This window comes from Papaver somniferum, chromosome 3 (assembly GCF_003573695.1).
Source record: "Papaver somniferum cultivar HN1 chromosome 3, ASM357369v1, whole genome shotgun sequence".
NCBI lineage: Eukaryota > Viridiplantae > Streptophyta > Magnoliopsida > Ranunculales > Papaveraceae > Papaver > Papaver somniferum.
In genome coordinates this window covers 162,098,971-162,171,059 of record NC_039360.1, presented here as the reverse complement: position 1 = coordinate 162,171,059, position 72,089 = coordinate 162,098,971, and the positions used below count along the sequence as shown (strand labels likewise).

Here is a 72,089-nt window from a genome sequence, read left to right as displayed (position 1 = left end):
CCAACAATGGGGCTACTCGATATGTCAACATAAACAGATTGTCTATATTCCATAAAGGAATCGGTTTACATGTGGTGTAAGTATAATCTAAATCTTCATGTCTTAGAAATGTTGTTTTTCCTGTATGTTTTTCAACCTACAATCGGAACATATATACATTTATATAAACCGATTAGTGTCGGTGAAAATTCAAATTTTTGCATGTCTTTAATTGGTTTATATTGGTCACAAGAAAGACCGATTCCTGATGGCATAAAAGCATAATCGGATTTTGCAGACCTTCGAGAAGACCAATTATTTCAAATTATTTCACTTTTTTCAAAAAAAAAAAAAGTCGTTAGGGACTTTCTCTATATAGAAACCTCATCCTTGGACCATATTTTCCCCAAAATTGCTCATTTTATTCCCTCTCACTCCATATACTCCACAATGGCTTTATTTGATTCAAATGAAGATCTATCCATCACCAAAGCATGGTACGCGGAAACTCGAGTTAGAAATCAGTCCTCTGTAAGGGTGGATGACGTAAACTTTTGGGAAAGGGTATACAAAAAATATATGCAAGAGTTTGGGAATCCTAATGGAAGAAGTGTTCAACAAGTCCATGATAGGCACCTAGTCATCGAAAATGCGATACTTGCTTTTTTAGTTTTACAAAAACGGATTTTGAAGGCTAGCCACTTCAGCTACTCCTTTGAAAAATTTGTAAATATTTTTGTGGTTTATTTTACGTGATCCAAGTTGCTTGATAATCCTACTAAACACCACTAACAAAGTAAATTTGTGTTTTGTTTTTGTAGTATGAAGTCGTCAAAGCGCGCTACTTGGAGGAAAATGGGGAAGCATTCGCATTCGATGCAAGGTATCAATTCATGGTATCCAAAATCCCGGAGTATGTCCCGGACTTCATGGAGGGTGGATCAGGCTGAGATTCGTCCGAGGAAGATTGATGGTTTTAGAAGTTTTTGTGTCGGTTTTGTGGGTAGATCTCTATATAAACCCTCACGAGACTATAACTCGTCCACTGGGGTCGCATGGGGGTTTAATGGCTTGATGCATGTGCTAAATGCATCCTACAATAATGAAATGAATGAAAAACAAATTCTTATGAAAGACAACAATCGGTTTATATATGTCACATAAAACCCCGATTTAGTAAATCGGATTATACATATGCCAACGTCAGCCGATTATTGAAGTCCTCTGTTAATTTCGTAAACAGTCCCAGAATCGGTTTACAAGTGCATGAATGTAAACCGATGTTGGGTACTGTTTACGAAAAAAATCAAAAAATTTAAATTGTTGGATGTTTTGAAAAACTCTTTGACATTAGTTGATATCACATCTAAAACATAATTAATATCCAATATGATTAATTAATGCTAATTAATCAGGGTAAAATAGGTACTTAGGTAATTGTTGGATAAGGGATGGTGCGAAAGTTATTTCTAATAACCTTTTCTGTCATCTGGTAGCAGGTCCCAATTAAGTGGCATAGGCTCCAATTTAGCTAGGATTTCTTATCATTTTTGTTTTTGGTAAGCAAATGTGTGTTGTGGGGTGATATTTTTGATGTTGCACCCTTGGTTTGCATGATCTTGGTGCATATAAATTGTGGTGCATTATTAATTTACATATAAAATGCAATTAGAAGTATGGAATATATGCATGAATAGGTAACTAACAAAAGAAGAAAAAAAAAAGAGTTCCCCTTGTTCCTGAGCTCATGTCATATAATGGTATTAGAGGTGTAAATTGGAACGGGCCAGCACGTTTATGGCACATCACATCACGTTAAAGTTCGAGCACAACACGTGACCTCCCCAGCACGGACACAACACGGTTGTTTAACGTGTTGTGTTGTGCCATACAAATAGGAACATCAGCACGGCACATCACGCGGCACAACACATCACGACACGCGAAGAAAGCACGCCACATCGTGCGTAAAATACTACACAATACATCACATTTGATGCATATTCCACAAAAGAGTCACTGTTTTAGCCAATTTCTAAACATTTTATTTTCGTTATGCTAATTTATCTATGTAATAATGCATGTACTAACTACAATATCTCAAACATATTTATTTTGGAAAACATAAAATAAGTGTGCTAGCACAGCACATCACGGCACAACACGTATATTTTTCTGGCACAACACAAAACGACACACTATTTAGCACATCCCAGCACATCATGTCTGAATTTCTGGCCCAGCACAGCCCGGCACAACATACAACACGCTAAGTACATGAGTTCGTGGGCTTATATATGTCGGGCCGGCACGTTTTACACCTGGTCTAGCACGCTGGAAATAATCAAATCAATTGTCCCTTGATTTATTTCATCTTTAGAATTTAGAGCTGTTTTTAGGGAACCCCACACCACCACAAGGCCACTACTTCCCCAACTTTCTATTTTCTCCTGGAAATGATATCTTGACCGACAATTTCTCCCGAATTTTATCTGATGCCTTTAGCATCGCCCTTTTCTCCCACCCTTTTTAATTTCAGAAAATGGGTTATTTGGAAAGGGTACTTTTCATGATTCTGTTGGACGGGTAAATTTTTCCTCTGGATCAAATGGACATGACATATTATTAATGGGAACTGACTGAATTACCCTTATACTATCTTCTCAAAAGGAAACTACTTATACAACATCGATCTCCCTCTCTCCACAGCGTTCTTCAACTGCTCTCCACCATCCCCACCATCTCAACAACGTTCGTCATCTACTCTCCACCATCTCCAAAAGAAATGGGTTTCTCCACCGTCTCTTCACCATCAAACACTATCAAACTACAATCACCAATACCCACATCATCTATTATAATCATAGACACCACCCCCATCAACAATAACTACAATCATCGCCACCATCACCGACAGCACCACCACCACCACCATAAAAAAAACATCATCTTTCTCCAGCATCATCAACAGAACCACCACCACCACCATCTACAATGAACTTTTTAATGCCCTAATTTAATTGAATTTCTCAAATTCATATGTTAAAAATTAGGGTTTTGTACTAAATCAATTTCACAGTATGAGAAATGAACATCATCTTTCTCCAGCATCATCAACAAAACCATCACTACCACCATCTACAATGAACTTTTTAATGCCCTAATTTAATTGAATTTCTCAAATTCATATGTTAAAAATTAGGGTTTTGTACTAAATCAATTTCACAGTATGAGAAATGAAGGACGTGGTCAAGTTGGTTAGTTTGGAAACCCTAATTGCACTTTTGATTATCTTGAGTTCAAATTGGTTGTATTTTAATTAAAAATTAATTAATCCACTTATGTACATATTTTTTAGATTAGATTATGAAGGTGAAATTGCAATTGTTTTAGAAAAGTTTTTTATGTTTATTTTGATCGGTAGGTTGAACATGATTTCATTAAGTTTTATATCATAATGAAATTGGTTTCATCTTGTTTTAAATGTGTATAATTATTCTTATCATTGAATTGCTGAATTTTTTTTATAATTAATGAGGATGAAACTGGTTTCGTCCTTTGTTTCAGTACAAATTGTCCTGAATAATGTATTTATAGTTGCTGGTGATTTTAATTTGACATAATTAGTTGATAATTTTATTATTGAACCTGGGTTAAAATTAGTTAGTTGATGTTGTTGGTTATATAAGGTATCATATGTTGGTGTTTGTGTTGTTAAATGATATTGCTAATGCATTTGATCATAGTTTAGAAAATAAGTGAATGTTTAGGACTGCTGAAACTGGGATGAAACCAGTTTCATCCTGTTTTAGATTAGTTGAAAATTTTCTCGCCCATGTATAACATGGATGCAACTTGTATCATCATGTTATAAATTTGGTTGGAATTGTTTTTATACAAGTTTAAGCATAAATGAAACTGGATTCATCCTATATTAGATTTTGTGGAAATTCTTTTAGATTCATCCTGTTTTAGATTAGTTGAAAATTTTCTCTCCCATGTATAACATGGATGCAACATGTATCATCATGTTGTAAATTTGGTTGGAATTGTTTTTATACAAGTTTAAGCATAGATGAAATTGGATTCATCTTGTATTAGATTTTGTGGAAATTCTTTAAGATTCATCCTATTTTAGATTAGTTGAAAATTTTCTCGCTCATGTATAACATGGATGCAACTTGTATCATCCTGTCATAAATTGTGTTGAAATTGTTTTTATACAATTTTAAGCATAGATGAAATTGGATTTATCCTGTATTAGATTTGGTGGAAATTCTTTTAGATTCATCCTGTTTTAGATTAGCTGAAATTTTTCTCTCCCATGTATAACATGGATGCAACTTGTATCATCTTGTTATAAATTGTGTTGAAATTGTTTTTATACAAGTTTAAGCATAAATGAAACTAGATTCCTCCTGTTTTATGTTTTGTTGGGTTTCCTTATTCTCTAAAGGTGGATAAATCTGAATGGATCTGAATTGTTGTAGGAAGCAAAAGCAGTAAGAGCGCGGAAGCAAGAACGATGAGTTTTGGATGTTGCTGGCAGTGAAGCAAGAACCAAAAATGGTCATGTTGTGAATGTGGTTGGCTAAAGGAATGAAAAATGAGACAAGTGGTTGAGTTAACGGGTTCATTGAAAATCACAAGAAAACAAGAGGATGAAATAAGGAAGATTTAATTTTGGAAATTATTAATGCGATAAAGAAGAAAATATGGGCAAGATCGAATGCACCAAAGCTCCTAGGCATGACAATACACCATAAAAATGTCAATCATGTAGTTTAAATTTAAGGTTTTTGTTTGTAAAATTCTAACTTTCCAAGAATTTATGAATCAGTGTTAGCCCGTGAATATATACGTTGATTGCAGGTCAGTTATATATAAATTTTTTCTTAAATTTCATATACTTCAATCTGCTAAATAAATTTATAGAATGTTGTCATAGAAGATGAAACCAGTTTCTTCCTAATCAAAATCTGTTTTTTTCTTCAGAATATGGAGGATGAAACTGGTTTTATTCTAGCCAAAAAATGATTTTATGAGAATATACAAGATGGATCTATTTTTTGTCGAATATATAAGATGAATCCAGTTTCATCCTAGCCAAAAATATGTTGTATTCAGAATATGCAGGATGAAACTGGCTTCATCCAGGTTTAATCCATTGAAAACCCAACTAGTTTCATCTAGATTTCAAGTTTTATCATAAAAATTGAAGAAAATATCCAATTGAAAAACCAATCGTCAAAATGAACCAAACATCAAATATACTGGTGTTTGTAATCCAGGGACCACAATACCATACTTTTCACTCCAAACAATAGATTAAAGCTCCTTTATGTGGAATTTTATCGAATAGGTGAGAGATACATGCTATGGTCCTTATGTTCTTCTTATTTTGTAGTTATTTCTTTTGCTCTAATTCCCTGCAAGTCAAATCCACAACAAACTCATAACTCCTAATTTTATACAAACGTAAAAGCAGTTCTCCATCTATGTCATTCAATCATACTTACGACAACAAATATACACCGTTTATCGTTTCAACATTAGATATCTTTCCAAACTCATCTGTGTTGCTGTCATCTTCAAAATCAAGCTCAACCCAAAGTTCCTTATTGTAATTGAACTAGAAAACCTTACTGAATCTCTTCTGTTCGTCTCCAATTTCAATGGCAACAATATTAGATTTCAAATGATCTTAGCTCATATTCTCTTGCTATCATTTCAGTTCGAACAAAACCCAACTCCTGATTCTTCTCAAACTCTCAAATACACCACTTTAATCTCAAGTATTTAGTTTAAATATTGCTAGAATCAAACTGTGTATCGAAATTTGTTCAAATTACTAAAAATCAAACTTACCGATTTGCACAGAGGTTGGAGAAAAGTATAATACTAAATCGAACGACGATTGAAACAAGAAATTGAAGATCGAATTCTTCAGATCTGCATCTCGAAACTGAGTTTACAGACGAACATCAACACCACACCACTACCCATTCTCTGAATAAAAAAGCATGTTCGTATTTGGATCGATAGTTTCCGCAAATTTAAAGAAGACAAGGACATAATGGACTGTTCCAGTTAATGAATAAACAAAATCTTGGGTAGAATATTAATATCCAAAATGATTTGATTCATGTCCATATAAAATTATCAAAATGTACAAATTTGTTTCACCCAAAAATTGTTGATTTTGTTCTTTTTAACCAATTTTGTGCTTTAATTTTCTGCATTACTCTAAAAGAACATCCCAAAAAACGGGAACAGGAGAAAAATGATACAATGCTGAATGCTCGCAATTGGCAGGTCATTTTAAAAGCAAACGATGTGCAGTGACACTAGCACGCGACGAAGTAGTTGTAGGATAAATTTAGACCGGCTATTCCTCGATCAGGTAAAAAAATACCAATAATTTGGTTCATTTCCTTAACTACTACGAATCCAAAATAATCTTCTAAAGAAGAAAAAAGAAGAAAAAGAAGCCGATCAAAGAAAAAAGAAAAAAATAAACTTATATCCCTTGAATTTGCATGTGGCTTTATAATTAAAGGTGTTCTAGTCCTTGAGAATTGAGATGATGATTATTGATTAACTAATAAGATTAGGTAAACGGTAAATCCCAAATGTAACATAACTTTTTGATTTGTTGAATATGTTTTTCCAAAATACTAAATTAGTATTAGTACTACTATTTTAACAAAATATTATAACAACTATGTGTACTTTACACTCCAAATCAGAAGATCATAGCAACTTGTAGTGAATTTCACTCAAAGTCAAAATCATGATCCCCTCCCTCCCTATATTCCTGCTTCTTTTGTTCCTTAGAATCCCTTTTGTTTTCGTTGTCGTTGAAAATTCACTTCCCCATAGACTGACAAGTACCAAATTCAGAAAATGCAATCGGACAATGACACAACCTAGCTAGATCAAAACGGATAAAATACGCGGTACATGCACGCCAATGATTTGATTTTGACGATGCCAAGTTCAATTTTGTCGTTCGTGACAATCAACCTATGCACGCGAAGTCATTGATGCGAGTAAGGTCTATTCTTATGCATATGTCAAACACCAAAATTTGTCACTTTTACATCCGCTATGGATACGTTAAAATGGCAAATGCATGTGCCAATGTGTCGAATATAACACATAGACATACACGATCGAGTTTTCAGCGAGCGATTGACAGTCCATCATTATATGGTCTTAACATCGCTCGCTGGTCATTATAATGCAATGCTAGTAATGTGGTCGCCTGCTGATTAGATCATCATTCAGCAGTTCCCCATCCAACGGCTAGAAATTCCACACTCTATAAATACATAAGTTCAAATTCGTTTGAACACGCGTAACGCTTGCATAAACGACGTGGTTCACCCGAGAAGAAGATGCTTCTTTAATTCGATGTTGGGTTTCTGTTACAAGCGATGGAGATTTCAATCTAACGACTTTTAATTTGTGGGACACTGTGTTTTAAAGGTTTATGATGTTAATTCATGTAAATTCAATAAGAACAAAAGAGTGTCTTGAAACACGTTATTATTTCATCAATAATGAAGTGAGTATGCGCAAATTATGTGGATGATAAAGGGGGTCATCCTGAGTTATCAATCGAAGAACCATAAATTAGATCTCATACCAAATTTTATGAAGACAACATAAGATTATTTAATCATGATCAATGCTATGAACTCTACAAGATTCACGTACTGAGATTTAATTTTTATTAAGTATTATGTAAAGCAATTATGGTCAATTTTTAATTGAATGTTGTAATTTAATTAAATGTAAAACTAGTTTCCATTTGAACATGAGTCTAAAGATAGTTTTCATTAACTAAAAAAAATACATTAGAAATATTTAAATTAAATTACATCTATAAACTATGCATTCCCTGGCCAATTTCTCCTTGACAAAAGATCTAATTGCACGTGTTTCTTGGATCAAGAGTGTTGTTCAACATATCAGTGATTGTAGCGGTTTGAGATTGACTTCGTGGTTGAGTCTCTTCAGAATCGTCAAAACCTTGAAAAGCAATGAGTCCACGTAGGGGGACATGATAAAAATCTTGAAATGGGTGAGGATGAGCTTGAAATGGTTGATATGCCGATGTGGTTGAGGCAATTGGGGTAAACAGAGTCGTTTGGCTAACTGCTTCAATGTTCACACCATCACCAGGAGTCATAGTGTCAGTTAGAAATGGGTTAAAAAAACGTCCAAAAGTTGTGTCCATGTTAATATCTTCACCACCTTCACGTACTACTTGAGTATCTAACACTTCATTTGGAGTAAAACTTTCTGGTACACTCTACATAGAACAAATTCTCAAACTACTTCACTTCGACGACTTCCAGAACTTCGTTTAATTGGTACGGTATGACTCAAACCTCTACCACCATGACTCGTACCGCTACCACCATGACTTGCGCGTACACTAGGACTCGAACCTTTACCACTATGACTTGGAAATGTACCACCATGATTCGTACCTCCTGTACCAGCATGACTGGAATATCCTGGACTCATCATATCAAACATCATGCTTTCCCACATTCTTTTCATATGAGTCAAGTGGATGTTCTGAAATCCTTATAGTAGATCATGATAATCGTTTAACTAGTTTAGATACTGCTCCAGTGTAGCATCTACCCCCAGTACGGATAATTCTGTTCAAGTGCACTAGGAAAAATCGCATGAGTAACAATATCTCCAGATATAGTTACAGTTTGTACATCCCAAGAAAATGGCGAAATAATAGACGATGAACCCGTGTTGAGTAATATATGCAAATGCGTCGCCCGTCTCTGGCGGAGGTTGGGAAGAGATAAATTCATCACCAAGTGGTATCCTACCTAAAGCTGGGAAATCCATCTGACCCTAATTTTGCGGTTGCATAACATTATTGTGCTTGAAAATAGTGTTAAACCAATAAAGGAACTCAGTTTTAGAGTTTGGCTCCTGGATCAAATTATTAGATACTTCTCACTCATGATCATCCCTTATCAATTTCTCCCAATCAGCTCGATAAATCTCTTTGGGTTTATGACAATCACTGTCCTTCTCTGCAGCTGAAGAAGTAGTCCTTAATTGTAACACCAAACACCCTTTTCATAAATTGGACTGTATAACGTAATCCTCTTTAGGCTTAACTATAGCATTCTCTGGGATTTTCCTTCTTCGAACTCAGGGATTGTTTGATACGATATGGAAACATGGTTAAGGATTGTTCTACACAACTGTTGAATCCTCTGAACAATGACAGTTTTTTGACCATCTTCAATCTGTATTTTTCACAATTTTTGGCATCGTACTTCCGTATGACCGGAAAAACAATGGTGGAATTGAGAAAAGAAGGTTCACAAATTAAGGTGGACATATGTATACCATCAATAATGAAAATAATAACATTGTTGGTTAGTACATTTTCCATGTCAAAAATAATAAATAAATAAATAGTGTGAAAAATATTGATTCTTACCTCCAACACTCCCTAAAAAGCATTAAAGTTATGTTTGGCACAATTCGAGAAATTACTGACGGATGTGTAAACTTCTGATAAAATTAGAGACCCCTAATCATTTCTTGGTGCTTGCTCTAAATCTTCTAATGCTTCGAGAAAAACAATTAACACCATTGAGTTAGCATTTGGAAAAAGACATTGGCCTATTGTCCACAACACAAACAACCATTCAAGCTCTTCATAATGGTCAGGGAAAAAATATGGTTTCTTATCTAACCTCAAATCATTCATTTTCCTAACATAACGCTGTAAAAAACTATTCAACCCAGCCACTTTTAATCCATATGCTTTTATTTGTCCATATGCATGATTTTCTTATATACCATTTGAGTATAAAGGAAGTCTTTCTTTTCATCTATCTTTTGATAACCAAATTAGTCTGTTAAATGGAAGTAAGTTTCTTTCACATGGAATTACCTTTAACATGTACAAATCTAATGGTGTAACTCCTATTTAAAAAAAAATCATAATTAAAGTTTGTTGAATTTTTTAAACCAAAAAACGTAATCTAAAAATTTAATTATAAGAAAAAACTAACTCACTTCGTTCAAAATATTTGAAAAAGAAGGTATTTGTAATCTTCTACCATCGTTCGAATATAACTTGAATTATTTGAGTCTTGTGGTTTCTAGGTTATATATGATATAAATGCCACCAAGGATATATTCAGACTCTCTCTTGAACAACATGGGTAAATAACATGAACACCATATGGAACTCAGACCACCCACCTCTTAGATTGACAGAATTACCTCGCTCTAGATGTCCAGTTATGTGCAAAGAGAGTGCACCATCATCGTCTAGTTGTCTAACATTTTAAAACATATATTTATTATCCACAACATACCTTAATCCATTGGTTGGGGTGCTAGTAGATCCTTTGAATTTTCTTTTTCTTTTTCCTTTCTCACTCGTATTTTTTTCAGAAGTAGTTAAAGAGAATTTTGTTTAAGAAAAAGAATAGTAGGGAAGAGAAGGTGTGAAGGTGAATGAGTGGGGTGGTGTAGTATTTATAGGCGCAACAAAGTTGACCATTGGCAATATCGAGCATTGGCGATAAAATTAATATCGAGCGATATAATGAATATAACCAGTGCTAGAGTCTTTATCACTGACGTTATTGTTAAATATCGCTCACTAGGGTAACTATCGTTTTTTTCTTCTATAATTGCACAACTGATTTTCCATGTCATCTGGTATGTTAAATATGGTTATATAACCTTATGCATAGGAATAGGGCTAAGTAGACACTTAAACTTGTAATTCAATTTTAGGAAGATGTATCTCATTTTTGTACCCTTATGTTTTTGTTGGTGGCATGACGCTTTATTTTATTTTAATTTTTTACAAACTCTCTCATGCATGAAGAATGTATGCATAAAAGAAAAAACGAAAACAAAAAATAGAGGGGGACATAAACGTGAACCTCCATCGAACAAGGGAAAGAAGCAGAAAAGAAAGTCAAAAATAAAAAGAGCCAGAAAAAAGAAAAATTATGTCAACAAGCTCATGTTAAGCATTTCATCATAAAATTATTTTCAGGAGCCTTTATATAAATTCTTTGTTTTGGTTTCTTCTTGTGCGATACAGGTTGAAAACTAGACGACGGATGAGAAACAATATCTTCAATCACCACGTTTTCTAGCACCGACAATAATAAAAATAATGAGCAGTCATCATATTTCTTCCCATATGTGTAAATGGATAGCATATTAAATCTCTTCATTGGGAGCCATGTTCAACTTTGTTTCTTGCTCATTGAGAATACATCTCACTAGGGGCGGAACTACCTATAGATTTGGACTGGTTTAAGCAAGCCCAAAATCCAGAAAAACTCAATTTTTTTTTACCATGGTTGAAAGTTTAGCTAAAAAAAATTCATGCCTAAAAAATAGGCTTAAGCCACCCCACCGATCTAATTAGTTTTCAAGTCTCCCCACCTTTATTTTCCAGCTCCGCCTCTACATCTCACCCTGTTTCTTGGAAAAGTCGACCCAGCAGTTCCTTTCAAGGATGTAGGAACATTACTACGTACCAAGACTAGTAGTAAGAGGAGAACTTTCGTTAGCAACCTATGTTGTTAATTCTTCAATGGCTTGATTAGCTTCTTATCCTTACAACTAGTCTTGTAGATAGTTTTAATCTGTAACTAAGAGTTGGCTTTGGATGGGATTAGGTCATTTGGGCTTATCTTTGTAATTCTATTTTAATTTTCCATTAATAAACTCGTACGTACCATGTTTATTTGGTAGTCTGAATCCGACTCGGTATTTGTCTCGGGGCAAGTCATATGTCTGATTCGAGGTCTGATTCAGCTGCTTGAAGCTATTTTTAGTCGAGTAATATTTTTCTGGTTTGTTGGGCATTTATCAAATTCGAAGCAAAAAAGTATTATATAACTCTACTGTTTGATAATTTTTGAATCAAATAAGTCATAATAACTCAGATTTAGACGAGTCAGATCCAGAAGAATCATTCAAGTCAGAAAAAAACTGACAACCCGTGTAACCTGTGAGCCATGTCGTTTGCGTGTCGGTTACCCTTTGTGCCGAAAAATTAACAATGACTCCGGTCGACGACGTCGGCTCGGCGCGGGTTACTCTTTTCGTAATATTTTGCAACTCAAAGGTGAAAACTTAAACGGAAGTCTATTCTTACAGCCGAACGTTAAAGCCACATCACATCACCACGTCACGCCCTACATACCCCACCGGTACATCCACGTCAGATTCTATTTGACCAAAACATAAGTAGACACGTGGAATAAGCCATAAAGTCATTTTCTCTCTAGCTACACCTGATTTTCGCTGTTAATAAAAATACCATTTTTATTCTCATTTTCCCATTTGCTTTACAGTAGAAAGAGAGAGACGAGACCAGAGAGATTCAGACAGTAGAGAGAGAGTAGTGGGGGAGGAGTGAAATTCAAAGCTCACACTTTGATGGTGTTCAACCCCTCATTCAATTTTCACCTCAAGTTCTTCATTTCAACAACTAATCTTCCATATTCAGTCTTCTTCCGGTGACATTCCGGCCAAAAAAGCTTCAAAACCAGTCAAATCTGCTTCATATCAGTCTACTAATGAAACCCTAAGCTCAGTTTCAAAAATGAGAAACTGGGTCAGTTCATTTAACCCTGTTCTTGTTCTTCTTCTTCTATTTGTCTCATCAGTTAGATCATATGTTCCGCCATTAAATGATGATGTGTTGGGATTAATAGTATTTAAAGCTGATCTTATTGATCCAACAGGCAAGTTATCATCATGGAATGAAGATGATGATACTCCATGTAACAACTGGGTTGGTATAACATGTAACCCTAGAAACAATCGTGTCTCAGATGTCATTCTCGACGGATTCTCACTTTCCGGCAAGATTGGTCGTGGGCTTCTCAGATTACAGTTCTTAAGAAGACTATCTTTATCTAAAAACAACTTCACTGGTAGTATTAATCCGGGTTTAGCTGGTTTGGAGAATTTGAGAGTGATTGATTTCAGTGAGAATGGACTCACTGGATCCATCCCAGATGAGTTCTTCAAGAAATGTGAGTACTTGAGAGCTGTTTCATTTGCTAAGAACAAGCTTACAGGTGAGATTCCTAAGAGTTTGAGTACTTGTTCTACACTTGCTGCTGTTAATTTCAGTTCTAATCAGTTGTCTGGGGTGTTGCCGAAAGAGATCTGGGGATTGAATGGGGTTAGGTCTGTTGATTTCTCTGATAATTTACTTGTTGGTGAGATACCGGATGGGATTGAGAAGGCTTTTAATTTGAGAGCTGTTAGTTTAGGGAGGAATAAGTTGAATGGGGTGGTTCCGGTGGGGATTGGTGGGTGTGCTTTGTTGAAGGTGATTGATTTCAGTGAGAATTTGTTGACCGGTGGAATGCCTGGTTCGATGAGGAAGTTGTCTTTGTGTAATTATGTTGATTTACATGGGAATAAGTTGGATGGTGAAGTTCCTGATTGGATTGGTGAAATGAGTAGCTTGCAGACTTTGGATCTCTCTGGGAATGCATTTACCGGAGGGATACCGGAGTCGATGGGGAAGCTTCAGGCTCTGAAGGTGCTGCATTTGTCGCAGAATGGTTTTAATGGCGGGTTTCCGGAGTCATTGAGTAAGCTGACGAGTCTGTTGGAGTTGGATTTGAGCCGGAATTCGTTGACGGATATACTTCCAGTGTGGATATTTGGGTTAGGTTTGCAGAAAGTTTTGTTGTCTGAGAACAAATTAAGTGGAGAGTTGGAATCTCCGGGGGTGTCGCTGGAGGGCTCGTATCAGAAGCTTCAAGTATTGGACTTGTCGGATAATGGGTTTACTGGGGGCATTCCATCTAACATTGGGGTTTTTAGTGGTTTGGAGATGTTGAACTTGTCGAAGAACTCTCTGGATGGAGTTATTCCAGTGAGTGTTGGTGGGCTGAAGAAGGCTGGTGTTCTTGATTTCAGTGATAATCAACTTAATGCTAGCATTCCTTCTGAAATCGGAGGTGCGGTTGCTTTGAGGGAGTTGAGGCTGGAGAAAAATTCCTTGTCCGGGAAAATCCCTTCCCATATGGAAAAGTGTTCATCTCTAACCACCCTGTAAGTACTCTCCTTTACTGTCATTATGCTTATTAGTTAGTGCTATTTTCCTGCAAGTTTACGAAATGAGAATTTTAACGCCACTGCCCATGAAACAAACTGAGTTGCTTAGTTATATTGCTGCCTGCATCACTCTTTTCAATTTTGGAACATTGATCTGCATCCTTATGTAGGAAATTGATCTTCATAACATGATAAGTTTATGGATATGTCCTAACTGGTATTTCGTTTGTTTGCCTCGTTAGAATGTTGTCACAGAACAAACTTGAAGGTCCAATTCCTGCAACCTTGGGTAACCTCACCAACCTCCAGACAGTAGACTTATCTTTAAACAGCCTAACAGGAACCTTGCCTAAGCAGCTTGCCAATCTTCCTCACCTCCTGTCCTTTAATATCTCCCACAATCAACTCCAAGGTGATCTACCTGCTGGTGGATTCTTCAATACCATTTCCCTTTCCTCTGTTTCGGGTAACCCGGCCCTTTGTGGTTCTATTGTTGACCGCCCTTGCCCTGCTGTCCTTCCAAAACCCATTGTTCTCAATCCTAACTCTTCTTCTGATGCGGCTGAACCCGGTTCTTTGTCCCCAAACATGCGTCACAAAAAGATCATTCTGAGCATTTCTGCGTTAATTGCAATTGGTGCAGCTGTTGTCATTGCCCTTGGTGTAGTCGCTGTTACACTTCTAAATATCCATGCTCGATCCACATCATCCCGTTCTGCTGCAGCCCTTGCATTATCAGCGGGTGATGACTACAGCCGTTCTCCCACTACTGATGCCAACTCTGGCAAGCTTGTCATGTTCTCAGGTGACCCAGACTTCAGTGCTGGGGCCCATGCGCTGCTGAATAAGGATTGTGAGCTTGGTCGTGGAGGGTTCGGAGCTGTTTACAGGACGGTCCTCCGGGATGGACGGCCAGTTGCCATCAAGAAGCTAACTGTCTCAAGCCTTGTGAAGTCCCAAGATGATTTTGAGAGGGAAGTCAAGAAGCTGGGAAAAATCCGTCATGAAAATCTTGTGGCACTTGAAGGGTATTATTGGACTCCCTCATTGCAACTCCTCATTTCTGAATTTGTATCCGGAGGAAGTCTGTATAAGCAGCTTCATGAAGGACCAGGAGGGAATGTCCTGTCATGGCACGATAGGTTCAACATAATTCTTGGCACTGCAAAGAGTTTAGCACATTTGCACCAGCTAGACATAATCCATTACAATCTGAAATCAAGTAATGTTCTAATTGACAGCAATGGTGAGCCAAAAGTTGGAGATTTCGGGTTGGCGAGATTACTGCCAATGCTAGATCGTTATGTTCTCAGTAGCAAGATTCAGAGCGCACTTGGATACATGGCACCTGAATTCGCATGCCGCACAGTAAAAATAACCGAAAAGTGTGACGTCTATGGGTTTGGAGTTTTGGTACTAGAGGTGGTGACAGGAAAGCGGCCAGTGGAGTATATGGAGGATGATGTGGTGGTTCTCTGCGATATGGTCAGGGGAGCATTAGAAGAAGGGAAAGTAGAGGAATGTGTTGACACAAGGTTATTAGGGGACTTCCCTGCAGAGGAGGCCATCCCTGTGATGAAATTAGGTCTCATATGTACATCTCAGGTACCTTCAAATAGGCCTGACATGGGAGAGGTTGTTAACATATTGGAGCTGATCAGATGCCCTTCAGAAGGTCAAGAGGAGTTGGAATGAAACGAAACGAAGCTATTATATTTTTAACAGGAAAGTATGGAAGGAGGAAGAAGAATCAAGGTAAATAACAAGATATGATATGAAGAAGCACAAATATTTTACTGAAGTTTTTCCGGCGAAGAGGAATCCGGTTTGTTTGTCCAATTTACAAAAAAAAAAAAAAGTAGAGAACAGAAGAAGCAGAGCAGTAATATCTCTAGTGTTGTGTAAGTTTTAATCTTTAGGTTTTTAGTCTTTTTTTATGGTTTTGGTTTTTGGTAGTTTTTGTGTATCTTGCTTTGTTATTTCTTCTTTCACTCTTATTCCACTGTGTCTGTCTGTTGTAACGACGACGACCGATACATTTGCCGGATTCCTATTCACCGGGTTCCAATTTGGGATCATAATATTATTGCAGGATAACTTCCTCATTATCTGTTTTCCATTACTTGTGTTTTAAGCTTTCCTTCTTTGTTACACCAGACAATGCACATTTTGGATTTCAGAATGTCTTGATTCTTTTAGATTGGATTCAGGAAGCAAAAGCAAAAGTCACAATGCACTCAAAGTAAAAGGCAATGAATAGATTCTCAAACAACACCTAAAATTTCAAAATTTTGCAAGGATAACAACCAGAAGAGAAAAGTGTGTAAAAAGAGAAAAGAAAAGGAAAATGCAATTGGAAGAAGAAAAGGGAGTGATGTTTGGATTAAATGATTCTGTCTGAGAAAAGAAGCATAGAAACTCTCACATTACAAGCTCTTCTTCCTCTCCCATGTTTTAAGCTTTGGGGAGTCACATTTTTGCACTTCATTCTAAACTTTCATTTAACATTCATGTCAGGACAGTCACTCAGCTGGGAAGAATGGAACCTTTCATGGTACACTTTACCACTATTTAAAAACACACAAAACACCATTTTCGATATTGACTCAAATACAGAACTCCAACATTCAATACTTTGTTTAAGTTTTTGATGGGAGTTGAAAGTTGGATGTTTTAAGATCCCATTCTTGGTGAAAATCTTACATTTCACCCACCCATCCATGTTGTTTTCTTTTACTTGGGTGAAAACTGGTGTTAAAGTGTCAGATTTCGAATTCAGATCGTAAATATCTAAGATTCAATTTTTGGGGAAAATCTTACATTATACCCACTCATATTGCTTTTTTTCACTTCGGCTAGAACTGGACACAAATTTCGAATTTAAATCGTAGATATGTATGTCAGATTTCGAATTCAGACCGTTGATATCTGAATTGTATTTGTACACATACATTATTGTACCCAAGGATTCTAATTATGAATATATGTATTTGACAAGGAGGACATAGTGTGGTGTGGTGCATGAATAGAGGAGGAATGGATGATGGTGTTGGAGTGATGGACTCAAAAAGAAAAAGAAAACTCAATAAGCACATGCAATCCTCAAGAACAGCTTTGGTTTTATGTTTTTTTTTTTTTTTAATAAAAGAAGGAAAAACAAGAATATAAAATTACTTAGCTTAGTAGAATACTATCATGGGAAGTGACAAAAGTGAAGCTTTGTTCTGTCATTTTAATGGAGAAATGTGTAGAGCTCTATGCCTATGCCTCAAGTGGTGTCTTCATCAAGCCCTATAATCACTATGGTTAGTGGAACAAAAGGGGGATTCTTCAAATGTTGTACACTGCACAAGAAAAGAAGAAAAAGTGGGAGGAACCCATTAAAGAAAGGCAAACAAGCATTCTTGGAAGGTGGAAATGAACATGTTGTTGTAGCTGGCCATCATTGAGAGAATTTTTTCAACTTTTTATTGATTGACAGACAAAATGATAGAGAAGGGACACAATTACTAGGGTTTAGTCACGTTAGTTATTAAGTGAAATGGTGAACGGTGGATGCATATGATTTTGGGAGAGAAAAAATGGATCTGCCTGCCATCATTTAGATTTGCAAGGTGGGGCACATAAAAAGGTTATGAATTGAGAGATGTTTGCAGAAGGTGCATGCTTGCTTGGATATTGCAGCAACTTTTGTAAGGTTTCTGGAAAAAGAATTAAGTCATGTCACTGTTATGGCCTAGGTTAGTGGGGGATTTTGATTTGAACATCCGTGAACCATAGAAACAAGAGATCATATACAACAAGAGGAGCTGAATGTGAAAACCCCCACCTTGGTGGTAGTTGACCTGGCAATGGCACTGGCCCTTGCTGGTGGTTGTCAGTGGAATGGTTGCTGCTGGAACAATGAATTTGTCACATGTCTCTGGGAGTAAGCCCAAACAAGAATGTTGGCTCATAAACTGAAATTCCATCCTTTTGGGCCAGCAGAACTTATTACAAGTCTTTCTGCTATCGAGAAGGAATCAGGAAATAGAGATTTTGGTAAAATTTTCCCATTCACCATATTTTACAGTATCACATTTAATTTACCAGAGCATTGCCTGGATTTCCCTGTAAAAAAGAACAAAAGAATAATATCTAACCTCCCACACTTATTGTCTGATGATCTATGTATTCTCTATGATCTAATATGGATTTCAACTACTGGTTTGAAAGAAAATTGCAAAAAGACGATGAAAACAAAATTACCTCCGTATAATTCCAACATCAGAAAAAAGGAGGCGCAATTTACACACTATCGTATACACCAAACTGTGTTTTCATCTTTCATTGATCACATCAGTCACGCAGCAAAGTTTCTTCTGTTTCTATGTAATAGTAGTTTTCTCTGGGAGGATGGTCTTGCCTGTTTTTTTCCCAATACGTTAATCATCCCAATCGTTGCCCCACTCATCCTTACTAGGTGGTCTTGATGTTAGTCCATTTGCAGATAAATTTCCTGTTTGCTGTCTCCCTGGTGACCTCATTGCCTCACCCTCATCCCAGTCGTCATCCCAACTGTTATCCCAACCGTCCGCAGATTCCACATTAACAACTGAAGAAGATGCCATCTCAAGCTCCTGATATGGGACTCCTGTACCATGCTGTTGATTCCGCTTACCGAACTTGCAGCAGGCCCATGACCCTCCAATAACCAGAGCTACCACAAAAAGAAAATAAGCACCGTAGATTGGGCTTTGGGTAAGAGTGGTGTAAAAGGGCATTTGAGAGATTGTACGGAAATAGTTGGCTTTGGGTGGGCGAAATACAGGACGTCCTGTGTGCAGAACACATTCTCCACTTCCAGCATGTAAACTTATTGTTGAGATTCCTTCAGCAGTTACTGATACACTTATCTGGAAACAAAACCAAACAAGTCATACCATATTACTATCAGTAAGATACCAACTGATGTCATCAATGCAACCATTCAGAAGTGAGGTACAAGTCAGCTGGAACTTATGGAACAGTATAAGAAGATGTTGTAGGTAATCGAATGATAGAAGGAAGACTGAGAACCAAAAGGGGTGCACACTATGAAAACTAATACTAAACAATCATTAAGCCATCTCTGGACTAAGAAATTATTTGGCAGTGCGAATATTGATTTCTTCCTCTTTATCCTAATGTTCACTAGTCTTTTGAGTGTAAACAAGCGTTCACTAGTGTTGAGTGTAAACAACCAGTTAGAAGGGTACCAGCGTGTTGAATTGCTGCAACCATCACAACATAGCCAATAATAAAATATAATTTTTTTTCCTGTGTTACAAGGACACGCCTAAAGAAAAATTCAAGCCGTGTCAATATGTATTTACACGGACATGCGTATTAATACTCCCAACACTTCAAGATACAACTCAGTTAGAAAACTTTGACTAAATTATTCTTATCCCGACTTCTTCTCTCTAGTGAAGTGCAGATTTAAAACAGTGTATAACTAAACCCATCCCGACAAGACACCGACACAGGGAAAAAAAACCTTTCCAACAAAATTTTACATGGCTATGTTCTCTTTTAACTGCAGATTTTTAAAACAGTGTATAACTAAACCCATGCAATACTGACTTGACATCATTCAGATGAGATGATAATGGATGTCGGTGAGTTTCAGAAAGTCCAAGTGGTAGTTCATAGGTCCCGCTGAAATCGAACAAACGAAAAGTTCAAGAAGTCTAAGAACTGACAGAACCATACCTTTTTCGCTCGGTGTTTTGGTATCTGCAGCTTCTTCAGGTCTGCCTTCACAGAAGCTGAGACACTAATATTTACTTCCAGATTGCTCTCTCCATCATTTTGCACCAGAAGAAAAAACTCTTGCAAACCTGCAAAAAGAAAAGACGACGAAAAAGAAATGAGGATGGTGAACGTTTGTTTTTGTGGAGTCTTAATAAAATCAAGTTGCTTAACCCCACAAAGATCGAAACCATTATTCCTTCTTTGCAACTACCTAAACTAAAATAGAGGTGAAAGATCTAAAACTCCATATTGGAATACAAAAAGGACGCAATCAAAGTGAATAATTTAAAACTATACATTGTTAATTGATGCTCATTGCAACTAGTCCAGAACCCTCAAATACTTCTTAATACTAACTTATATGGTCATCGAGTTGTTTCAACAAATCAAAATCATACAATAGCGTCGCAGGAATGAGGAACGTTCGTGATAGGCTTGGTGAGCCAACGGTAAAACCCCAGCCATTCCCCTTTGAAAACAGGGTTGTGATAGGCTTGGCGAGCCACGGAGCCAGTGATAGACCAATAGAGGGCGAGTGCAGTACCAAGATGGGTGACCGCTTGGAAAGTCCTCGTGTACCTTTGTTTGGTTGAAAACCAGCCATTCCCTTAGGAAAGGGCGGAAGCAGTACCAAGATGGGTCCGCTTGAGAAGCCCTCGTATTCCCTTTCTAGCCTACCCCAACTTGTTTGGGACTAAAGGCTTAGACGAAGAAGAAGCGTCGCTGGAGTGACTTATCGTGGATTATTACATAAACACAATCTGGTATGCAAATATCTTATGTCTGGAGGCAGTACCTATGGCAAAGTACATCTCAACTTAACATATCAAACCAATGACTAAACTAAACCAAATTGTTTAACCCCACAAAGATCGAATCCTTTTTTCCCTGTTCTCTACTACCTAGATTAAATTAGAGGCAAAAGATCCAAAGCTCCATACTGGAAGAAAGCAAGTACACAAAAGACACAATCAAATCGAAACACTGATTTAAAGCTCCACACTGTTAATTAATGCTCATTGCACCATGTTCTGATCCCTCAACCACTTCTTAATACTGACTTAACGATATGGCCATCATCTTGCACCATAAAAATCAAACTCGTACAATAGCTTAGCTGAATGACTTATCATGGTCAATGGATAGCTACATAGACCAAAATCTTGTTTGCAAAACACCAATTACGGCAGTTTACATCTCAACCGAACATATAAAACCTAGTTGTGTAGCGCCTTAAAAAGTGTCAGTCTCTACATCTAAGTTGTTTGTTCTGCAACATCTATCTACCAAACTAGTTATTAACATTGATAAGAAAATTACCAATTGGAAGAAGACAAGCAATCATATCTTTCTGATCCGTAGTGCACTTGTTTGACGTTGCACCACATTTTTCATCAATTCCATCTTGATTCACACCACCGGCCGCAGCCGCCGCACCGGTATCATTCTGATCCACTTTCGTTATATTCTCAACTGGAATTTGTGGGCTCTTTGGTACAGTTACATTAGAGTTCACATCAGTCTGATTAGATCCTACTGTAGAAGGAATTGGTCCTGGTGATGGAGAAATCTACACAAACAACAATTTTACTCCCTCAGTAACCCAGATTCAGCTCAAATTAACAGAATTATGTAAATCAAAGATGAAATTTCTGATTATTCATCATCATACCTGTGTTATTGTTGTATTTTTTCTGTCTGGTTTTAATCCAACCAATTTCCTCAACTTCAATTGAACAACATCATCAGATCCATCCGCTACTACTAATACAAGAAGAACCAACAGAATCACTGAAAAGGAAGAAGAAGAACCTCTTTTAACCATCTTAGGTTAGAGATCCAGAGGGTTCACAAATTTTGTTCTATGTTCTGGATTCAGAAACCAGTCTAAATCTGCAATTCAATGATAACAGCAGTTTTGACAAATTCATTTGGGGTAGTGAATGGAAGAGTTACAAATTGAAGTAATGATGGATGGGGGAAACTGGGTTCAGTTAAGTTGAACTTTGGGGATTGCAGAGAAGATGATGAGATGAGGTTCAGTAAAATTAGGGTATTGTTTGATTGATTGATTTTGGTGTCTGGAGTTGAAAGAAGAAGAAGTAAAGTTCTAGGCAGTTTCGTTGTGTGATAGGTCAAGATGAACAGGTCATTGCTTCAAAGAGACAGAAAGAGATTCATTTCGGGCCCTAAGAATCTATTTTTGCGCCAGTCGGTGCGAGTCTTGCCACGTCTGCCACAAGGCTGTTAATGGGGTGCCAGTTTGCTTGAGGGTGTACCAATTCAAAGTTAAATGATTGTTTTGTCTTATATGTAAAGTGATACACTCCTAACTAATTTGATACCCCCTATTAGCAATCTTGCGTCTACCAACCGGCCAAGGACGGAGCCACGAAACTCTATTACAAGGTTGCTATTAGCGGTCCCAACAGTGAAGCGCAAAGATTACGTAGAACTGAAGTTATGGCCTGGCCGATGAAGCTGCATTGCCCGACGATGTAACGTCAAGATGGTTGAGACAAGAAAGGCCACTTAGCACATGCAATACTAAATGCAAGTCATGGGATGACTTTGGCGTTGGCCCAAGCATTAGCCAAGGCCTGGACTATGCATATGCAACAATGGCGGGACCAATCGCGCCATTGACATCAATTGCTCGGGCCAGAGGAATGCAAGTGATGCATGTGAAGTATGAAGTTGAACTATGCAAGTCGAGACTCAATTGGTATGGTATTCGGATATTGGCATCAAAATAAGCTAAGTCTGTGGTTGGAGTGAGTGTTGCACAATCATTGCCGAATACTTGGCAGAAATGCAAGTTGAGTGTTCCACAACCATTGGCGAATATTTGGAAGAGGCCAAGACGGAGTGAAGCGCAACCATTGCCGAACACTTGGCAGAATCCAAGCTGAGTGTTGCACAATTGGGAGGGCCAAGTTGCACAGTGCAATGATTGTCGGATTTGTGAGTTCAACTTATCATTTTCGAGTGTGTGCGTATTACACGCATGCCAGAGCAAGCGAACAAGTTAGAGACGGTATAAATTGGCTTTATAACCAATTTTGCAAAGCCTTACCACCAAGAACATATGTGGTATAATTCTGCAAGAAAACACAAAAGCTGGCAGTTAAAAAGCAAGATGGCGGTTAGGAAAACTATCTTATGGGACACATGGTTGTTCCATGCATTTGCAAGTGTGTGCACGGTTTGGCTAGTAAATATGATGTATAAATAGTCTTAAGTATTGGAAAAATCAGTAGGCTTACATAGAGAGAGTTTCATAGACATGTAGTCTCATACTTGAGAGAATAAGGCATCACCAAGAGGTTGATGGCCTATTTGGTCCATGTGATGGACTGTTTTGTATAATCTTCCTTAATGCAATGAAATTGGTTTATTGTTTTGGTTCTTTGTGTTCATTATGTTGTTTATCTTGTGTGAGAATTGTTTAAGTGCATGGCAAACCTATTATGTTTATGGGGGCATGAAGAGTTAATGAGAAAGAATACGAAGACTTCCGTTGCATATTGCCTTAAGAATGAAGGCAGATGCATATTTTGATGCAAGGATAAGTACTTGCGGGTGAAATTGATTCACTGAACTGCAAGTATTACTAGTCATGTCCCATGAAAATTTTAGACGGTTAAATGTGCATGTGACAGTTGCCAAAGTGAAAGTAAGTGTCATGAATGGGTGGCCAAGTTAATTTGAGCAAAAAATTTAGTTACAATTTCAGCCTGGGAGAGCTCTTGGGATTGGGAAAATTTCATTTTGATTAAGTATTTGCTCAAATTACATATATAAGATGTTGGCATAAGAGGCAACATTGGCAAAAGAAAAATGAAAGTATCATTTTTCCTAGGACGGAGCGAGTATTAGGACGTTTTTTATTGGGGCATGGTAAAAAAAAATCTTGCCAGTTGGCATGGAAAATTTAGGTCGCCGTTATGGGAAAATGATAGGACGGCTGAGTTCTACTGAGTAATAGAGCCTATGTCGCTAGTGTAAGACACTCAGTCGCTCGGTAGAGTCTCTCTCGCTAAAGCCTATGTTCTTAATGAATATTTCTCCCATTTTTCCACTTTATAGATACACTCCACTAATTCAAGTTTACTCACATCTATTTTTACATCAAGTTAACAACAATTTTATACTATCCACCTAATTTTATCATTTTTTCCCTCGGTGTACTTATTTATAGTTTCATAATCAATGGATTCTTCTCATGAAGAGATACATGGTCAAATGAATCGGTTTAAATCACATTAATTAATGTTTACTCAGATGTTGCGATAACTGGATGATGGGTTATATAAAGATAAAAAAACTAATGAACATTATGATACAATTACCTAGATCTGCAGAGCCAAAGGAAGTATTCGCAAGAAGGTATACATATCGAGGGAATGATGACTTCCACCAGAAGTTGATGCACGATTATTTTCTTCCCGACTTTGTGTTCTGTTATGAAGATTTTTAACGTCGAATATGCATGTCTGGGTACTTGGTGATAAAGATTATTGATGAGCTTTGTCAGGTAAAACCTTAAATATCTATTTTATACCCTGAATATTAGAGTTCATAGTCATGAACAAAAGGTTACTTCGACCCTAATAATTCTAGGTTACACGAAAACGGCGGGTTCGAACGATGAGTACCTTCATATGGAGAAAAAAAAACTTCGTACAAGTATATTTTATTGTTTCACGAAACAATGATTAATCATATTGGTGCGACATATTTCCAAGAATAAACCGGGACAAATTTTATAGAAATACTAAACAAAAATGAGGATAGGGGATTTGATGCTAGGTAGTCTTGATTACATCCATTCGGCACGGACGATATGCCTTTTCTATGTAGACATTTTGTGAACTTTATATTCTAACCAAAGTATATCAGGATATCTACAAAAACCCTAAGATTTTGGACATATCGAAAATTCAATTTTTGTTAGATAAAGGATTGGTCCTAGTAGAGATCCTTTAATAGAAACTGGTCCAAGTGGAGATCCTTTGAGTCACCTATTCAATTATGAAACAAGTTTCAAGAGTTTACTCCCTTAAACCATGTAATTAAACACAATTCTAAAGTACGGATTCAACTGTAAGTTCAATAAAATAAATAATAAATAATTATTTTCTGTTACGAAGCAAGTTCGTATATGTACATCCTTTAAACATACGTAATGAAACATAGTTTCCTAGATAAACGTTAACTCTATTCTACGAAGTCCATAGATAAACTATACTTCTTGTACATATACTCAAGATGTATAAAACAACTAGTATATATTTCCTTGTACTTTAAACATAATATAATGACCAAGTCACTGATACTATAGACAAGTAAACAATCTTTTACTTTGTATGTTAAATTTTGAAGAACAAATATAGAAATGGAACGAGTCAAGTTTCTTGTTACTAACCTCGGCCGGAAGAATGATGTGTTTGCTTATGCCTATACGTTTTTAGGTTTTTCATGAGTAACAAGAGCGAATTTCAACATTTTATGTTGGTACTCTAACCTAAGGAAGTTGGATCTAGTAATCAAATCAAGCAGCTTCGAGTATTAGAACTAAAATATGACCACCGAACTTAACATACCAACTCATCAACCGAGCAGTGCTCTAAAAGTGTGATCTCGAGAAGAATGAAAAATATGAAAAAGAAGAAATTTTATATAAGAAGCTCATTTCCACATCCTTATAACCTTATGGGATGTATATAAAGTTGTTATGTGGTTTTGCTTCCAGTTGAAAACTCGATTTGCATGCCTGGTACCTTGATGATAGTACAATCATTGGTGATACACTTGAGGTTTCCATGGCATTACGTTGTATAGAAACTGAAGGTCTAGGAAGAAGTTTACATCTCAATATAAAGAAAACAGAAGTCTTTTGGCCTTCGATTGATCCCAGAAGCACTGTTGATGGTATTTCACCTTCTGATATTGGTAGACCATCAAATGGTGTGAAACTTTTGGGTGGTATTATGAGTCTGGATTTGAAATTTATTAGTGATATGATGTTGAGTAGGGTGAACAAGACTGTTCAATTAATGTGTGTCATTAAAAAACTCAAGGATCCTCAAAGTGAGACGATATAACTTTGCAATTGCACCGGTGTGTCTATGTTATAATTTTCAATGCGCACTAGCAATCCTGCATCCCTTCAAAAATATACTGAGCTTTTCGATGATCATATGCTCAAGTACTTGAGACTCCTTGTTATTAGGGACAATGCAGGTTTTGGTCCTTTACAACAGAGATTAGCTACCTTTCCTATCAAGGACGGTGGATTGGGCATTTATACCAAGGCAGACACCCGCACTTATTGTTATCTAGCTTCCCAGATCTAGACTACTTCGATGCAAAAGATAATCCTTGGTAACTTATTCTCAACAAACAAATGTTTTTCTTATCAGTTGGCTCTTCAGAACTTCATCCAGGTATATGGACTACCTTATTCTTATTGCGTCAATGATACTTTTCCCCTTCCATGCATTCCCTGGCAGTTACTTATTTCGATTCAGTTAAGAAGCAAATCATGGACCAATCTTCTATGTCTGTAGGAGATTCCATTTTGTGGAAGTGTAATAGAGTTAAGCATGCACAAGATTATTTATTAGTTGTACCAATTAGTGGGCTTAAGTTAACCAATGCCTCGGGCCTAGACATTTCAGAGCTGTTCTTTGTTATCTCCTTGGTATCCGTTGTTTGTTGAGAATGGTTAATGCTCAAGCTGTAACAAATCTATGGATATCTTCTGGGACCACGCGCTTCATTGTGCTAAGGATGTTGGAAGTAAGTTTCGACATGACTTTGTACGTGACATTATCGCTGACATTTGTTACAAAGCCGGTATGCCTGCGCGTAAGGAAGTTTCTCTTGGGTTTATGTCAGATGATGACAAAGCCTTACGGCCTGCTAATATTCTCGTTCTTAACTGGGAAAATGGTCTATATGTTTGCATGGATGTTACAGTTGTCTCTCCCTTCACGGATGAAGGTACTCGCTCTTTCGTTCCGTGCAAAGCTATTTCTAGTGATGTTTCACCAAAATACACTAAATACTTGGAAAAGTATGTCTAACATGGATATGGTATGGGTGTTATATCTTTCTATACCTTAATTAGGGGAACTCGACGAAGATACTTTATTTTTTTCAAGCGTCTGAAGAATTGTTTAGTTAGCAATGATGCCAATAGTGGTTTTGGTAGTTTCGTTTTTCATAGACTAGGTATTGCTATATAAAAAGGAGTTGGATCCCAGCTTGTTACTAGGTTTCCAACCAAAGATTTTTAATAGACTTCTTATATTTTCTTTAAAAAAGTATATTTAAAAAAAATGATTTTTTTTCCAAGTAATTAAAAATTCGTCTCTTCATCCTAAACAAATAATTACTTGTAAGTTAAAATAACTGCCATTAGATTAAAATTAAGTAAATACTAATTTAAAGTTAAAAAAAACTAAAAGTTAATTAATAAAGTAGTTCTACATTATGTTTGTTATCGTTGTCGTCATCATCACCAATTAAAACTTGGTTTATCGTACTACAGTATTGATATTAATTGAGCATGCTTATTTGTTGTGTACTTAAGTACAGTCTTCAACATTTATAGATGTTTTTCTCATCTTTGTGAGAAGTGTTTTTTAACATAAAAACTAATTGGGATCGACTTGAACGACATTGACCCTTAATTATAATTGTCAACCTTCTGTCATTTTTATATTTAATGTAAAGAAGAATACAAGCAAATTATTCTTAGGTAGATGTGGGTTTGTGTAGAAAGTTTGAATTCACACTAGAAAAATTAGAAGCATTTAGAAAATATTTTGAAAAACATGGATCGAAGTGGAACACAATTCTCCACAATCCTATATTTCATAGTCTGGCTTCCTTCACGAACATCCAGTTGAAGAAAAAATGGAGAAAAATGATGACGATGACTGATAGAAAGAAACAACAAGTGAACGGTTTTCTTTTTTCTTTTAAGTTTAAAAGGTTCCAGGGGAGTTGTGTAAGTCATTTAAATTTTGGTATGCCTCAAGTTGCATGTAGATTTCACCCCTTCTATGAGCTTAAATCTGTTAGACCACTGTACTCGATTGCAACAATACAACAATAATATTAGCACTAAAATAAGAGACAAAAATGTCAAGTGCAATGTATAATTTTCTTTCCTTTTACTTTTCAATTAAGTTTTTTGTTAAAATTCACAATAAGTTAATCTGAGTTTATTTGTTTGAATTATGATTGTGTTTTTGTTCAAAGAAAAATTTCAATTCATATGTTAGAATGTGCTTTTAATACATGATATACAATATCTTAAGTAGATTTTATTTCTTTCCAAGTATTAGTTATACATACGAAAACTATTTAATATACCTAATGACATGATAAAATAAAACCCAGCATATTGTCGAAATAAGTAAGAGAAAAGTTTGAAACTAAAAAGAGAACTTTGTTATTAATTTGTTACATGATATTCTTAAGCTCAAAATTAGATAACAATATTATTGTTTAAGGTCAATCGAAGAAGTTGAGAACAACAAAAACTTTTCAAAGACTTTGAGTCACATGGATGGAATCCTACAACCGATGGTTAAAAATGTTCATGTTTATTTTCTTCTTCATAACTTTATGGAACTCTCTCAAAATCGGGACATAAATGAGTCCAGGACCGTGCTTACAAGGCACGAGATAAGCACTAGTATTCTACAACATATGGATGAGCCGTTAGAAGAAGTAAAAAGATATGAAATCAAAGATTGCAAGTGAACCCTAAACCAAAAGATATGAAATCAAAGATTGCAAGTGAACCCTAAACCAAACGGCATGTACCCACCTCTATATAAGCAGTATTTTTAGTATTTTTTCCTCCATCCATCTACAAACCCTAACCATAACCATAAAACCAAATATAGCGGCAACTCCTTCCTTTTTCATCATCTTCTATGGCTAATCCAATATACATCAACAAAATCATGGCAGATGGTTGTTTAATAACGTCATCTTCTTCTTGGCATTATGATTTTTTCCTCTCAAGAATATCTAATTTTCTGTTAGATTCTAGTTATCAGAAGTCTTCTTGTCTCATGTTCATTTCTAGATTTGTTATTCGGTGTGTTGTGGGATTTCTTGCGGTTACATTTTGGTGATGGACAACAAAGAGTAGGAGAGAGTTGCAAAAATCTTTCTCTTCATTTGCGTCATCTGTCATTGAAGTTTTTTTCCCGATGTTATATCGTTGATGAGTAAGAATGTGTTTTAAAAAAATATCTGAGTCAGATCAACAGTTCAGAAGGAAGACCTGAAGATGTAAATAAGCTTAAATTTTAGATCTACAAAGGAAACCAGAAAAGAGAAAAGCTGGCGTTGCTTAGTTCTGTAATCCATATTTTTTTTGTTTAAAATGAAGAAAATTAACTAAAGTTTAGTTGTTTTTTTTTATATTAGGTCGATTGAAAATCTACTAACTTTGATTTAGTATTTGCTTAATTTCATGTGCAAAATGTAACGGCACAAGCATTAGTCCTTTTTAACTTTACTTTAACACCATCAGGTCAGATCCATATGCAATTACTCAGTTACATGTACAAAATGTTGGGCATATATTGTTAACTGCATAAACATAAGCAAGTCTCCAGACAGTTGGCGCATTATTGGCATCTCGGGCACAAAGATGAAATGCATAATGCAGCATGATCATGACAGCATTTTTAAAGTTCTATTCACTTTGCATTACCTCAATTCAGATATTATATACGAATAATAACTTTCATCGCTTTGATTTTATCTGTTCCGATGTGTTTTCAAGTTTTGTGTTTGGAAGGCTGATGGAGATGACACGGTAAAAGTCATTTGTTTAAGGAATGCCAATATGACAACGGGAAATGTGCACTCTGGTTTCAAGAGATGCACAAAGTTGCATATAACATAACATGAAACATAAATACAACTAGAAAACTTGTTATTCTTCCAACCGGAGCAAATCACACACTCTCTCATTACTAGAAGAATATAACTAAAAAGTTACACTACAAGAAAATGGGGATTTAGTGTAAAAAAAATTGTCTGCAAATCCTCTTTTTTTGTCTCAAAATATTTTCTGAGATGAATTTTTTTTGGTTGCGAAGTTGTCTCAAATACCCTGTCTGGGAAAGTATTTCGCGACAAAATTATGAACGGTCACGAGAAAAATTAATTAACAACTAAAAATTTATTGTCAACAAAAGTTTTTTTCACCAACAAAATAAAATTGTCTATGAAAGTTATTTTAATGACGGAAAAATTCAACACCAAAAAGCATTTTTTTTTTGCGAGCAAGATTTTTGTTGCAAAAATGTAAATTTCAGGACAAACTAATTTGTTTTTAATGATAACTATTTAAGACCAATAAAATGGTCTCAAAAACGAAAGTTTTGTGTTAATTTAATTTGTTTTTAATGGTTACTATTTAAGACTAATAAAATTGACCCAAAAACCAAAGTTTTGTGATAATTTAATTTTTCTTTAATGATAACTATTTAAGACCAAAAAAATTGATTCAAAAACCAAAGTTTTGTGTCAATTTAATTTGTCTATAATAGTATATTATTTAAAACAAATTTTTTTGTCTCTAATTAATTTAACCAGAGACAAAATCGATAGCCCCTGAAAAATAAAATTTTGAAGACTAACCTGTTCGTCTCTAAATATTTTCTTAGTGACCAAAATTCTTGCCTTAGAAAGAATTTTCGGATTATCAAAGACAATTCATTTTGCCTTCAAATCGAACTTTCAAAGACCACAAGCTACATTTTTCGACTTTGTAATCATCACATCACACTGTCATTCATAAGATAACAATTTATGAATACAAACCTATCCGCAAAACAAAATTCATACTGAAATGAAATCTCAAATACACCATATGTAATTCTAGCTACTAAACAAGACCTGGTCAATATTTAACTTTTCGCATTATGTATCCGACCCCTTCAATCAATGGACATTCCCACTCTTAATGCAGCATTAGCAACTTGGACATGGGGGAGGACCTTGTAGCTGCTTCATAAAGATGAAATTGATTAAAAATCTTCAACCTGGGAGTGGAGATGCTTCAATCTTCAACCTGAGAGTGAGGGAGTTGTAGCTGCTTCTTAAGGAGTAGCGGGTGTTGCCAGTGACGAGAATAGACATCTACAAGAGGAAAAAGATAAAACTGAGATTTTCAAGGCTACTTTACCATGTGCTATCTAATTTCCAGATTTTAACTAGAAATTCTAAAAATTCACATTTCAAAGTAAATCTAGGCATATTTTAACAATCAAAACATAATTCATATCAAGATCAGGCGCTGGTGAAGATATGCACTGCTGAGTTAAGACTGAAAGAATAAGGAGTAATTCATATCAGGAACAAGTGTTAATGGAAAAAGTAAAGACAAATTTCTGTTATTAATCAACACAGTAATTCTAACACCAAATACGAATGCTTTCTTATGCGTCTAACAAAAAAGAAACAATGAATCGGAAATAAGTAACAAGCATATTTCACCTTCAATTTTCTTTGCTTTTTTGGATGTTGCTTAAGAATACAAGAAAGTTCCAAAGACAGCAATTGCAGAACCAAGAGCAATCAAAGGTTGAACTGGATTCCTGAAAACAATAACAACAACCCTTTTCATTGTGTTACCAAACTAGATAATGTCAAGGGACTGAGCTTGGTAGGACGACTGATTATACATATGATAAAACACCCCAGACAAAATCACCCAAAAGTAAAGATTCAAAGGACTTCCTCCTGAAGCTTGCATTGAAGCAATAGCTCTATGATAGCCACCAACCCATTGAGATCCTTGAAAAAAAATTGCAGCTGGAAATAGGTATATAAATGAAATGGTAGTAATTCCCTCAAGACGCATACAATGAAATAAAACCTTGAGAAGAAACTCGCCATTTCCAGAATTAAAGTACTCTCAGGCAATATTTCAATAGAGTAGCCCCTCATCTCCATCAACACAAAAAATCGAAGATCTGTTACCATACCCCCTGTAATAGGGCCTACGCCGTTTGTCAAACCTCTCATTCGATCGTCACCTATATAAACTGAAGAGAAAAAAAAATTGATTTGAACAAGCACAATAATCACCTACCAACACCAACTCAAGATGATTAGATTTAATTTACCTTGTTTAAATCTACAGTTTTCATAGTCCCATCTTCAGAAAACAGGAAAGGTGGGAGAGAATCCAACCCATTACTTTTTCTTTCAGAAAAGAACCCCAGCACTTTCAAGTTGCGTGTTGGCATTTTCATTGTAATACGTTGTTTTTAGTTTAGTAGTTATAAATCTATAAGCGGAATATTTAACATGTTTGCCACGGAGCTAGTTCAAAGCAAGGTGTGTACTTACTCCCAAGCTCTATGTTCCAAAGATTTTGGGTTTTCACTTCTTTTTCCCCCTTGGAAATTTTTTGCTCCTCCTTGGCCAAGTTTTTCCACCTACCATAACAATGGGGGCGTATTATTCGTCAACCAGTGACTAAGGAAGTGCAGACATGGTTGCGACTTAGCCGTGACCGAATGTGGCATAATAAGAAAATGATGAATGATTTTTTCATTGCGGGAGCCGGTTATACTAAACGAAATCCAAACGACATTCAGGTATGTAGGAAGATTTGTTTTGAAATTGTTAGGAAAATTACTTGGGTCACTTGAACCTTGCATCTAGAAATTCCGCAAGGAGCATTACCAAGTTATACCTCTTGGAACTGAATTTAACACTATTATACAAGATATTATGGAAATTCTCACTAGAGGACCATGGAAGACATAATTGATATCGTGAACGTGACCTGCATTTGTATCCCATTGACCAGATACTAATCATCGTACGTTAATTTGTTATTGTGATTGGTGATCGCTAATTACTGATATTATTCTGATTTTACCGGATTTCGGATTCGAATTTTCAAATTTCGTCTGATATTACCGAATTTTGGAAATCCGATAACAATTAGTTTATCAGAACAATATTTAATCCGCTGTCAGCCCTATTGGAAAAAACTTGGTCTTCGTAAGATATATCTGAAATCCTTTTCATTGTGTTACCAAACAATAACAACAACCCTTTTATGAAACGAATCCCTGAACTATTATTTTGAAACGAATGGAGTATTAATTGGGGAATGGGAAAATTGCTTGCTTTAATAAAAACGAAAGTTCTCCTATAATTTATCATAGCATTACTAAAGTTTACTTTGTAATAATTTTTAATATACCCTAAAATACGCCATATTAATTACCTAAGTCTTTTAGTGATCCGAAATGTGCTTACTATTTCGAATTTTAACTCTTTCCTCCAAATTTCACCACCTTGCCGAATTGTAACAAGGCACGAGCACGACTAGGCTATCACCAACCTGAATGTAAGAGTTGATAGAGCAAAAGTTTCTCCATGGGCACCACAAGCAATTTGTGGCGAACCGTTGGCACGAGGGAATATTTTCGAAAGATGACTCACGAGTAAAGAAGTTGACAACATGTCCGGCCATAAAATACGTTCACACTCCCAGGTATAATCATTTTTTGACTTCTCCATACAAAGGTAGGTAACTACTTTAGGATTTCTACGAGTAAAAGAATTGATTTTTTATGAAGTAAATTTTATGATTTTTGTGGTTGAGTTTTGTTTTTGGAGTCAGAAACATTTCGAGAATATTTGGATACCATGAACACAAATCAGTCTCAGGAGCATAAACAAATTTGCTTCACAGTAAGTTAACTCTTGACTTTAAGAAATTGAAAAATCACTTATAAAGATATATCCAAACAGTAACACCCAACCAACTTCAGTATGCTTAAATTCTCTCAAACCCCTACTACATCGGCTCACCGAAAAAACCTTTAAACAATGTAAGAACGAATTAAATCTGGACAAAAGATCGGAATTATGTCTCCCCAATCGATTCTTCTGGGTATATATACATTATTCAAGAAGTAAAAACCAAGCAGGACAACGGAAGCAGCAGGTAAATGCATGCTTTGAGGTCTGGAACAATATTGCAGCTGCTGTTACGGCGTGAAGAGGTACTAGAAACTTTAATGCATGGAGCCGTCCGGTGAGTTCTTCAGAGTTGCCTATCAATAGCGAAAATCTGCCATTCAACAGCATGACTAATACCAGGAAACTCAGGTATCCTACCAAGAACACACTTGTAAACCGCGTAAACAAATGCGGCCACAGTCAAAATAAACGTGACATCATGACTAAGCTTCAACAATTCAAACTTAAACCCAATCTGTTCACTAGTATCGGCACCCACTAGTACTTTCTTAGCCAATTCAGGAACCAGAACCATGATCTCCATTATCAAAGCTTGTTGTGAATTAAACCTCACAAACCTACTAAAACTCCTATCTCTGATAATCCCAAGATAAAGGGTTAAGAGTATAAATATACCAGGTATTGCTTTGTAGAATTCCAGTAATGGTATAACTGGATTAAATGGTAGTTCTAATATAGGGTATTTGTGAAATAGATAAGTTCCATATTTTAACCCGTTCAAGAACGGAATCAAATATACAAGTACTGAAATTAGTCTATCTGTAGCTGGGATTGGTTGAGCATGCTGATATGATGATGATGACGAAGCCATGCATACGGTTGGCGTTGTCTTCTTCTTCAATGGGGGTGATGAGTAAAATTTAGGGTTATGAAGAAGGAACTGTGATGGGTTCTGTAATTTGTGGGTGGTTATGGGGTTAGCTGTGGCTTCAAGTTTAAGTGACGATATTTTTGATGATGAAGATGATCTGTGAGTGTTGAAGGGGAGAAAGGTTGATGATGAATATGAAGACAAGGGTTTCCTACTGAAGGTTTGTTGATGATTATAGCAAGGATGGATTGACGGGGAACGAAGAAGGAGATTAACGGTAGAAGAAGCCATTGATGAGTGATGATGATAGAACTCAGACACCAAAACGGTAGAATATACTACACCATCTATTTATAGAGAACATGAAAGTGGAATCCTAAACAAATACCTTAAAAGGCCCGCTTGAAGGCCCGAGTAGAATAGTCCCGGCAGGTAGTGTCAGACTTCCGGTGGCAGTGGCAGTAATAAGAGAGGGGGAAATCAAGGGGAGACCCAGAAAAAATAATATTCTCGTTGTAATTTGGGTGAGAACTAGTATATTATTTTTTTTTTTGGGTCTCCCTCTAATTTTCCCGAATGTGAAAACTACAGTCACACCCATTTTCTAGTTTTTCTCCACACTAAAATTCACAGGCGGAAAATTTCACGCGCGCACTCATTTTTTGGGAAAAATTTTCGCACAAACCCATATTTATGAAAATTAGTTTTTTGGTTCTTGTTCTTCCTTCGTCTTCTCTTTTTTTTCTTTCTTTTTTTTTGATGTCCTTTTTCGGAGAGAACAAGGAGAACAGACGAGAATTATATTGTTGTCATTTATTGAGATGATTTTTCGAGAATATTCAAAGTGATTTGGAGTTCTTGTGGTACTATGGAGGTTAGGTTAATTTTCTTTAGATTTAAGAGAAATTAAGAGGGTTTTTAGAAGTTCAATCGAACACAAAGGTTGGGTTGCTGCCGGACTTGAAAAATCAGCAACAAAACAACGAGGAAAGAGTACCTTTGATGCTACAAAGAACATTGTGTTGTTTCCGGCGATTTACTATGTTGAATGAATGATTGTGAATGATCTTGACTTTCTTTATAAACAACGTAACAACAAAGGGCTCTCTATTTACCGAAAAAACAAAGCTCACATGACCTGTTCGACAAAATGATAGAGGAGGAGAAAAATCTCTCTCCTGATATACATTGATAAATGGTTTCTGTAAGACTGGGAATTTTGATGAAGTCAATAAACTTATGGACGAGATAGAAATTTTAGGTCTGGAGCCTAATGTTATAACCCATACTACATTGATCGATCGAGTTTGCAAAATGCATGGAATCGATGAAGCCAGTTCTTTGTTTGGAAAAATGCTCGCTCATGGTATCTTACATGATGTTGTTACTTACAGTTCTCTTATTAACGGCTTGTGCAAGTGTAAGAATCTTACGGAAGTAATAATACTGTTCGGAGAGATGGAAGAGAGTGGCATTGTGCTGAATCACGTTTCATACTCTAGTCTGCTCATTTCGTTATTTGCTAATGATTAGTTAAACAAAGTACGTAGAAATGGATTGATATGGTCGATCATCCAAAAAAGTGTGTTAATGCTAATGATTATACATCTCATGAGGGAGTTCATCGTTCAAGTTAAAGTAATTAACTGCATTCCAGTTATTCCATTTGTTTTGCATTACCTATGAGATCAATATCCATTTTGATTGTGTTGCAAAACCAATCTAAATACTTATTTTTGATATTGAGAACTGAAATGAAGCCAGGACATGTACAAAACTAGTTAAGAGAAGATGTGATTGCTGACAAGTTGGAGCTGGTGCTTGTATGGGTTCAATTGAGATGAGTTTGTGGTTGTTTGCAGCAACAAGAAGTTGCAGTCGAGATGGAGAAGAAAACAGAAGAGATGGTGATGTTGTATGAAAGTTCTGCAGTTTTTTTTGCATAACTTGTTATGTAGTCCAGAAAACGGTTGCATAACACGTTATACAACAAAAATTTTGTTAGTATTGAAACCAACAAAAAATAAGGTTGCATAACTTGTCATGCACCTACAATAATATCTACATAACATGTTATGCAGTCGTGAAAATGGATGCATAACCTGTTATGCATCCGAAAATATGACTGCATAATGCATTATGCATCGAGAAAATTGTCGCACAATCTTTTATGCATCGAGAAAATAGATGCATAACATGATATGCATCCGTAAATATGGATATATACTGCATTATGCATCAATTTTTTATACTCAAGAAGGGTGCGAAAACAATGGGTACATGACTTGTTATAGATGCATAACTTTGTTATGCAGATGCATAATTTGTTATGCAGTCGAGAAAATGGTTGCATAATTCGTTATGCGTCTGCATAATGCGTTATGCATCCTTTTTGGTAGCTGCATAATGGTTATGTATCAAGTTTTCGAAAATTTTGCCTAAAACGATGATCACCTCCGATTTTTTCATGAAAAACAAAAATTTGATATTGTTGTTTGTACTCGTTGTGTAGCTCTCTTTAAAAGATTTCCAACCATATAAAATTTGTAAATTTGTAAGGTGCGGATTTTTAGATATGTTATGTCCAAGTTGAGTTGCCAATTATACCCCTGATGCATAACTCAGTCATGCAGATGCATAATCCGTCACGTAGAAGTTTTTAATAATTTCATATAATCATGGGTGTCACGGAAATAATTATGGGTGTCACAATACCCAAAATTAATTGTGGACCTGAGAATGAAAATATTAATTGTCACACTGACGTGACTAACTTACATCGTCGGCCCACTTGAAAGCCCGAGTGGAATGGTGTCGGCCTCTACCTATATTACCTACCATCTATCCTGTTATTTTGCACTGAACTATGTGTAAATTGTATGATGCAGTATGAAATTAGACACTGTCTGGATTCTTATATGATCTGGACTCTTCTCTTCTTTATATGCAAAATATATGAGTACTTTACCCAAATTAAGCACTCTTCTTCATGATGTGAGAAACCATTAGGATATAGGGATTTTCTTATTTTTCTGAAATGTTGATAACATTACGAAAACAACTATGATGATGTTTTCTACAACTTTCCAAATCTACCGTGTTCACCTAAAGTTTGGGCGGATACTAAGGCTAATTCCTATAAATTGAGCTGTTAGATTGGCCAAAAAATGTTGCAAATCAAAAAATAAGTGTGGGAAAAAAGTTAACACCTGTACCTGCTACTTCTCTCTCATAACATTTGCTCGCAATTCAACTAGCAGCTAGTTTCAAAAGCTGAATCGTTTAGCGCTCAAAAAGTAACCAAAACGTTGAACCATTCAACGCTGGGAGAAAATTTTCTGATCTAACAGCTGAGATTTAAAGCGCTGAACCAAACAGCGCTAAGCACTCAACCGTTCAGCGCTAGATGGTGGTCCCGCTGACGTGGTCTTCTAATCTAGCTATTAGATTAGCCATCCATAGGATTTAGGAGGTTGACCTAGCTGACGTGGATGGCCAATATAGCTGCTAGATTAACCTCAATCAGTTTTCCACACGCGCTTCTCCAACCCAGTGAAAGGCTCCATTGACAAAAATACCAGCTTGTCCCTCATCAAGAAAATTATAAGGCACGGTTTGACTACTTTTCCATTCATTTGTCCCTAACATATACACGTCTAGTTCAAGTAGCTCGTAACCATGATCTTCAAGTAAAACTATTAACTTGTAATCATCAGCCATGCAATCATAACCAAAATCCTTAATAGTGGAAACTCCATATCCTGATAATTTAGATATTCTCTTGTACTCTTTCGTTGCTGGGTTAAAAAGAATGAAAGCTATACTACCTATGGTATCACGACTACAATACCATACGCAAACCAGACCAATCACATGAACCTACCAATTGAAAAGTTGAAAATTCACTGAATGGGTAATCCACAAATTCAACAACTCTCTCAACGACGATAATGAATCATAACTTATAGAGTTGATTGCTAAACCTGGGATACTCTCGTCATAGCGGTCCATGATAAGATTATAGTTTTTTCTCTGTGTATTAATATCAAGGTGCATCTTAAAAAAACTAGGGTTGGAAATTATTTGAAACTAAAACTTGCAAACAAACTTAAATATATACGTTGATCTCACAGGAACCCTTAGAAGGATTTCTGGTTAGATATCTTTGGGAATGCCTGAAATTGCTTCTCCTTCCCTTCCACCTTTAGATCCTTATCAACCAGAAGAAAGTTTTGCAGAAAACTTCCAATCTCTTTGCCCTACAAGTATGTCTAATGCGGCGGAGCTGGTGTTTAGAATGGGCTATAATAGGCACAATTTTAACTTTACGGGTTAGGGCCGGTTATCGTCTTGCAGGTGTGGGTCAGTTAGATGACCTAATGTGGGTTCGGGTTTTATTTTGCACAGTAAGTCTTTATGTTTGCACAGTAAGTCTTTGGGATAATAAGATTTTGCTCCGGCACCTTCAAAGAGTGATGAGTGCATAAGATCGATTGTAGGCTTTTAGTCATGTGTTATAGCCGGTAATTATGTTTTATTTCTTTATTTCTTGCATATGCTTAGATGAGTGCGTTTCATTGGCACAGGTGTAAATATTTACATGGTATCGGAATAATCAGAAGGCAACTGATCCAGTTATTAATTGCGGTTCAGATAAAGGATTACTTCGGTTTTGGGACTTTCGTTATGTTTTCACGGCTTATGCAAACCCTGACTGAGAGCATGTGCTCGAATCAAGGCGCATTAAGTCAGACAAAAAGTCGTATTAATGGAATTATGCCACCCTAATCAATCCTTCTGGCTATATATACATTGGAAAGCCCTGTGCCTATGGGACCAGATGAAACTCAGATGAAACATGTGGCAGTGTGATAGTAGTAATGACGAATAAAATGACAGTCGATCTCAATGTGTATAGTGCGTTCATGAAAGACATCATTATGAGCTATGTGAATAGCAGCTTTATTGTCACAGTAGAGAGGAGTAGAATCTGTCAGATGGACTCCCATATCACCCAAAAGCCATCGTATCCAAATAATCTCAGAAGTAGTATGAGATAAGGCTCGATATTCAGCTTCAGCACTAGATCGTGACACAACATATTTTTTCTTATTATGCCATGCGATAAGAGAGTTGCCAAGAAAAATACAATACCCAGCAGTTGATCGTCTATCAGTGACATCTCCTTCCCAATCTGAATTAGAGAATGCACGAAGACGAAGATCAGAGGCAGATGAAAAATGTAATCCTTGATACAAAGTACCCTTAATATAGCGTAAGATCTGAAGAACAGCAGCATAATGTGGTGATCCTGGAGCAGACATAAATTAACTAACATCATATACTGCGTAACTAATGTCTGGCATGGTAATGATCAGATAGTTTAGACTTCCCACTAGTTTTCTGTATAAAGTAGGATTAGGAAGAGATTTGCCTTCAACAGGATTGAGCTTCACATTCAATTCAGGATTGAGCTTTGACTTCGACATTTTAACCTAACCAATATGAGTATCAATAATCCCCGACCCATCTGTTGTATGAATCTTAGGAGTAATAATAGGTTTCATTTTCTCAAACAGGTTTGAGTTATAGGTCATATGATTTGATGCTCCTGAATCAAGAAACCATTCAGTTGAAAATGTACCTGAGGGAACTGAAAAAGTAGATGCTACTGTAGTATTGTTACCGATTGCAAGGGCTTGTTTCAGCATCTCTTGAATGTCTGCCAAATTGTTTGTAGCTGCAAGATTGTTTAGCGTAGAGTTTGGTGACTCATGTGCTTTCTCTAGAGCTGGTGCAGCAGTAATATGGGCTGATGAATAATAATATGGAGCAGTAGTGTCGAATCTTCTCTTGTTTATCATGTTTCTTGAGGATGGATAAGTAAATTTTCCTACCATATGTCCAAATTCCTTGCAATAGTTGCATTGTGGTGTGCCTGGTGGTGGTGTTGAACCTTGCACAATTAAACTTTGAGAATTACAGTTGTGGCATTGTACTTGAGATAGATCACGATGAGTTGGAATTGAGACGTTTCTCTGAAAAATGAAACTTGGATTAGTGCTTGAACGAGAAGGTACTGCAAGTACTGCTGGAATGTCTGCCTTGATTCTTTTACGTGTCTCCTCAGTAATAAGTTCAGAAAATGCACTTTCTACAGTCGGCAATGGATTTCTATGAAGAATTGATGCTCTTATAGATTCAAACTCATCTCTTAGTGCCATTAAAAGTTTAACAAGACGAGATTCTTCCTTATACTTTTGCCACAGTTCAGCATCAGTTGTCCATTTAGGTTCCATAAGCGCTAGTTGATTCCACATGATTGACATTTTAGAGTGAAAATCAGAGATTGACTGCTCCTGTTGTTGTTTCAAAGATCGAATATCTTGTTCAAGCTTTATCTTTGAGCAAAATTAACTTGTATGTATCTCTTCGCAAGAAAATCCCATGCTTCTTTGGCTTCTTCAAAACCAGTAAGTTGCATACTTACGGACGCAATGACATTGTTGCTTATCCAAGTGAGTATTTGTGATTATTGACTTCCCAAGTTTCAGAAGGATCGGTATCTGCAGTTCCTTTATCTTTAACACTAGTGCTAGCGACTTGCTTTTTTTCTTTACCATCAACATATTTCACATACTTTTCCCTTGAGAAAGCTTCTCATGAGAAAAGACCAATGATTATAATTGGTTTCATCGAACTTAACAGTAATGGGTTGAAAGTCTTCACGAGACATGATGGTAGATAGGTTATAACCAGGAAACATAGTAAGGGTTCTTGACAGATAGGGTTTATGATAACAGTAGAAAACAAAAGACAGGGATATGGTTGGATGGATTTATAAAACCTTGATAGCAGTAAAAAGTGTTTGATTTTCTAGGTTGACAACGGAGGCGGGATATTGAATCTTGACTGGCTCTGGTACCATGACAAAGATTGTCATGGCATAAAGATCTGATGAAAGGGTTTCAGTCAATTATATTCATCACAAAAAGATTACAAGAGATACGTATACAATATATAGACGATAATAAAGGAAACTGAATACAACAAAATAACAAAACAATAATTACAGGATAACAACAATATACTCAAGCTACGAGATATCTTAACAAAACAAAGTTGATCAAATATATATTCAAGAAGTGATAATCAAACAAGAAAATGGAAGCAATAACCAAATGTATAACAAAAGCTCCATGACTTGGTACTGTCATTATAGGTGTAATTACACTGGATGTTCTATTTGTAGCTAGGACAGACTAAAGCAAAAATCGCGTCTAAGGTCTGCTGCAGAAATGCCGAAAGAAGACATTCCTTCGGTGCTTGCTCTGAAAATTTTGTACGGGAATTTTGTGGTCACGGCTTTGGTTGCATAATTGTAAGGAGCGAGGACAGATGCCCTCCAGGTTCCAGTAGTGCTGATCCCAACATAGAGGAGTAGGATTAATCATTTGATCGAAATAATGAGTACTGAGGGTTATGGTATATATCTTCTGAGTGCGGTGATGATAACATTTTTGATACTTCCCACAAATCCAATAATATGATCGAACGATGTAACGGTGCATGCTTTGAGGTCTGCAACAGGAATTCTAATATTACAGCTGCTGTTACCATGACTAAGCCTAAAAAAATAAAGCGGTCGAAAATCATTTCGTTCTCTTTATATGTATGTAATTTTGTCTTATTTCATTTTTAATTATAAAAAATAAATAATTGTTAATATCAGAAATCATTACTATTAGTCTCTTTTTTTTAGGTTCTTGGTACTCTTACATGTATTGTTGTAGGTTTTTCGTATTACTAATTAACAATTAAGATTGGTATGTGTAACATAACAAACATCCTATATAATATAAGTCCCGAAAAATCTCTTGTTTCTCATATGTGATTCATGTGATTAAATTATTTTAAAAATATAAAATATATCATATATGTGAATCATTTACATGCTTTTTGCACTTCAAAATGTAAAATACTACATGTATATCTTGTTATTGTATTTGAATAATCCTTGGTTTTTCTAGGTTTTGTTTGTTGAGTTTTTTACTTGGAGTTAAGATTTAGTTATTATTGTTATAAATATATATTGGAAGTTTGAAGTTTTTTATAAGCGGTTAAATTTCAGTCCTTGTGGTTTTTTCTTTTTTAAATCACAAACAAACAAAAAAAGTAATCCCCTAACTACATTCGCCCTATCTTTTAAGGACGACTCTGAGTATGCTCATTACCTAATTTTTTCTAGTGATAGAAAATATGCTCACTGTATATAGATTTTTTCAACTAGTTCATCCTATGGAAAAACAAAACACTCCAAAAGTGTATCATGGTCCGAGAATGATTGGGACAAAAGGTTGAGTAAATATTTTTTGATGGAACAAAAGGTTGAGTAAATATTTTTTTTTTACATAGACATGACAAGCAATTTGATATAAATAGTTGTCCCGAGGGAATATTGTCGAAACATGACCCATCACGGAAAAATAATATAACGTAAAGAATGCTGACATGTGTTGTTTATACTCAAACTATAACAGAACGCAGAGTTTTATTACTTGAGAAACAATTTCTGGTTTTTCATAGAATAAGAACTTCTTCCTCCCTTCCCTTTGGTTTAGACATTACAACAAATCAGTAACAATGTAGGTTAGACCAAATTTAAGTTAAATAACACACGAAATAGGAAGGAACACATGTAATAAAATGTTAGTTACCTTTTCGATACTTAGGGTTTTTTATTCAAGACCAAGGGATTCTGGAAATAGTGCCAGCGCCGGTCCAACTGATGGCTGAATCATGGAAAATAGGTCAACGTTAACCTACGAGGTTTAAAGAACGCCTCGTTACCCAACCTGTTTCAGTGATCTATGTGCTAAATACATACTGATTTTTTTCAAGGAAAACAATTTAGTCTAAAATCACGTCAAAAGAAACAATTTAGTCCATCTTGAGTCGAATGGGTATAAATTAGTCCACTAGTTGTTCAAAAAGAGGTAAAGATGTTATTATCCTTCTTACGATTATCATAATGCACACGTGCAACAAACAAAAACGAATTGTAACTATCAAACTGAATGAGAGAGCTTTGTGTTTTATCATTTGCTCACCTGAATAAAAACAAACAAAAAATAACTTAAAAATAAAATGATATCAAAACTTCATTTAAACCAGAGAAAAAGAAGATGAAATCAGTAAACAATAAATCAAAACCCTAACTAAAAGAAAACCAAAATCATCATCATCGAAAACAAAAATCTTTTCCATCAAAGCCATTAATGAACGATACAATTGAGGCGTAAGGTAATCATGGTGAAGAACAATCAACAACAAAAACATCCAAAATCATCATCATTTAAACCAAATTCAGCAGTTGCCAAGAAATCAAGACCTTTAAATAAACCAAAACAATCAAAAACATAAGATTCAAAATCTAATCAAGTAACAAAAGGTAAGATCAGCTGGTACTTTCATATATATTGGTTTGTTATGTGTGTATGCGTGTTGTTTTTCTTAGAATTGTTGTACGAGTGTACATACTTATACACCCGAATGTTATTCTAGGTATATATATATAACCTTTTCTATGGGTATGGATGGTTGTTTTTCTTAGATATGTTTTACGAGTGTATATTTTGCACAGCAGCTATAAGTTGTTTCATGGATATATGGCTTGTTCTGCTGGTATGTATGTTGTTTTTCTTAGATTTGTTGTATACGTGTACATATTTGTATACCTTTGTGTTATCCAGTGATATATCGACTGCTTGTGGGTATGAATGTTATTTTTGTTATATTTTTTATTATTGTGTATATATTTGTACGCCTTTGTGATATCTTAGGGATGTATGTTCTGTTATGTGGGTATGGATTTCGTTCCTATTAGATTTTGTTGTAGGAGTGTACATACACTACAATATATGGACGGATTTGAGACATGTTGAATTTTTTGCTGACGCCTGCGGTTGTATAACTGTAAGGAGAGGGGACATATGCCCTCAAGGCTACAGTAGTACCGATCATATAAGAGGCTCCCAGTCCAACGTGAATAAGAAGGAGGATCAAGCATATGATCAGATCAATGAGTACTGCAGGTTGTGTGTATATCTTCCAAATGCAGTGATAATAATATTTTTGTTACTTCTCACAAGTCCGATGATATGATGAAACGATGTAACGGTGCATGCTTGTAGTGTTGCTACTAGCTAGAAGTTTAATATTGCAGATGTTGTTACAACTTAAAGAGGAATTTTAATGCATGGAAGGCATAGCCGGCCAGCATTCTTAATCATTGCCTTTCCTATGTTAAATATTCGTCATTAACAACGTGCTTATTAAAGTTGTTTTCTGTATTATTATATCTAGTCTCAAATCGAATGTCGAAACAAATTGAACAAATCTTAATTTTGATTTTTTCCCTCAACAGATCACGCAGACTGTATTCGATACTAGGTAAAGAAAACAATTTCATAAAAAATGTATTTCGCGAAAATAATTTTCATAAGGAGGCAAAGAAAGCATTCCCATGAAATTCCATGGAACTAAAACGACTTTAAACCATGTTATTTTATTAAATGGGCCCGACAATCTTATGTAATTGGATTTTTCATTAAACACGGAAAAACATGTTATCTCCATGAAAAAATGGCTAATCCCATGCAAATAGATGTTATAAAAAAACAACCTTAGAGGTCATTGAATTGGGGGTGAGCAACATATGGGTGGGTGTGGATTTGGTATTGTGTCCAATCCGTCTAAGTGGCGGGTTTGAGATTTTCACCCACGTCCAATCCGATACCCATCGGATGAACGGATTGGATGCAGATGGATTTGCGTATCTAAAAACATTATAAACATAAAGTATAATTGTATATTATCTACTCCCTCTGTCCCTTATATATTGGCGGAGTTTTGAAATTTTCTTGTCTCACTGGATAGGCGGAAATCTAATTCCAAGAAGGTTTTTTCCACTGATACCCTTAATTAAATAGGATAGATGTCATCACAATCAAATTTATATCTCAAGCATTGGAAACAAGATAAAGGTTAAAATAGGAAAATCAATGGATTCTTGTGAAATTAAAATTGTTTCTAAGAGATTTCACATATTCCGCCAAAATAAAGGGGACGGATGGAGCATGAATTTTTTATAATAACTTTCATATACGTATAATACTACTATTATTTTCAGGATCGGGTGTTCAACGGATGAGTAATGTTCCACCTGCTTCTAACCCGTAAAAACAACCGATTTCAAAAAGATTCCCACGTCCAATCCATCGAGAAACGGATTAAGTGTCCACCCGCCAAAATGCGGATTGGTTTGGATAAAGTCCGCGGATTTGTGTGTTTTTGCTCACCCCTGCTTAGAGTAAGTCTTAAGGTGGAAGAGTTCCATCTTCAATCTTCCAACTTGAAATATTAAAAATAAGCTGAGCAGAGCACGAGCTAAAGATATAGATGATGTGAATGTCAGATGTATATGAATTCGGCATTTACGAAGTTAAATACTCAATAGCATGAGTAAGGAATTGGTTAGGCAAAATGTATATGGGGCATTGGTGGAGTCAGGGCTAGTGCCCGTGCCACTTTGTATGTCACAATTGAAGAATGGATTGAAAGTTGGGAATTATTGGCATGTCGGATTTGTGATGAATTTCTTAGTAGTAGAACCTGACATTGTTGTATGATATTGCAATGCCATCTCGTTATCTACTTCACTAATGCTAATTGTACTTTTTTCAAGTTGTTCAAAATAATGCCATCTCATTATCCTACAGCTTCTCCAGAAATATTCAAAAGGTGGTCGAGTTGATTTTAGTGTTTTGCTCCTAGGTTGCGCTAATTTAGACTCGTGTATCACCTTCAGATCGAAGACGGAGAGGTTCGTCTGTTTCTTTCTTTGTGTTGCACTCGATTTTCTTGCTGTTGTCTGCTTCAATTCTAAATTTCTAATGCTTTTTACTGTTTTTTCTTTTGCTGTTGTATCAGGGGAAGTTGACTGCAATGGTAGTATGTTGGCTGCTCGGAAACGGATGTCTATTCTCATGGAATAGTATGTTAACTATCGTCGATTACTTCGGTTTCGTCTTCCCGGTACTTACATTACCTCTTAATTTCATGTTCTAAGCCTTGCAGTTTTGATTATTCAATGTTTTTGGATTATTGTATCAATTTTGGGTTGTTCTTGTAGAATTACCATCCATCTAGGGTTCTAACCCTAGTTTACCAGCCATTCGCAACTGTAACACTTGCAATTTTAGCTTACAATGAAGCAAAGATCAATACAAGAAGAAGAAATTTACATGGTTATCTCCTTTCTTCGTCAGTTCTTTACTGATTCTTGTTGTAAGTATCCGCACCATTGGAATTCATAATTAATCTTTGATTTTACATTGCAATTACGCTCTGAAATTGATGTTTTGATTCGTTTTTTGCGCCTGTAGTTGGATTTGGCTACATCGGGGAAAGGGGGTATTGGGACGTTCATTGGTATATGTTTGGTTAGTGCTGCGTTCGGTGTTGCAGATGCTCATGTTCAAGGTGGAATGATTGGGGATTTATCCTTCATGTGCCTCGAGTTCTTGCAAGTGAGTTCATGGTTCAGGATTTCAATTTCATGTGCTTTTGCAGGTTATATACCATTACAAATACCGTTATAACTATGAGTTTCTAAATTTTGTGTGCATTCTAAATTGCTGTGTGTATAGTCTTTCTTGGCTGGTTCGGCTGCATCTGGTGCTCTAACTTCTGCCTTGAGGTTGATTACGAAAGCAGCATTCGAGAATTCAAAGAATGGCCTTCGCAAGGGAGCTTGTACGTAAACTCCTCAATCTATTATTGAATGGCATTGATAAGATATTGAGATATCTCTTAACTATAAAATTGCAGTGCTGTTCTTTGGAATCTCTGCATTTTTTGAGCTACTGTGTGTACTTCTGTATGCGTATGTCTTCCCCAAGTTGCCTATTGTAAAGTACTACCGTGCCAAAGCAGCCTCAGAAGGATCCAAGACTGTTTCTGCTGATCTTGCTGCTGGTGGAGTGAAAACAGTACTACCAGACATTGAACAAGTACAGTCTCTCTTGGGTGTTTTGAGCTTCTGATATATTTTGGGGAATTTGATGAGCATGGATTTCAACTAAGCTTTTTGTAACTTTTGCAGGCTGCACAAGAGGAACGATTATCCAACAAACAGTTGCTTCACCAAAACATTGACTACGCAGTTACAGTGTTTCTTATGTACATACTGACATTATCGTTTTTTCCTGGATTTTTAAGTGAAGATACTGGAAAACAAAGCTTGGGCTCTTGGTAAATTCTCAATTACAGAAACCAGAACTAGGCATTTCTCTGACTCTTTATGCTGTTGAGAAAATTTGGTTAATTTGATTGTTGATTGGAAATCTTTCAGGTACGCGCTTGTTTTGATAGCGATGTATAATGTGTGGGATCTAATTGGAAGATACATTCCTGTCATAGAGTGCTTGAAACTTAAGTCGCGAAAGGGGCTCGTTATTGCATCTCTTTGTCGTTTCCTACTTATTCCGTGTTTTTGCTTCACAGCCAAGTATGGAGACCAAGGCTGGATGATCCTGCTAACTTCCTATTTAGGTTTAACTAATGGTTATCTCACTGTTTGGGTCTTAACTGTCGCCCCAGAAGGTTACAAGGTCAGTTACTGTCATATTTGAATTAACAAATTTCTTCTCTTAATCACTATCTATCCTTCTGCCCAAGGGATTGAATGTGCGCATTTGTGTTTTGCAGGGACAGGAACAAAATGCACTGGGGAATTTACTTGTGTTTTTCCTCGGCATGGGTATATTTGCAGGAGTGACATCTGATTGGTTATGGCTCATTGGTAAAGGTTGGTAGTAATGATATATTGATATTCAACTATACTGCGTAAAACATTACTTAAGCAAGTGCGAGAGATGTGATCAAAATCCACGGCGTTATCTCTCCATGCAACTCGAATCCGTGTGCCAAGAGTTCGCTTGAGCTTGAAAAACAGCCTAAACATGATCCTTACCGCTGTGTTGATCTCAGAGAGTTTGTTTGTCCCTCTTACTTCATATGACCATCTAACTTTATATGGTAATTCTAATTTTTAGATACTTTTTTGTAGAAATTACGCAAGACATGCAAGTTACAAGATATGATTCGATCTGTGCAAGTCTCCGAATTTGTTGATCTCTTAAATTTTCACTTATTTTTCCGAAAATTCGAATGTGTCTGAACGGAAAATAACACACGGGTCTGACCCTACATGGTCATCATCGAAACTGGATTTAGTATTATTTGTTTGATTAATTGAATATAAATTATTAAAAGTAGAATTAAAGAGATATCCATGACATTGAGAAGTGGTTAAGAATCTGATTGTTTTTCCAACTACTTTTGTAAATAACAAGGTTGTAAACAAACTTCAATGAAACAAAAATGAATCGTCCTTTTGGGAAGTGTAAAGGATCACTCCACTTAGTTAATAAAAGAGAAAGAACAAATTATGAGATTTCATTAGCAAACCACACAATGGAAGCAACATCAGCATCACTGCTATCATCATCAGTAGTAGGCAAACGTGATGATCATGGGAGAGTGGATGGTCTCCTTAAAACAACGTTTGGTGACGAACATAGTTCATTGTTCGATCAATTTGAACGAAGATCAATTGAGCTTCAAATTGATAGAGTCGTATTAGGTAGAAGTTCTTCTGAATCAAAAATGGTTCGTTCATATTTCGCTCCTGCATCACCACCAAGACCACCGCCACCGCCTATAGAACTATGGAGGGCATTACACAAAGAGGAGGTTCGACAAGGGAAACGTATGAGTGTGTCTAAGGTTTTGACGAAACTGTTCCGGCCAGTTTTCATGGTAGGCCGGAAAAGTGAAACAAGAAGAGGAATTAAAGAAGCAAAAGTAAAGGAGGAGCGTAATCATCATCCATTGCAGTGGAAGACGTTGAGCAGATCTCTGCGTTTTTGAGTTCTGCTATTATTTCCAATCCGAATTTAAAGTTTATTGTTCCAATTTTTACGAGCCAATTTGATTAATCACTATTTCATTGTTTCATATTAGTCAAGTCTGAAGAGCTTTTTCTTTTTTAGGGAATTTTAATAAAATGCCATATTTTGGTTATCCGGTTTAATAAAGTGCCACCGTTTTTTTATACATTTATAAAACGTCATTACCGTTATCAATTCCGTCAAGGCCCACATGATTGATCATTTATAGCTGATCTGGTCAATTTTTCACGATGCAATTACTTAATTGTCCTCGTAATCTTCTTTCTTCTCCTCCAACTGAGTCGAAGAAACTGCACGAACAGAGAATCAACTTTCTTCTAATTTTATTCTTCTTCAATCGAATCAATGTATCTACATCTACTTCTTCTTCTCGTGCATCACTACCACCACCACCACCACCACTAAACAAGTGATTCTTCACTACATCATTTTTCTGATTTGCAACTACACCAGAAAAAAATCTTTAGGGTTTTGAAAACTAAAATCATCAATTTCAAATAGAAGTTCTCAATCAAATTATGATAAGAGCTTAGATCTATAAATATATCATATCAATCATGCTTTTGAGAACAAAATCTAGAAAATTTTCTATCTTTAATGTTGATCGAAAATCGGTCTTCATACCTGTAACTAGTTTTTCTCTTTTAAGGGTTCAATTTCTCAAATTCGGATGTCTTAAATTTGAACTCTTTTTGCTTATTTAGGGTCCTATGATTTCAATTTCACATGAACTTGGTACTGGCTTATTGCCATTGGTTTCAAGGATTAATGGAGACGATTGAAGGCAGTGTCAGGAAGAGGAAGGATGGGTTTTCATTGAGAAGTGCAGATAATTAAGGAGAGTTGGGTTTCATTCAGATTCAAAAATGCAGAGAAGAGATTTAGCTTAAGGCTGTAAATACAGGGGAGAAGAATCTTGTTTGTCGCCACTGATTTTTGGGAAGTAATTGGTTAAGATTGATTGTGAGTTAGAGTTCTGAATGGGATTTGAATTGTTGCGTTCTTATTGACTTCGAATTTGCAGGAAAGAAATTGATTTTTGGAGGCTTCAATATGCAATTAGGACAATCCATTGTTAGTTTGCTAGACACACATTTAATGCTCGACATAATGCCTGAGCCGTCTTCAACTACATATCGTTACCACCATTCCTTGTTCAGTTTTCAGTTTACAAAGCTAATTGTAGAAGTCAAGCTGACTGCACCCTAGCTCCATTAGTTTTGATGCACAAGTTCAGAGGTAAGGTCCTATTATTGGTGCTAATTGAGGGTCATGTCAACTTTCTTCATCACCATTGTGCCTGGGGAATAATTGCACTGGTACGGGTGTTGTGGTTGGATTTACGAAGAATATGGAATTCGAAATCTATGTTAGTGACTGGACTTAATATGATCTGCAATTGGGTATTGCCTAAGCTGGTTCAGTATGAGGTGTTGTTGGCAAGTCAAGCAGTGGAGATGGACTCACGATTTAACTCAGTAATGACTTGATTTAACTCAGCTATAGTGAGGTGATTCGAGGGCATAGATGTCTTTCAATAAGCTGGATAACTGCCACATATGCACTAACGGATATCTTAAAAAAAAACTGGATGGAAAAGGTCAAATGTGTGGCACTAAATAAATTCTGAAAAAAACGGTGGCACTTTCTTAAACATGAAATTGATAGTGTGGCACTTTATTAAAATTCCCAATTTTTTACTAATAAAAAGTTATCATTTCCGGCACATGTTCGAAAACTGAATATTGTCTTACAATTCCGGTAACGAATTTTCTATGGATCTCAAAGGAAAATTTGTCACATGTCGTGTTCCTTAATGATCCCATGCACTAATTATTTTGATTTTTTTAGGGACCATGGTTTTTCTGGGGACCATCGTCTTATTAGTCCAACCTTCCTATACTTATAAGGGGTGTCCTAAAGTGAGGTAATACACATTTACCTTTTACTTTAATTTAAATTAAAACTAACCTAATAACTATATAAATCTAATCATATACATCTAATCTAAATGAATGATGAATCTATTATCAAAATCAAAAACAAAAATAGGAGGGGAATCAAAATTTCTTTGTTTTGAAAAAAAAAATTATTCTCTTCTTCTTCTCTCTTTCCTTGAAGTTCCTCGTTCTATTGAAAATTATTATGTTCTCATGTTCTTCTCTTCCTCCCCATTACTTTTAGTTGAATAGAAATCATCAAAATAGGGTTCATATGGAAGTTACGGTGCGTTGTTCGGTTAGGACGCGTTTCACAAAAACCCTAGTTTCTTAACCGAACTTCCTGAAAGGAAGAACACGAAGAACAGTGCGGTTCAATAGGATTTAAAATTAGGTTACCGAACTGGGAGTTCGGTTGGTTCGCAAAAATTTCTAAAACTATCTAGTAACCAAACTCTACCCATATTACAAAAAGAAAAAAAAATTCCAATGTAACCGAACTGTGTTATTTTTCCCACTATGTTGAGTTTTCATTCAACCAAACTTTTCCCACTGTGTTCGATTGGTTCGCAAAAAATTATAAAACTAGTTAGTAATTGAACTCTACCTATAATACAAAAAAAAAAAAAAAAACCAACCGAACTGTGTTATTTTTCCTACTATGTTGAGTTATGATTTAACCGAACTTTGTTTACTCTGTTCGGTTGGTTCGCAAAAAATTTCTAAAACTATCTAGTAATCGAACTCTACCCATATTACAAAAAGAAATTTTTTTCCAATGTAACCGAACTGTGATATTTAGCCTACTATGTTGAGTTTCAATTTAACTGAACCTGTCCCACTATGTTCGGTTTGTTCTCAAAAGAACTTGACAAACCGAACTCGTCACTAATTGCATACAGGTGTAGTTCGGTTAAATATGTTGTTGGGTTAAAGTTTGCGAACCAACCGAACATTACTCTGAAAATCCTATAAACAAAGTTCGGTAACATGTTTGTTAACCCAACGACTAAAAACCTCCATTAAAGAGCGAGTTCGGTAACCTGCGTGTTTGGAAAAAGTAACCGAACTACATTCTCAGATGAGTTCGGTAACCTGTTCTTCACATAAGGTAACCGAACAAGCCCAAATCTACTCTAAAAATTTATATTTTTTTGAAAATTTGGAGCAATTCAACCAACACTATCTAAGTTTGAAGCATACATGGGTACCCAAATACTCTTCCTCCGGTTGTGGTTGGTAAAATCCATCTTTTTCATGTTTTCCTTCTTCATCTTTTCTAATTTTACTTTCTCAATAATTCTACTTCTTTTAAGAAAAAAACCATCTGATTTTTCAATATCACTAATTATCTTTAACTTAATCATTACACTAACTATTATTAACACTAACTAATCATTACCTAAAATTAATCAGGAGAAAAATTTAGGTATTAATATAAATATGTAGATAAGAGATGACTTAAGTTTACTTCTAATGTCTTACCCAAAATAAAACCATGGTCGCGCAAAAAAATCATGGTCCCAAAAAACGGTTCACTTTTGGTGTGTAAAACGTAGGGAACGAAATTAGGCATAAATGGGCTTTGGAGCCCAAAAATTTGGAACTTTGCAACAAAATTTTTTTTTGTGTAGTGACTCCGAACTTTGCAACACAATCCCAAACCATACAATACGCCCCCAAATTCACACCGTGATCCTAAATCAGAACCTTGTTTCATAGCCATGGATTAATTTTTTTTCTCATGATCCTATGAAATTACCACTTTTACCCAAATTTGCAACGTGTATCCAGTGATTCAGAGTGAAAGCAGAACTCAACTCAAATTAGCCACCCAAAACTTCTCCCTGAAATATGAGCCAGAATTCTAACCGACCATTACCACATATAAGGGGCGGAGACAGAAAACCTCATAAGTGGAGGCAATATTTTCTTTAGTTAGGTAAAAGAGCTAAATAAATATTATCCCGTTTATGGAAAAGAAGATATTTTCACTTTTTTATTTTAACCTAAAAATCTGTTGAATAGAAAAAAAATATGAAAGTAACACTTTTCCAAAAACGGAGAGAATAGTTAATTTTCAGTTCAGAAATTTTCTTTAGTCAGGCCAAAGAGCAAAATAAAAAAACTTTAAGTAGTTAATTTTCAAAAGATTTTATTCAAAAATGGGCTTGGAACGGCCCAACAGGGAGTTGCATACCATTGCCATGGGTTGGCTCCGTCCTTGCGAAATGTTTTGGAATTTAAGGTACACAACCTTAAATAAATCAATCACCGATATTGCTTCAATGCGCTAGGTGATGATACCACATGATCTGAGCTATTCAAAACTCTGGTCAACACCAAATTTTTGACTAATTAAAAACAACAACCATGTTTTTTATTGTTGATTGAAATTTGCCCTATATGTATTCTTAATAGAACCGATGATATGCACCATGTTTCATGAGGAATGTCAATATGGTGTGGTATACCATGGCACATCCCACATTTTCGGCATATGATACGCCTGCATATACCAAGATATAAAATGCGTGTGTGAAAATAACAAACCCCATTCTTGCATTTTCTCGTATCCGACAAATCATAAAACCCTAAAACCCCAGTTTCCTTTACTCGTTGTTTCCACAACTCTAAGAAACCCTAAATCTTCTTCGATTGTTTCTGTCGGATTTCATCAATCATTCATGGATTATTTCAGGTTTCTTCCTCTTGAGATCACGTTAGACATCTTCACCCGCTTACCAACTGAGTCGGCCCTTAAATGCAAATCAGTATGCACTAATTGGAGAAGTGTTATTGGTCATCCATCATTCTCCAAGATGCACTTTCGTCTTCATCTCAATCATCCTGCTGATGAATCTGGTAAGTTGGGATTTCTTATTGTGACATCTATGCATGATGGATATTTAGAGTATGATGAGAATCATGATCAATCAACAACAAGTATTTCTTTTATCCTTCCGTTTGAGGATCGTAGTTTTAGGTTGGTTGGTTCCATAAATGGGTTGATTTTTATGGTTGGCTATAATCCCCCATCTGTTTATATTTACAACCCTGTTACCAGAGATTCTGTTACTCTTCCAAAAATTAAGAGAGATTATGATTGTGAATATGAGAATACCTGCTTTGGTTATGTTTCTTCAACCAATGAATACATAATTATTAGGTTCTATAAGTTCAAGGATCATTTAGAAGTCCATATATACACTGGCGATGGATGAAGAAACCTTGGGGAGTTCAGTTATGGACACACACATAGTGTTTTCTTTGCCAATGGAGCTCTGTATTGGTATGACGTCGATAGATTAGAAATGATCGGTACCTTCGATTTAGCGGTTGAAAATTTTGTGACCATCTTGCAACACCTACTTTGACACCAGACAGTTGATAGTATTTTTCAAAGTTGGTTTAGTAAAAAGGTTCGTTGAGACTTGTGAAGAAATGGATTTTAGATTTGATAAAACTTAACAATAAAGAAAACTTAAATCAAAATTTGATTTCGAGATATTAAAAAACAGTGAGCAGTGATGAGTGCCAAATATTGTATATATTTATCCCTTTTTGTTGGCATTTTAACTCATCTTTTATGCATTAATTCTACATTTTATCCCATATTCTGTATTTTCATTGTTTTCAAGAATAAATATTTTTATTAATTAATTTTGCATTTTTAGGTAGTAAATAAAGTTCGGATAAGTCGCGGAGCGAAAAGAGCAGAAAAGTAGTGAAAAGCCGGGAGAAATTACGCAAGGAAGCCGCGAAGAATGGTGCGCACAACCTCATTTTCTACACACAAAAGCGCCTCCGTTCTCAGCCATCAGATCATTTCTCAGAAGCATCCGACGGTCGCTCCTTGCTGAGCATCAAAATCTGATGTCTCTGCCAAGCACCACAGCGCTGAAATTCCAAGCCTTCAGATTAGATGGTAGTTGAATCCAACGGTCGCTCCCTTGCTGCTCATCGAAGTTTGATATACCCGCCTAACACTACAGTACCTAACTCCATCAAGTACCGTTCATTTTGTTGTATCATATAATCCAACGGTCGCTACAAGCTGCCTCTTCCTTAGCCGTCCGATCCACCTACCATCTCCACACCCCACGGCTAAGCATCGCAAGACATCGAAATACGATGGGCCCGCCTCACACTCAAGCAGTCGAGAACCTACACCCAAACCAAACATCCCCTTCACCAAAACTATCGAGCCCATCTACCACCATCACCCCCCCTCTCTGCAACCACCATGCCCTGCCGAACCACCATCACCACCACCATCTTCTCCACCTGCACTGCAACCACCACAACCACCTCTACCAACTCTCAATTCACTCAACTACTATAACCCATCTCCACCACCATCATTACCACCTATCTAGCCACCTAATTTCCCATTTTCACACGTTTTTCTTCCAAAACCCTAACGTGTAAAAATTGGTAAATTAGGTTGAGTTAGATGGACAATTGGGCGTAGCTAGAGCATCAGAAGAGGAATTGGAGGCATGGGTCGACATCCACCAGTGCTATCAGTGATTAGGTATCACCCAATTTTAATTTTTACCAAACCCTAGCTCACTGTTTTGGGGGAAAAATATTATGTGTATAAATTGGGACATTGGGTGTGTGTAATTTTCATGTTGGGACTAGCCTACATCCAGAACTTTCAGTTCTGTTAACTGTTAACTTTAGTTCAGTTCACTTTTCAGTTAATGTTCAGTTCAATTTGCTGCTAATGTTCAGTTCCATGTTTCAGTCTAAATTCAGTCATGTTCACTGTTAGTTATTTATAGTTAATGTTCATGTTCTGCTGTTAAACTTGTTGTTAGTTAAAAGTTCATTGTTGTTATCATGTTAGTTCATTGTTTTGTTGTCAAGTTAGTTAACTGTGTTGCTCACTGTTAGTGTAAAAGCTCATTGTCATGTTTTAATTTTCTGTCACATTTGTTGGAATGCTAGGCTAGATATCCTGTAAAGCAATGAACTGATTGTGCAATGGCAAGAAATCAGTGCTCATAGCAAGCTGATTTTCTTGCCATTCTTGTTGTATGCTTAGGTTGTAGTGTTGATTGTGCATTGGGAGAGGCTAGTGCTTATAGCAAGCTAGTTTTCAACCCATTCTATAGGAATGCCTGTATTCTGCCTAGTATTGCTTCTTTTCAGCTTCTTCACCACAACCCTGCCCTTGGCCTTAGGCCTTGGTTCATTCCTATGTTGTTTTCTGTTGCTTTTGCTTTGTTTTGCTTTTGTCCCCTTCTGTTGCTGTTTAGTTACCCATTGCATCTGTTTTGTTATTTCTTGGCTTGCACTGTCACCATTGCTGTTTTCTTTCCTTTCCCTTGCTGTGCACCTGCTCCTGCTGTGCCAGCCACTATTGCTGCTACCACTGCTTTTTGCACTGCTCCTGCTGTGAGCAGTTGCTGTTGCCTTCCCTTGCAGCTGCTCTGCTGTGCAGACTTGATACTTCTTTTCTTGTTGCTTCCTATGCCCTGCAGTATTGCTTTGCAGCTATTTCTCCTGCCTTGCAGCTGCTGTGCAGCTCTTGTTCTGCTGCAGCTGTTGCTGCCACTTCCTTCTCTTGCCAAGCTGCTGCCATTTCTTTCCCCTGCAGCACTTGCTCCTGCTGCTGCAACTTAGCCTCCACTGCTGCTGCCTTCCAAGGCCAAGCCAAAGACTGATGCTTCAACTGAGCCCAAAAGCTCAGTTCACTCTCAATTCTTTGAAGCACAGTTCATCCCAAGTCCAAAGTTCAACTGAGCCCAAATTCAATCTAGTGAAACCCAAAGGCCTAGCTAAACCAAGCGAACTGAACCCAAAGGCCCAGATTCTTGACTGAAACAAAAGCCCAAGGTTTAGTACACTGAGGCCCATTTCACTAAGGCTCAAAGCCCAGTTTAGGTTAAGGTTAAGACCCAATCCAACTTGTGGGCTTATTCCAAAAGCTTAAACAAAGAACCAAAGCCCATTTGCACTTTAAAGACAACTGAGCCCAAGCTCAGCTCATTTTATGTTTACAAACCCATTAAGCCCAATCCATCCAAAGGGCATTCAAACCCAATAGCACATTAAGCCCAACATTTCCAAAAAGGCTTCTAAGCCTAAAGCAAATCTAGGAACCCAATTAGCTAAAACACACTTCCGAAACACACCCGATCTCTGTGGATCGACCCGTACTTGCACGAGCTATAACCGACGACCGTGCACTTGCGGTATTACTGTAGGCCCGTTTTATCACGCATCATTTTCATAAACACTTTTCCGGACCTGCCAAGTTTTTGGCGCCGCTGCCGGGGATTCGGGTTGTTTTATCTGTGTTTTTCTTAGCTATTTTGTATTTCATTTAATAGCATTTGCATCTGCATCTGCTTCATTTCATTTGCTGTTGGACCTGCTGATTCTGAACCTATTTTTCCTCTGCTGGGACGCCACCAAGGAAAAGAACCAAAACCCAACTGGGTTTTTGCAACAATATCAGAGCAGCTGGGCTGTGCTACAAAGGTAAGCCTAAACCCATTCAATTGAGAGAACCCAACCTGTGGGCTTCCAAATTTATTTAATTGTGGGCTTGTAATAATTAACCCAATTTTTTTTTGGGCTTTTTATTTTTCTATTTTGGGTTTGTAATAATTTATTTTTGGGCTTGTGTTTAATTTGTGGGCTTGTATTTATTTTGTGTGGGCTTGTTTAAATTTTTCCTCTGGACTTATATTTTGGACTCTGGGCTTAAACCCAGCTGAGCTTATAACTAATTGTGGACTTGGACCTCGAAACCAAAGTTTTAAAACATACGTCGGGCCTTAACCAACTGGGCCAAATTAGACTTTCAAAAATTAAAACTTGGATTTTCGTAGGCCGCAGCTTTCATTTCATCAGAGGCTTGCACAGTGGGCTTGCTCCCATTAATCAAAATTTTTTATTTTTCTTTTTATAAAAAAAAAAAAAAAAAAAAAAAAAAAAAAAAAAAAAAAAATATATATTTAAAATTTTTCTTTTGCTCCCAATTTTTAAAAAACCAAAATTTTTACTTGCTCCCATTTTAAACCAAACTTTTCTTTTATAGCCCATCAAAACCAAAATTTTCCCATAAACCAAATTTTTAAAATTTTCCCATTTAAAACCAAATAGTGGGCTTTGTGTCATTTCAAAATGGACCAACCTCGTGCTCTCCATGAATACATGTATCCATCAATACAAATTCCATTATCATGTATTGTCTTACCTCAAACCAATAACCCTTTTAAAATAAATGCAAGCATGATACAAATACTTCCTATATTTCGAGGGTTCGATTCTGAGAACCCCTATACTCATGTAAGGGAGTTTGAACAAATTTGTCGGACTATGCAACCTGATCATCTGTCCGAGGACTCTCTGAAATTGCGTTTGTTTACATTTTCTTTAAAAGAAAGGGCCAAAACATGGTTTTACGGTTTGAGACCACAATCAATCACCACTTGGGAACAACTCACTAATCAATTTTTCCAAAATTTTTTTCCACACCATAGGACCATCGCTATTCGTCAAAATATCAATTGTTTTGTCCAATTGGATGAGGAAACTGTTTTTCACTATTTTGAACGTTTTAATGATTTGTTGAGTGAATGTCCGCACCATGGAATTGAGAAGTGGAGACTTGTCGTCATCCTCTATGAGGGACTAGACTTTAAATCTCGAACCATGGTTGAGTCTATGTGTAATGGTGAGTTTATTGATAAATCTGTGGATGATGCATGGAATTTTTTAGCCGAGATTGCAGAAAAAACCCATCAATGGGAATCCGTTAGGGAAACAGGAACAACACCACATGATATGAATCATCCCCATGAATTAGAGTTTTATTCTTGTAATAGCTCCGACCTTAGGATTGAAAATTATCCTAGATTGCAAAATGCCTATCATGATGATGATGATGATTATGATGTTATTTAGAAGAACATGTCTATACTGAAAATGTTATGGAACCTTTGGGTTCAAATACATTAGGCTTCTCTGCCCCGACCTTAATGCATGATATTTCTTGTATTCCATGTGATGTTTCCCCTGATGTGCCGATACATGAAATAAATCTGTTGATGATGTTGATAATTCTGATTGTGATCTTGCCAATTTGATTGATGATTGTGAGCATGATGTGACATGTGTAGATGAGTTAGAAGATTTTGATTTGATTGATAATGATATGCCTATTCTTCTACCTAAGTCACAATCTGTGGCCTTCCACCCAACCTAGATTTGGTTTGTACCAATTGTAAAACCAATTTTTCTGAAAATTCCTAATCTAGGATTGGAACTGTGTGCTTCCCAAGTCCTCTTGGACTATTTTGCTTCAAAATATAACACTTTTAAAGAGCCACAGTTGGAAATTGCATGTTTGCCCATCCCGAAAACAGTCCATTATGAGTTAGACCTTTTGAATCCTGAACCCTTAAAATTGTTAGATTTTGTGCTTAAAAGTAAACCTGTTGAACAATTTAGGTTTAGGGGTAATTCATTCGGTTTTTCACTCTCATTCCCATTTAAGTCCAATTTTAGTGTTTTGAAACTTCCTTTGTCTCTACACTTTTTCTTTTGGGTTGATCCTCAACTCTTTAGATTTTAGTGTATGGTGAATTTTTTTATATAATCCAGTAGATAAAATTTTAAAAACCCTTTTGTTCCTTTTGTATATATTTTGCTAATCCAATATGATCTCGGCTGAAATATGATTTTTGCCTTGAATAACGGAGTTTTAATTCTGCTTTCGCCGAAATCGGGTATTCTCTCTCCTTTTACTCTACTCAGCATGTCCCTTTCCATATGTTGCATTTTAATTCTTTCCATATTTTGAAACATTGAGGACAATGTTTAGTTTAGGTTTGGGGGTATAGAGTAGATACCACGATAATTGCCATAATGAAAACAAACTCCTTCTTCTTTTTGAAAAAAATTGAAAAATTCCAAAAAATTAAAAAAAAAAAAAAAAAAATGAAAAAATCATAAAAAATGGAGCTCATTTACCTTGAAATGTTGACTCTTGTGCAAATATGTATTTATTAGGAGTCTTAGTCTAGATATTTAGGCACCCTGATTCTAGCACAATTCACATAGTGATAAGAAATTTGCACGCGCACGATCTACCAATACATGTATGGCCTCGATCTTCAAGGTGTTGGATAGGAAGTTACGATTGCCAATCACTTTAGAATACTGAACGAAACTTGACTAGCTTGTTCTTTGGTTGGTTGGGATAGAAGATGGAGGTTACATTAAGAAAACAACCATCGAATTTAACTGGGTGCATCAAAAAGGGCTACCTCTTGCAAAGTGTCATGTAATTTTTTTTCTTTTGTTATGTATCAAAAGTGTTTGTCAAAAAAAAAAAAAAAAAAAAAAAAAAAAAAAAAAAAAAATGTATATATTCAGAAAAAAATATCAGAAAAATACAAAAAATCAAGTATTTATCAATTCCATCATCTCTTGTTCCAAAAATAAAAAGAGATTGTCAATGTAAATAAGAGTCATGTAAATAGTCATCTTTTGTTGTTTCGTTGTAATAAGCAAGGAGGGTGTATGCCATTGATGTACAACGCGAGAATTGTGAAATACCTCCAACTCATTCACAATTCTCGTAAAGTCCGGACAGCTAGCTAGATTTCGACCTCAGTTCTTAGCCTGAGAAACTATCTCTTGGTGATTAGTAGTCATGACTTCAGATCTTTCTTTACACATGTGTAGATACACTTTACACTCTTATCACATGTCCTTATTTGTTATCAGTGCTAGGATTGTGCCTTGATAGCTAGATTGACATCTCCATTTTGCTGTGAGCCTAAACTGTTTTGCACATGTCACGTTTGATGGAATATGAGCTTATATTTTGTCCTTAGGTTTTGTAGGCACACCTCTGGTAAACCTTCACGAGACTTCAACTCGTCCACTAGGGACACTTAGTGGTTTAAAAGGCTTAGTGCATACGCTAAATGCATTCGAGAGACCAGCGACAGTGGTATAGTTAGGATTTCCTTAGTTTTGTTTTACTTGAGGACAAGTAAAATTCAGGTTTGGGGGTATTTGATGAGTGCCAAATATTGTATATATTTATCCCTTTTTGTTGGCATTTTAACTCATCTTTTATGCATTAATTCTACATTTTATCCCATATTCTGTATTTTCATTGTTTTCAAGAATAAATATTTTTATTAATTAATTTTGCATTTTTAGGTAGTAAATAAAGTTCGGATAAGTCGCGGAGCGAAAAGAGCAGAAAAGTAGTGAAAAGCCGGGAGAAATTACGCAAGGAAGCCGCGAAGAATGGTGCGCACAACCTCATTTTCTACACACAAAAGCGCCTCCGTTCTCAGCCATCAGATCATTTCTCAGAAGCATCCGACGGTCGCTCCTTGCTGAGCATCAAAATCTGATGTCTCTGCCAAGCACCACAGCGCTGAAATTCCAAGCCTTCAGATTAGATGGTAGTTGAATCCAACGGTCGCTCCCTTGCTGCTCATCGAAGTTTGATATACCCGCCTAACACTACAGTACCTAACTCCATCAAGTACCGTTCATTTTGTTGTATCATATAATCCAACGGTCGCTACAAGCTGCCTCTTCCTTAGCCGTCCGATCCACCTACCATCTCCACACCCCACGGCTAAGCATCGCAAGACATCGAAATACGATGGGCCCGCCTCACACTCAAGCAGTCGAGAACCTACACCCAAACCAAACATCCCCTTCACCAAAACTATCGAGCCCATCTACCACCATCACCCCCCCTCTCTGCAACCACCATGCCCTGCCGAACCACCATCACCACCACCATCTTCTCCACCTGCACTGCAACCACCACAACCACCTCTACCAACTCTCAATTCACTCAACTACTATAACCCATCTCCACCACCATCATTACCACCTATCTAGCCACCTAATTTCCCATTTTCACACGTTTTTCTTCCAAAACCCTAACGTGTAAAAATTGGTAAATTAGGTTGAGTTAGATGGACAATTGGGCGTAGCTAGAGCATCAGAAGAGGAATTGGAGGCATGGGTCGACATCCACCAGTGCTATCAGTGATTAGGTATCACCCAATTTTAATTTTTACCAAACCCTAGCTCACTGTTTTGGGGGAAAAATATTATGTGTATAAATTGGGACATTGGGTGTGTGTAATTTTCATGTTGGGACTAGCCTACATCCAGAACTTTCAGTTCTGTTAACTGTTAACTTTAGTTCAGTTCACTTTTCAGTTAATGTTCAGTTCAATTTGCTGCTAATGTTCAGTTCCATGTTTCAGTCTAAATTCAGTCATGTTCACTGTTAGTTATTTATAGTTAATGTTCATGTTCTGCTGTTAAACTTGTTGTTAGTTAAAAGTTCATTGTTGTTATCATGTTAGTTCATTGTTTTGTTGTCAAGTTAGTTAACTGTGTTGCTCACTGTTAGTGTAAAAGCTCATTGTCATGTTTTAATTTTCTGTCACATTTGTTGGAATGCTAGGCTAGATATCCTGTAAAGCAATGAACTGATTGTGCAATGGCAAGAAATCAGTGCTCATAGCAAGCTGATTTTCTTGCCATTCTTGTTGTATGCTTAGGTTGTAGTGTTGATTGTGCATTGGGAGAGGCTAGTGCTTATAGCAAGCTAGTTTTCAACCCATTCTATAGGAATGCCTGTATTCTGCCTAGTATTGCTTCTTTTCAGCTTCTTCACCACAACCCTGCCCTTGGCCTTAGGCCTTGGTTCATTCCTATGTTGTTTTCTGTTGCTTTTGCTTTGTTTTGCTTTTGTCCCCTTCTGTTGCTGTTTAGTTACCCATTGCATCTGTTTTGTTATTTCTTGGCTTGCACTGTCACCATTGCTGTTTTCTTTCCTTTCCCTTGCTGTGCACCTGCTCCTGCTGTGCCAGCCACTATTGCTGCTACCACTGCTTTTTGCACTGCTCCTGCTGTGAGCAGTTGCTGTTGCCTTCCCTTGCAGCTGCTCTGCTGTGCAGACTTGCTACTTCTTTTCTTGTTGCTTCCTCTGCCCTGCAGTATTGCTTTGCAGCTATTTCTCCTGCCTTGCAGCTGCTGTGCAGCTCTTGTTCTGCTGCAGCTGTTGCTGCCACTTCCTTCTCTTGCCAAGCTGCTGCCATTTCTTTCCCCTGCAGCACTTGCTCCTGCTGCTGCAACTTAGCCTCCACTGCTGCTGCCTTCCAAGGCCAAGCCAAAGACTGATGCTTCAACTGAGCCCAAAAGCTCAGTTCACTCTCAATTCTTTGAAGCACAGTTCAGCCCAAGTCCAAAGTTCAACTGAGCCCAAATTCAATCTAGTGAAACCCAAAGGCCTAGCTAAACCAAGCGAACTGAACCCAAAGGCCCAGATTCTTGACTGAAACAAAAGCCCAAGGTTTAGTACACTGAGGCCCATTTCACTAAGGCTCAAAGCCCAGTTTAGGTTAAGGTTAAGACCCAATCCAACTTGTGGGCTTATTCCAAAAGCTTAAACAAAGAACCAAAGCCCATTTGCACTTTAAAGACAACTGAGCCCAAGCTCAGCTCATTTTATGTTTACAAACCCATTAAGCCCAATCCATCCAAAGGGCATTCAAACCCAATAGCACATTAAGCCCAACATTTCCAAAAAGGCTTCTAAGCCTAAAGCAAATCTAGGAACCCAATTAGCTAAAACACACTTCCGAAACACACCCGATCTCTGTGGATCGACCCGTACTTGCACGAGCTATAACCGACGACCGTGCACTTGCGGTATTACTGTAGGCCCGTTTTATCACGCATCATTTTCATAAACACTTTTCCGGACCTGCCAAGCAGCTACAGAAGGGTGCGAACCCTGGATACATATATCTATAAACTGGTAACTTTTGACGAGTTCGATTTTGAATTTGGATAAAACCTAAATGCTGATAATATCTTAGTTAGTAATATATCGAGACTACTGATATTTTTTCTTTATTTCATCTATCCAACTTTATGTCATCGGTTTTTACTTTCTTATTTTAAGCTATTGTAGGGGAGAAATATCGCATAAGACTAACCCATAACCTCGCCTTCATTAAGAAAATTACTAGCATAAGCGAAGAGAGAAATTAGTCGAATGCGCATAACACGATGAAGGGGACAAGCGCGAGAAACACCCACACGACGAGCATAACACTAAGAGAATGGAGCAGCAACGCGAGAGATAGAGACTTCTTCCCAAAGCCTGGCGAATAAGACAGAGTGAGCAGAGATCAGCCAGCAGATACTTGCACGTGAACTCAGTTGTCTTCTACCATGAAAATTGGCTATATAAGGATTCGAATAATGAAGAGAGAGGAAGATTGAAAAAGAGTTCAGCCAAGAACAAAGAATTGAAAACCACCAAGTTAAAAGAAGAAACCACTATAATTAGCTTACTTACCATCATCTTTCTCCTATGTATGAATCTTGATGATATTGATAAGAACATTTTTATTCTCCATACAAAACTTTTGTAAAGATCATATCTAGTATCAAGAGGTGCATAATATCATTAGTGTTTGAGTTCATCTTCATGACTTAGACTTAGTGTTCTAATCACTTCATTGGGTGTAGTTGTGGGATTTTCCATCACTACATTTTGGCGCTAGAAACAGGGAGGATTTATCCTCGCCTGTTAATAAAAAAATCAACATTTGATTAAATTTTTAGAAAAATTCTTCCCAAGAACACCACGTCTCACTAAAACTCTAAAAGCACCAAAAATCCTAAACATGCAAAGGGAAGGTCTGAACAGTTGGTACGAAAAAGAATCATCCATCGTCAAAGAAGATACGCAGTATTGACATAGTGGGTGAAGCCGCATGATCCGGATGGACCAATGATAGACATTAGCAGAGGCAGTGAAAGAAGAGAGAACCAGTTTCGCTATCAGAACCGAGATGAGGAGATCTTAGCACTCCAATGCGAAAATGAAGCAAGGTTCGTGCAATGGAAAGAAATAGAGAGGATATTGATGGAAGAACGAATCAACCTCGCACAAGAGCATGAACGGTTGATGATAGAAAATCAAAATCTGAGAAGAAGAATACAAGAGTACGAATGGGAAGCAGGATACGGGGAAATTCACAAGAGATCCTATAGAAATGGTGATGCAGGAAGAATGAGGAAAATGAAATTTTGGAGCGAGATGCACCTGCAGAGACAAAAAGGATATCGGATGAGCAGAAGAATGATGTATCAAAATAAACAGTGGGCGAAAAAGGCACCACGTGAAGATTACACCGAAATCACTACAAGGGAAAACCAGGTGTGGACACACGAACTACGCGGGGTCCGAATGCCCACAATCAATTGTTAAAGTCTAAAGAGATTACGATGATGATACCCTGATGTGGGTTCATTGGCTCAAAACCCACGGGTTTATCATGGCCTCCTCCAACTTCCCCGTGCGTAGCGATTATGCATGGGGTACAAATATAAAAGGAAAACATATATAAGCAAATGCATGCGGAACTAAATGAATGTAAAGTGCTGAAATGTAAATAAGACCAAGGTTTACGTGGTTCAGCACTAAGGCCTACATCCACGGGGTTTGTTGTTCTACTATATTATTCACGGTTACACGAATAGTTGAATGACTTGGGGTTTACATATTTCTCTCCACTAAGGGATTCCTTACCTTTGCTATTCTCTCTCTATCTCTCTCTCCTGATCTCTTTTTTTCTCCCCCCTTCTCCCTTTGTGGAGATTGGGTATTTATAAGGTAGGAATGGGGGACCCATCTCTGAAGACCGTTGGAACCTTATCTTCTAGTGTCTTGTGTCCATCACGCAGAGGTCTGCGTTTCCCCCTCGATCCCGCGGAGGCATCTTCGCTCGTTCCATAGGTCGGTCGACACGTGCACTGCTCAGAGTGTTTAATGCGGGTGGTTGAGGGGTCTGCTCGTGTCAGACAAGTGTCTTCTGCCCCTGTCAGTCCGTGTCAGCTGACTTTCTCTCCACCGTTGATCTTAGCTCCTCTTCTGGGGATGAGATAAAGCAACTCCTAGGGGTTTATTTGGTGCTTCGCGACGCATCGTGTTTTGATGTCTTAGCTTGCATGCTTTCCACGTGCCTTTCTGTATACACGTGTCCGATAGTGAGATATATGTGTACACAATTTGCCCCTTTTCTTCAGGCTTAACTGACTAATGGGTGCCTTGAAGAAAAACTATCGTCGCACATTCTTCTCACTCCTAATAACTTCTCCTAGATACTTGGGCACGTCTTTTATTCGTGCATTAACTGCTTATGTAACGGGCACGTTTTCCTATTTCTCCCTTAATTTCCTCTTTTCTTTCGGGTATTTTAAGGATAGGGAGGAAATTTAATTTCATTCTTCCTAAACACTCTCTCAGTTCATTCTTCCTTTAAGTTTCCTGCCTGCCTTCATTAAACCTGTGACCTTAAATTCTTTGTCAGTCTTCATTGCACCTGTGATTTTAAATTCTGTCAGTCTTTATTGCACCTGGGATCTTCCCCTGTTCGTTTCTTCTACTTGCTGTTTTTGCCGGTGAGTTTTTCTTTTCTTGATTTTATTGTTTTATGCCGTGTTGATTTGTGAATTTTCTGCTATTGTTGTTCCTTGTTTGTGATGAAGAACTTTTTCTGATGCTTGCATACTAGTTTGCCCATGTTCTTCATCTTAAATTAAGGCAGCAATTATTTCGAGGGTGGAGTATTGAGATTGCACCCTAATTTTAGGGTTGCTATGTTATCGTGGTTGTATTGCTATGAATGTGTTTTTTGATTTTTGGTTGTTGTGCGTAACCTGTTCTTGATTTTATTCTTTCCGCAGCCATGTCTGACCGTCCGCGGCCTACTTATGAGACTCCTGATTCTAGGTTGTCGAGATCTCCTCAGCGTCGAGAGTCTCAAGATGATGTTCGTCGGAGTCGAGTTTCTTCAGGAGCGAGAGCCTCGTCTTCTCGGGAAGAGATTCCTCCGATAATTCCGTCTGGCTCACGGAGAGTCTTTAATCACTCAATGGTGCGTCCTTGTGAGGATACTCGGAGTACGCAGGCTCCTTCCCGCGCTGTTGCTTTTGACGTTCCTCCTTTACGTTCGTCAGTGCCCGAGCATCATCTACGGTTTTCTCCAACTTTTAAAGGGAAGAATACAAAGGGCGTAGCTCCTGCGGCTGGATCTTCCAAGAATCCCCCCGTGAAGAGAAAAGCGTCTGAAGCGTTTGTTAGTTCATCCTGCCCCGCCGAGGAGGAAGAGGCTGCTCCCTTGATACGCAGTGTTTCTGTTAGCAGGAGAAAAGTAACCTTCAAGCATATCGATCTTGAAATATTCAAGGAGAAGCATGAGCTCCACGCCTTCGGGGTTCGTTTTTATGCCCCTGAGGATGATATTACGTATGAGTTGATCTCTAAGTACGAATTCGATGAATTTCACTTGTTAACGACGGTTGGGGCCTTCGAGGCTGGTCTGATGCTGCCGTTGTACAAATCGGGTGATTCCTTCTACTACGACGTGCTCGCTAGTCGCGAGGGTTCTTCCACAAATACTCATAGCCGTTCCGTATCCCAATTATCGGGGAATTATCTCCGCACCCTGAAGGAATGCTATCTGCGGAGTAAGGGGGAAACGTCGATGACCTGCTACGTCCCCAATCCCTTGGAGAAGGAATGGTACACTCCTGAGAATTTCAATAACTCCTTCGGTGATTACGTCAATAGCAGGAATCGCAAGCCGTGGAGTGTCAGCCTTCGGAATCTTCCTGCTCCTCGAGGCGAGATTCGTCTGTTAAATGAGGTCAGCGATGCCAAGCTGAAGTATGTTCCTGGCAAGGAGGCGTCCAGTCGTCGGAAACTCTTCCCCGCGCGAGAAAGGATCAAGCGCGATCATGACTACGAGTGGCACGCAACTGTCATTGAGATAGTTGGTCCGTGGGCTTACGGTTGGATTCCCGGTTCCCGCGGATGGCGGCCAACCGAGAATAGTAAGCCGCGCGAATCTCCTCCCGCTCGCTATGGAGATTTCTGCCCCTGGCGTCTGAACTTTGCGGGCATGAATTTTCCTTATGCCCTGGATGTCGTAGAGGGAGACGAGGAGGATGGTTCCGGTGCTATACTCCCATCGAAGAATATCTCAGCTGCTCAGGTACGCAGATTCTAGTTGTGTGTTGTTTTTATAACTTCCATCGGACAGGAAGAATGATTCCTTTGTTGTGTCGGTTTCAGGTAGTGAAGAAGAAAAAGATTAGGCCGAAGCAGTCTTCTACTATGGTGGTGGGCGAGGTTGAGGCCCAAGAAGAAGTTACTAGTCCCGTGAACGAAGAGTTTGCTGAGGACGAGATTACAGATGGGGAGGAACGTACTGGTACCTCCCCTATCAATGCCGAAGAAGAGGTCTTCGCTGGTCCCGCCGGTGATGGGGGAAGGAACAAGGGTGTAGTGGCGGATGATGTTGTCATCGAGGATGTTTCCGTCCCTGCTGGTGATGTCATGGATACCCTCCCCACTTCTCAAGAATTTTCTTTCGATCGTATGTATTCCACGGGAGAGTTCTTTGACGAAGCCCTCGATTTTCCCGAGGACTTCTCTTTACTTTCCCCTAATGACGATTGGGATGTTCTTGGTGGTGATGGTAATGGTGATGCTGCTGTAGAAGGTGTTGGCGCAGAGGCGCCTGCTGTGCATGTAGGCGTAGGAGAACATGCCAACGTTCATGCTGAGGGGGTCGAGTCGGTCAAAGGAAAATCTGTTGTTGACGCGCCCGCCGATAGTCTTCCCCAGTCGCCGATGTCTGAGGGTGAGGATGCCATCATGAGTTGGTTTAAGGAGAAGAATCTTCTGTTTGTCTCTCATCCTACTCCTGTGGTTGTTGGGGAAAAGGAATCAACCGCGTATACCCGTCGCATGATGGAGATGTCTTCGGAGGCTCAGGTGTCTGAAGCCTGGGGTAAAAGGTTGACCGTTCCAGAAGCTACCCTCGTGCTGGAGCCCCCTACTTCTGTTGCCGATATGATGGCTATTGCCGACGGGTATCAATATGGCTTCCCGCAACAGCGTGTGCTGGAGGTAAATTTTCGTACACGCTTGTTCGTGAGAATAGGACGCTTCGGTTGAATAATGTTTGTCATTTTGATGTGTATATGATGAGGAGCGAGCATTGCAACCACGTGCTATATCAGTTCTTTAAAGCAAAATCTCTGAAGCTCGAGGCTAAGCTTCGTCATCGGGAAAAGGAATTATCTGCAGCGGAGGTGGAAATAGATGAGCTGAAAAAAAGCCTTAAGGAGAAAGAAAAACTGGGTGAAGCAGAGGCTGATCTTCGTTCAGAACTTATTGCAGTGCGCGCTGAGTTAGAGCAAACTCGTAGCCAAGTTTCCACTTTCACAGGTTTGGTTCTTTTCCCTCGCCGTATGTCGTCATTCTTTTACCTCTTAGTTGTTCTGTCTGAGTCTCCCCACCCTATGTCCAGTGGGTGGCATCCCCGAGCTGGTATGGCTTCGAAACGAAAGAGCTCGGCAAAAATCTCGTATTAGAGAGTTGGTTGAGAAGATTAAGAGTGAGGCTAGGAAATGGGATGCTCGGGCTGAAGTCTGGCGCGCGCGGCATGTTCAGATGGTTGACATGCAAAATCTGTACAACCATGATCGTGCTTTATTTAATGGCACACTGCTGTGGACCAGTGATAATCTGCGGGAAGCCCGCGAGCGTACTTCCTTGTTGGAATCTAGGATTCAGCTATTGGAAGAAGAATTACAGACAGCGCGGTCCATTCCTCTTTCAGGGGTCCAAGATAATATGCTTGGTCTTGCCAGGGAACGAGATGATGCTCGTGCTGAAGTCTATGCTCTCAGCAATGCTCTTTCCGCGTCTTGTGCCGATGTAGCCCGTCTTGCTGAGTCTGAGAGGAATCTTGAAGTGTGCATGTATAGACTCAGCAAAGGGGTCTCAGAGATAAATAAAGAGGTCGACCACCTTCGTCATATGGACTCGATGAAGCAGGTAGAATTAGATGCCTGTCAATTTACTCTCACCAACCTTCAAGTAGACTATAAGAAATTATCCGCGGAATATGATCATCTTGATGAAGCGCGATATGCGGTTGTTAATGAATATGAAGAGGCTTCGGCTTGTGTCGAAGGTATAATCCCAATTCATCGAGTGTGATCTTGTTTGTTTTCTACGCTAACTCCGTGGTGTTGTCTTTTTCAGGGCTCGAGGAACGCCTTCGCGTCACAAATGAAGAACTTGAAAAGGCTCAATCTTCCTTATCACAGCAAGAGGAACAAACCAATCACTTCAAGAATTTAGCAGCCACCCGCGAGGAGGCCGTTGGTGCTGCTTCCAGAGAAGTGAATCGGCTATCCTCGTTATTATCCCAAGCCCAACAGCGGACCACAGTTATTAAACATAAGGCTCGTTGTCAATTGGCCGAGGAGACGAACAAGATGCTGGAGAGGATAGAGCTTGGCCTAAGGAATGAACATGGTCTCGTGAAGAACTACCCTCGTCGTCCCGTTCCTGCTGCATTGCCCAGCTCCTCGGGCCCCTCTTCTGGTGGGAGCGTCCCATCAAGTCTTCGGAAAAATCCCGACGACGGGACCGCCACCTAGGTAGAGATGGCAGCGTTCTGTAGGGTCCGCGGCATAATTGTGCTTTTTGTAACGATGTAAAAGGAATGTTTTTTGATTGTGTATCCTTGGCTTTGGCCGTTCACTTCTTGTAATCACCTTTTATGAAATGAATTCTCTTCTTGATATACCTACAATGTTTTTGTATTCTAAGTTTGAAAAATCAAAACAAAAGTTAAGTGTTTTTGAGTGCGATACGAAAGGAAGGTACCTTCGTGATCGTCTTGAGACCTGTCACCCCGCTGGAAAATCCTGGGCCAGAGGATTCCCAGACGGTGGGGGCCGGGGCAACGTTCTAGGATATGAGGTGTAAAATATGTACGCACCCATTCCGTCGACCCGTTGCCTTAAGATTGGTTGGGTATCTCTTTCTGCTGGGTGCCTTCCCCCTGGTCCCACACTCATGGACACTGATGGGGGAGCCCTGAGAGATTGTAGATTAACTACTTTCCCCAATATTGTAGGTAGATTCCACAGACTTGATAATTCGAAAGCTTGTTTAATTGATAAGTTGAGGTCTGCAATTCCTCTTCCAGAGATAGAAACATGTTGGGCGGGGAGGCTCCTTTCTTCTTCTGGTATATTCCCAGCAGATCCAAATCTGCGTTGCTTCTATGGGAAGTATGGTTTGAGCCATTTAGCATTCCAAGGATGCCGGAGGACCTCACCTTGTAGATTACGAAGGTAGTAGGAACCATTACCCGCAATGTCGTGGATCATAAACGGTCCTCCCCATGTAGGTGCTAACTTTCCCCATTTCTTTTCTTGCTGATATCGTGGGATTGTTCTCAACACATACTGTCCCTCTATAAAATTTTGTAGCTTTACCTTTTTGTTGTACTCCCTTGCTAGTCTTCGTTGATAATTTTCCATCTTTTGCAATGCTACTTCCCTTCTTCCCTCCAAGTCGTCCAACCTTTCTAACATCATATCTGTTGTTAGGTTTTTCTCCCAGGCTTCAGTCTTCGTGGTTGGCATGAGGATTTCTGTAGGTATGACTGCTTCAGCTCCATAAGTAAGAAGAAACGGGGA

At 37.5% G+C, this 72,089-nt stretch overlaps 4 protein-coding genes and 1 pseudogene across 4 annotated transcripts; 2 read left to right on the top strand and 3 right to left on the bottom strand.

The window, feature by feature from the left end:
• Nucleotides 1-12,373: 12,373 nt before the first annotated feature.
• On the top strand, nt 12,374-16,211 carry LOC113357867 (probable LRR receptor-like serine/threonine-protein kinase IRK). Its single transcript, XM_026601354.1, has 2 exons — nt 12,374-14,091; nt 14,337-16,211. The coding sequence occupies exons 1-2, from the start codon at nt 12,620-12,622 to the stop codon at nt 15,787-15,789; spliced, it is 2,925 nt and encodes a 974-aa protein (XP_026457139.1). The 5' UTR covers nt 12,374-12,619; the 3' UTR covers nt 15,790-16,211.
• A 1,908-nt stretch (nt 16,212-18,119) lies between these two features.
• Nucleotides 18,120-22,019, bottom strand: LOC113357866. Its single transcript, XM_026601353.1, has 4 exons — nt 21,542-22,019; nt 21,190-21,439; nt 19,828-19,955; nt 18,120-18,989 (listed from the first exon to the last, which is right to left on the bottom strand). The coding sequence occupies exons 1-4, from the start codon at nt 21,692-21,694 to the stop codon at nt 18,519-18,521; spliced, it is 1,002 nt and encodes a 333-aa protein (XP_026457138.1). The 5' UTR covers nt 21,695-22,019; the 3' UTR covers nt 18,120-18,518.
• Nucleotides 22,020-33,985: 11,966 nt separating this feature from the next.
• On the bottom strand, nt 33,986-34,804 carry LOC113360256 (protein TIC 20-II, chloroplastic-like). Its single transcript, XM_026603784.1, has one exon. It carries the CDS (start codon nt 34,802-34,804, stop codon nt 33,986-33,988), a length of 819 nt encoding a protein of 272 aa, XP_026459569.1.
• Nucleotides 34,805-40,008: 5,204 nt separating this feature from the next.
• LOC113360255 lies at nt 40,009-40,842 on the bottom strand. The gene has a single exon (XM_026603783.1). It carries the CDS (start codon nt 40,840-40,842, stop codon nt 40,009-40,011), a length of 834 nt encoding a protein of 277 aa, XP_026459568.1.
• Nucleotides 40,843-46,032: 5,190 nt separating this feature from the next.
• LOC113360253 lies at nt 46,033-48,391 on the top strand (annotated as a pseudogene).
• The last annotated feature ends 23,698 nt before the right edge of the window (nt 48,392-72,089 follow it).

Coding starts and splice junctions, on each gene's coding strand:
- LOC113360256 (XM_026603784.1), bottom strand. CDS start 34,804: ATGGCTTCTTCTACCGTTAATCTCCTTCTTCGTTCCCCGTCAATCCAT.
- LOC113360255 (XM_026603783.1), bottom strand. CDS start 40,842: ATGTCAATCATGTGGAATCAACTAGCGCTTATGGAACCTAAATGGACA.
- LOC113357866 (XM_026601353.1), bottom strand. CDS start 21,694: ATGGTTAAAAGAGGTTCTTCTTCTTCCTTTTCAGTGATTCTGTTGGTT. Junction 21,440..21,541: donor AAAATACAACAATAACACAG/GTATGATGATGA, acceptor TTGTTTGTGTAG/ATTTCTCCATCACCAGGACC. Junction 19,956..21,189: donor TGCTTGTCTTCTTCCAATTG/GTAATTTTCTTA, acceptor TTCTTTTTGCAG/GTTTGCAAGAGTTTTTTCTT.
- LOC113357867 (XM_026601354.1), top strand. CDS start 12,620: ATGAGAAACTGGGTCAGTTCATTTAACCCTGTTCTTGTTCTTCTTCTT. Junction 14,092..14,336: donor TGTTCATCTCTAACCACCCT/GTAAGTACTCTC, acceptor TTGCCTCGTTAG/AATGTTGTCACAGAACAAAC.